Source organism: Crinia signifera, chromosome 4 (assembly GCF_055691185.1).
Source record: "Crinia signifera chromosome 4, ASM5569118v1, whole genome shotgun sequence".
Lineage (NCBI taxonomy): Eukaryota > Metazoa > Chordata > Amphibia > Anura > Myobatrachidae > Crinia > Crinia signifera.
Genome location: NC_139220.1, coordinates 288,522,332 through 288,594,420, shown reverse-complemented (window position 1 = coordinate 288,594,420; position 72,089 = coordinate 288,522,332). Strand labels below are relative to the sequence as shown.

At 46.2% G+C, this 72,089-nt stretch overlaps 2 protein-coding genes across 2 annotated transcripts in view; both read left to right on the top strand.

Annotated features, from left to right (window-relative positions):
* Positions 1–18,873: 18,873 nt before the first annotated feature.
* On the top strand, positions 18,874–47,158 carry LOC146075588 (volume-regulated anion channel subunit LRRC8E-like). The gene is made up of 3 exons (XM_083184964.1): positions 18,874–19,089; positions 43,583–43,742; positions 44,267–47,158. Exons 2-3 carry the CDS (start codon positions 43,605–43,607, stop codon positions 46,547–46,549), a joined length of 2,421 nt encoding a protein of 806 aa, XP_083041090.1. The 5' UTR covers positions 18,874–19,089; positions 43,583–43,604; the 3' UTR covers positions 46,550–47,158.
* A 20,839-nt stretch (positions 47,159–67,997) lies between these two features.
* LOC146072690 (volume-regulated anion channel subunit LRRC8D-like) overlaps positions 67,998–72,089 on the top strand; it is a 6,055-nt gene continuing 1,963 nt past the window's right edge. The window contains exons 1-2 of the mRNA XM_083179886.1: positions 67,998–68,013; positions 71,375–72,089. The exon at positions 71,375–72,089 is cut by the window's right edge and continues 1,963 nt beyond it. Coding sequence (XP_083036012.1) covers positions 67,998–68,013; positions 71,375–72,089 — 731 coding nt within the window. The remainder of the gene's footprint in view (positions 68,014–71,374) is intronic.

The window sequence follows — 72,089 nt, the reverse complement described above, 5'->3', positions numbered from 1 at the left end:
CTGTTTAACTGTGCGCGTGCCGCTCTAGCTGTTCTCAGCGCAGCACGTGGCTGCTTTCCTTATGTAAGCTACGTTATCAGCATAGCACTGGGCAGCAGCAGCGCACGCTGCCCAGCGCTGACAGGTCACTGTGGTACTTGTAGTTCCACAGTGAAATAGGCAGTCCTGCGCACCGCTGACAACCCGTCAATTTAGACTCCTGCGCACCGCTGACAACCCAGCAATTTAGACGCTAAAGCATCTAAATCTAGACTCCCTGAACTGGACACCCCGGCAATTTAGAAGTCTAGATTTAGACGTCTAAACCCAGACTCCCTGCAAACCGGATGGGGGCATCTAAATTTAGATGCTAAAGTGTCTAAATTTAGTAGGGTCTAGGGGTACACTATTAATCCTGTTCACAATGACACTAGTCGACGTAACAGCTGTCGACCTTGTTAATTCCACTATCCACGCCAACCCGAAGCGTGGCGAGCGCAGCGAGCCCGCGAGGAGCAGCGGTACACGTCCTACGACCTTTTCATACCCCCACTATCCACGTCGTGGATGTGAACAGGATTAATAGTGTACCCCTAGACCCTACTAAATTTAGAGGCTTTAGCGTCTAAATTTAGATGCCCCCATCTTAGCGGTTTGCAGGGAGTCTGGATTTTGTCGTCTATATCTAGACTTCTAAATTGCCGGGGTGTCCGGTTCAGGGAGTCTCTGGATTTAGACGCTTTAGCATCTAAATTGCCGGGTTGTCAGCGGTGCGCAGGAGTCTAAATTGCTGGGTTGTCAGCGGTGCGCAGGACTGCCTATTTCACTGTGGAACTACAAATACCACAGTGACCTGTCAGCGCTGGGTGCACTGCTGCTGCCCAGCGCTACGCTGATAAACGTAGCTTACATAAGGAAAGCAGCCACGCGCTGCGCTGAGAACAGCTAGAGCGGCACGCGCACAGTAAACACAGAGTCTGGCAGACTGCCAAGTTTCATAGTTTCACTGTGCGCGCGGTAGCGCCGTGAAACTACACAAGTACCGATTGGCTTACCAATAGTGCCAAATTTTAATTGTAATGGCGCTGTCTGTGTCCTGCATTGCTGCCATCGGCGCACCCTGATCACTGCGGCACCTTAATGTTAGGGGCCACCCTGAGAGCAGCAAGGTGAGCGGACGGAGGCTGAACCGTTCCGCTTCCAAAATGGAACTGACGGAACACAGTTCCGCCCCATTCCGGCTCACTTTAACCCCTGGGTACAATGCATCGTTCTGCAGGTGAAAGTATGGAAACATTGGATAGGACACTAAGGCCCTTATTCTGATCGGTGCGGATATTCACGCTTGCGTACGGGCCGCCGATGTTTATCGTCTGCGCATGTGCAGAGGTCACTCTGCGCATGTGCAGGCGATTTCGCCGCATGGATTCTTTATACGCCGCACAGGGGGCGTAGAGGGGCGTGAGGGGCTACTTATCCTCATTACCCTATGCATACGCCCCGCGTTTCATGGGCGTTCCCATGCAAACACGGGGCGTATGCATGGTAATGAGGCCGTGACGCGTGGGTACGGGGCGGGCATCTGACATCGCCGGATGTCAGCTGCCCGCCCCCATACAAGATTTCACACGGACAAGTGTCCGTGTGGTCTTGTGTTGCGGGACCTGGTGGAGCGTGCGGCCCTGCATTCGATGTTCGGCGACCATCGAATGCAGGGGCTGCTCCCACCATGGAGGAGGCGTATCCCCGTCCACATTCATGCGGACCGCCACATATCCGCATACGGACGGAGGTGGCGATCCGTATGGAAGGCGGGGATTCGCCAAGACGGACATCGCCGCATATTTCTGATCGGGCCGCACCGATCAGAATAAGGGCCTAAGAGTGAGATGTATCAAGCTTCAAAAACTGATAAAATGGAGAGTGATAAACATCCAGCCAATCAGCTCCTACCTGTCATGTTACAGGCTGGGTTTGAAAAATGACAGGTAGGAGCTGATATTACGGAGGAAATTTACTAAAGGAAATTTGTAAAAAATAGATGTATTTGTATCCAGAAATACACTTATTTTTTACATTTACTATCCCGAAAATACGGCAATTCGTATTCCTATTGATGTGCTATCAATACGAATACGAATTGCCGTATTTTCGGTACAGTATACAAATACACCTATTTTTTTACAAATTTCCTTTAGTAAATTTCCCCCTACATGTACTGTGTCCCCTGTGTTCAGTTCAGGAATTGTACCTGTAAGATGTGTTCTCACGTGTGTTCTTTAAGATGACCATCTTTTCTACATGAAATCCAGACTCATTGTGTCAGGAGGTGGCGTGCCAGTCCACGGAGAGGGTGTGGGCCACAAACAAAGGTTGTGTCTTGTGTTTATACACAGTAATTATTGTTTGGACTACTTCTGATGCAATCCACACATCAATGACCTAATTTACCAGGTTACCCTGAATACCTGCCCTGCCGGAGACCAGGGACACCTGGAGGTGTGATCTCCTTTACAGTATATAAATGGTACAAATTAATGTGACAGAAATATTAAAATATAAACAGTGGGAATATTGCAAGAAATATACCATTTTTGCCCAAAATAGACCTCATTAATCCTGTAATCATTGAGGTGATCACAGCCGGTGTGGTTACACTGACATTATACACAGGGAGAAAAGAAATGTCATTTTTTTGGTGCACCGCGAATATTCAAAATTTACTTTAATTCAAACTGATTAAGATTGTGAAATATAAAAAAAAAAAAAAAGATAGGTGAAATAGAAAAAATGTATGAAGTAAGATCATGTGTGGCGGCTGTTGCTGCGCTGTATATGTGTTCATACATTTCAAATAAAGGTTCAGTACCCTCAGGCGTCCTACTCTTTCCGAAGGGCAGCACTATGTTGATTACATATGTAAAACACCAGAAGTATCTATACAGTTTGTATATGTCAAATCATTGCCGATACAATGTTAGATGATACAGCCACCATCTAATATATGGCAACAATGTTGCAATGACGCCACATGAGTTAGTGATACTGAATAGTCAGTACATAGTGTAAAGCTGGGTACACATATGTACAATTTCATTTTTCTTGCGACCGTTCGATCGACCGAATACATGTTCGGCCGTCCAAAACATACGACCGTTCTGCGCGTACACATATGTACAATTTTACTTGCGACGTCCGATGTACTCCCGTCCAAACAATCGCAAGAAGAAGTATATGAGAGACCCTGTAACCCTTTGCCTGCTGTTTTAACTAATGTGTTTTTAATGCCTCACTGCCCAACACTTTAGAGGCATCACTTTAAGACATTAATCAATGTTGAAGTTTTAATAGTGTGTTATGGTGCTCTGCAAAGAGCTTCCAGCACACTCTATTAAAACTTCAACATTGATTAATGTCTTAAAGTGATGCCTCTAAAGTGTTGGGCAGTGAGGCATTAAACACACATTAGTTAAAACAGCAGGCAAAGGGTTACAGGGTCTCTCATAATGCAGCATACCACCGTGCTTTGTCAAACTGTCAAGCATATCGATCGAACGTGCGTACACACTTCACTTTTGTGCCGATATGGAGCCGTCCTGTCGGATGAAATATTAAGCAGCAAAGAACCTTCGACTGACCGACCGTGGACGGCCAAGAGCGTTTTTGGCCGTTTATCGATCGCACAGCAGCAATTGGGACAGCGTACACACCTATACAATCGAACGACCGTTTGCCCTCAGATTGGAAGAACGGCCCGACGATTGTACATATGTGTACCCAGCTTAACTGCAGTTTACATCCAATAAACCCAGAAAAGTTTCACTTATGGTCCCAGAGTAATGGGGCATGATCTGACTAGATCGCTTAGAAATAAAGCATGGATTGTTCTATAGCGATGGTGATACGCTGTCACGCACATCACCTGCGGAGATAGACAGTGCATATTTTTAAACTTATATTGTTATCTTATGCTCAGGCTGTTCGGCCACTGCGTCCAATCCAATGCTCACGGGGCCGCGCATTAAATCAGATCGGGTGTCCTATTCTACGCAATTTGTGTCTATTTTACTCGATTTCTTGGCCCGATCCTATGGAATCGGGTAAAAACTGGCCCAAATCACATAGTGTATGGGAGGGGGGGGGGGGGGGGGGGGGGAGTGAGTGATGACTATTCAGTATCACTCACTCATGTGCAGTCATTGCAACATTGATGCCGTATATTAGATGGGGACTATATCATCTCTAACATTGTATCAGGAATGATTTGACAAAGACTAATGTAATTCTCCTGGTGCACCACAGAATCACATTTGTTTTCTCTCTGTATATATAACAATGTATCTCTCTAGTGCTAGCACACTCCCATTATTAGCTGCCTATATGTTACATTATGATGTGGGTCCTCTACATACCTTTTTCTGTGCGATTGGTTCTCAGAAACCCAAAAACAGTTGGCGGCCCTTACTCATTTCACCCACTTCCTAGTGAAGCTGGTTGAAGGGGAAGGGGGGCATAGAGCGAACAATGTTGGGTCCATGGGCAGGTGGCGGCGCTCTCTTATTCAACTTACCTTTTCTGTCTTCCCTTTGTTATCTCTTCCTTGGTACACTCTCTCCTGCCAACTAAGCTGATGTGACCTTAGCTTACACTGGTGACAGTCATATCATATGATAGGCAATGCTTGTACATCCCATTGGAGGACAGCCACTGTCACATGATACTTCCAGATGCTCCTAGGCATTTGCCTATACTGCCTCTGTCTAGTGCAGGCTTTGCGTTCTATGACCATGTGGATTATATTGGTCAAAACAGTCACATTACCTTTTGGTGGTCATATTAACACTTCAGCCCCGGCTTTCACTGGGATGGGTATTATTACAGGATGACAGCTTGCAAACCTTGAAATATTGTCAACAACATGTCTCAAGAGGGCACAAAACACTGAAACAGTGGCTGCCCACAGAATCTGGCGAGGCTTAGGGGTAGATGTATGAAGCAGTGATAAGGGAGAAGTGATAAAGTGCCTGGTACTTTTTCACCGGTCAATCAGCTCCTAACTGTCTGTTTTTAAACACAGCCTGTTACTTAACAGTTAGGAGCTGATTTGCTGGTGATAAAGTACCAGGCACTTTAAAACTTTTTGCCACGCAAGAGCCCCGCCTACTACAAATCGGGGGGGGGGGGGGCGCTAAACATGCCCTGGCTCCGGGCACCGTGGCACCTAGCTACACTGCTGCGGGCAGGACAATTTTTCACACCCCCACTCCAGCCTTATGGCTGGGGTCTCTTTTCTTATTTATTTCTCTTCATCCTCTCAAGTTTGTCAAATTTTCGTTTTTTTTGTTAGTTTGGTCACATTTTATGGGCTTTAGGTACATCCATTATGGGCTACCCGCTCCCCACGTGCCAAAGCTCTCTCCTTCGGGAGAGAGCTGCAGTCCCTGAGGGAGACCCACCGAGGGTCTCTCCAAATTTCGGCGCTGAGGACCCACTCGCCCTAGCCATTTCGGGGGTTAAGTCTCTCCGAGCTTCAGCGTGGATGACCCACCGATTCCTATTTTCCCCCCTTGGGCCTTTTGGCTGAGAGGGGTTAGAGGAGTAACAGGGCCCTTCTCCTTTGGGAGAGGGTCCATACGTACATATGGATGCGTGCATGAATTGGAGCACCACCTCTGGCTTCAAGTAAACAAAACAAAAAAATGACTCCTAGGTTCACTTTGGGTGACTTGCTTTTGTTTACAATAATCTGTCTGCTTTGCTTAATAACCCCACGGGTGACAACTATTTACCTCATGGGACATCACAGACTCTCACTAGCCGAGGGAAACAGTGTATGTGCTAAACAAAGCAACAAATTCTACATCGAGAATTATACCAAATCTGCATGTGTTCCAATACCCATCCGTTACCTTATAATACAGCTAACAGTAATATATTAGGTATACAGTACCGTCAGTGTCAATTAAATCTGTATCTATAAAATAACCTAATTAACCTTCACAAACATGAATAAGTTCTAAATTGCTGTTATTATGAATATTATACAGATTTCTGTATGTTCACCAAACTCCTCTCTGATTTTTCTATATACCTATAATTCGAAGTAGAGATTGTAATATCTAATATACAGTATAAAGACAGTTTGACCTGGGCTATGTATGCCTATCTGCATACACATACTGAAAGGCAAACCCTGAATTCCATGGGCAGACATATATAGCAGGGTGACATCTATAAACGGTTTATACTTAGCTGCATATGTCTAGAAAATATATGGTGACAGCAGCTCCGGAGGTTGGAGGTGGATTGAAACACTGGAACCAAACTCTACACAGAATTGATTTATTTATTTACAGTTTCTTATATAGCTCAGTAACAAAACGACCTGGAGGTAGGAGGGCCCTGCTCACAAGCTTACAATCTATAGGGATAAAAGGTTGGATACACCAGGATAGGATTCCATAGCATGGAAGTCCCACCAGCTTACAAGACAATCCTGATGTGATGCAATTAGATATGAATACTACTGGTGGTTATGTGGGGGTTCTGGAATATGATAGGCTTGGCCCGAAGAGGTGAGCTTTCAGGGAACGCTTAACAGTTTGGAGGCTAGAGGAGAGTCTTAATGTGCGTGGAAGGGCATTCCATAGGGTGGGTGTGAGCGAGTAATGAATGTGGATGAGAGATGCAGATCTTGCGCAGAGCGAAGAGGCCGGTGGGGAAATGTTAGATAAATGAAGAGATAAATGTTGAGATAAGTGAAGAGGTGCACAGTATGTTGGTGTAGTCAGGTTAATGTATGAGTATTTTGAATTGAATGCAGTAAAATATGGGCAACCAATGAAAGAGCGGATCAGCAGACGTTGAACGCCTTGCTAGGAAGATCAGCCTTGCAGCTGCATTCAGAATGGATTGTAGTGGTGAGTCTTTTCTTAGCCTCCTTACTGGTCTTCCTATTGCAATAATGACTGTGTGATATAATGAGTGCATGGATTAGAGATTTTGCAGTGTCTTGTGTAAGGTACGGATGAATTTTGGATTTGTTTATTAGATGAATGTAACATGATTTAGAGAAAGATTGAATGTGAGGAATGAAGGGCAGTTTAGAGTCAAGGATGACCCCCAGGCAGCGAGCTTGTTGGGTAGGATTGATTGTTGTGTTCGGTGATATAGATATCAGGTTGGTAACTACTCTTTGCTGGAAAATAGGATTTTACTACCTACGGTAAATCCTTTTCACGTAGTTCATATGGGATACTGAGGTCTCAATACATTGGGGAATAGAGGTCATCCGACAGGAGACAGGCACATAAATTTTCTTCAACCAGGGTGTGCTGGCTCCTCCCCTCTCATTCCCTTCCTCTAGTCAGTTAACAAACTGTGCCCAAAGGAAGGATGAACGTATGTGAGGTAGGATTAAGCATAATTAAGTAAAGTGGTAAGATTCACACCAGCACACCACAACAATCACAACAACATTCGTAACTCATATAAGTTAACTTGTTATTGTATTTTTAACAAAACACAATCACAACTGTGATATAGGTAAGCAACAGGGTCACCAAAACTCAGGTGCTAAAACCTGAAAAGGTACAATACAGAACCAAATCCCTGTCTTGCAAGTAGAAGACAGGCGGATAAAGTCACAAGGAACTTGCAACAGGAGAACCGCGCTGAGTCGGGTGCTCAGTATCCCATATGAACTACGTTAAAAGGATTTACCGGTAGGTATTAAAATCCTATTTTCACTAACATTCATATGGGATACTGAGGTCTCAATACATTGGGGATGTACCAAAGTTTCCAGAAGGAGCGGGAAGGTGCCTAGACTGTTGCAACACCGCCTGCCCAAACTGGGTATCCTCCTTGGCCAAAGTGTCAAATTTATAAAATTTGACAAAGGTACGTTTACTCGACCAAGTGGCAGCTCTGCAGATCTGCAAGGCTGAAACACCCCGAGCAGCCGCCCAGGATGCGCCCACCGCTCTTGTGGAATGAGCTCTCACAGATACTGGTAATACCAACTGCGCTGCCCCATAGGCCTGTTGTATGGTGGATCTGTATACCTGGCAATGGATTGCTTCGAAGCCGGGCAGCCCTTCTTTTGAGCATCATTTTGAGGACAAACAGACACTCGGTCTTACGGACCAGAGCAGTCCTCTTAAGAGACCTGACCACATCCAGGGATTCAGGAATCTCCTGATGTCCCAAACTGGAAGGCACACAATCATTTGGTTCACGTGGAACGCTGACACATCTTAGGTAAAAATCGCTGATTTGTCCTGAGATCTGCCCTATCCTGATGAAAAACCAGGAAAGGACTTTTGCAGGAAAGAGCACTCAGCTCTGAAACCCTTCTGGCCGAGGCCAGGGCCAGCAACATTACTGTCTTCCAAGTAAGGAATTTTAATTCCGTTGTGTCAATCGGTTCAAACCATGAAGATTGCAGAGAAGTCAGGACCACCTCCAGGTCCCATGAACCTCTGGCAATAGAGCCAATTTCTTCTGAAAGAAGATGGAAAGTGCCCAGACGAAGTCCTAAATCCAAACCCGACAGCCGGAAATGCAGGAAACGGTCCAGCTTAAAATCTGCAGAAGAAAAATCCAGCTTTTCACACCATGCTACATATTTCCGCCAAATCTTATGGTAGTGAGATGCTGTCACCGCCTTCCTGGCCTAGGTCATGGTATTAATGACCAAAGGAATAAACCACTTATGAGCTATGGTCTGCCGGTCAACTTCCATGCCGTTAAACGAAGCCACCCTAAGTCCTGGTAGACGAATGGGCCTTGAACCAGAAGATCCCTTCTGAGAGGTAGACGCCATGGATCTTCTACTAGCATGCTTAGCAGACTTGCGTACCATGCCCTTTGAGGCCAATCCGGAGCTATCAGGATCGCCTCCACTCTCTGACTTCGAATCTTGTTTAGAACTCTTCCTAACAATGGAAGTGGTGGGAATTGGTGTACCAGATCTTATGACCAAGCTGTGGTCAAGGTGTCCACTGCCTCTGCTTGAGGATCTCTTGTCCTTGAGCAATATCTGGTTAACTTCTTGTTGACCCTGGAGTCCATTAAGTCTATCTGTGGTCTCCCTCACAGATCCACAATGTCCACAAAGACTTGGGGATGCAGTCCCCATTCCCCGGGGTGAAGCTCATGTCGACTGAGGAAGTCCGCTTCCCAGTTGTCCACCCCGGGAATGAAGATGGCAGATATCGCTACTGCATGTAGCTCCGCCCAGGAGAGAATCTTGGTTACTTACAGTATCTCATGCAAGTCCTGCTCTTTGTCCCTCCCTGCCGGTTGATATGTGCAACTGTAGTTGCATTGTCCGATTGGACTTGAATAGCCTGATCCTTCAAGAGGGACTGAGCCTGGAGTAATGCGTTGTACTCTCACTCAAAGCTCCAAGACGTTGATGTGCAGCTGAGCCTCCAATAATGTCCACTTCCCTTGGAATTGGACACCCCGAGTCACAGCACCTCAGCCCTGTAGACTGGCATCGGTCGTCAATAGGGTCCAATCTTGGATTCCGAACCTCCGACCTGCAAGGAGATTTTGAGGATGGAGCCACCACTGCAGGGACAGCTTTGTCCGAACTGACAGATGTATGAACCTGTGCATATGGAAGTGTGACCCGGACCACTTGCTCAGTAGGTCCAGCTGGAACACTCTGGAGTGGAACCTCCCAAACTGGAGTGCCTCGAAAGATGCCATCTTGCCCATCAGACGGACACATAGGTGTACTGACACCTGTACTGGTGTAATCACTTCCACCAATAAGAGTCAGCATTTTGTCCTCTGGGAGAAAAACCCCCCTCTCCACCATATCCAGTATCATACCCAGGAATTGGAGAGGTTGAGATGGGACCAGGGAGGATTTGGGTATGTTCAAAATCCATCTGTGTTCTGTCAACACCTTCCAGGTGGTAGCAATTGCTTCCAGCAATTTTTGTACCGACTCTGCTTTTAGGAGCAGGTCATCCAGGTATGGTATTATGTTTACGCCCTGCATCCGTAGGAGGAACATCATCTCCGCCATCACCTTGTTGAAGACTCGCGGGGCGGTAGACAGGCCGAATGGTAAGGCCTGGAACTGTTCATCCAGAATGGCGAACCTTAGGTAAGCCTGGTGTAGGCCCCACACCAATATATGGAGATAGGCGTCCTTCACATCGATGGATGCCAGGTACTCGTTTTCCTGCTACCCTGCAATTACCACTCTAAATGATTCCATCCGCAATTTGAACACCAGAAGGTAAGGGTTCAGCATCTTGAGGTTGAGGATCGGTCTGACCGAGCCGTCTGACCGAGCCGTCCGGCTTCGGTACGACAAGGTTGGAAAAGTATCCCTGCTCTCAAGGTTGGAAAAGTATCCCTGCTCTTTTTCTAGAGGTGGGACTGGCACAATTACCTGAGACAGGACCAGTTTCTCTACAGCTTGCCTGAGAATCCTACAATCCTCCGCAGCTACTGGTAATCCCGATCTGAAGTACCTGCAAGGAGGCGGACTTTCGAACTCCAGCTTGTAACCGTGTGAAATAATATCCCTGACCCAAGGGTCGAGGGCAGATGCATCCCACACGTGGTAGAAATACTTCAGCCGAGCACCCACTGCGAGCAATACTCGGGGAGGGTGGAGCCATTCATGCTGAGGGCTTTGGCACAGCTGTGCTTGTGCTGCGGTCTCTAGCTGAGGAGGCCGTGGCTCTCCTGGGCTTGCCTCGCGCACCTCTGTTGGCATTTAAACCACCCCTGGCACTTGGCTTAAACTTGTTGGTCCGAAAGGATGGCTGGGAACCCCCTGAAAAGGTGCGTCGTACCTGAGTGGAAGCAGATGGAAGGAAGGTAGACCAGCCGTGGCTTTCGAAATTAAGTAATCTAATTCACTTCCAAACAATCGTTCCCCTGTGAAGGGAAGATTTTCCATGCTGTGCTTGGAGTCCGCGTCAGCGACCCACTGCCTCAGCCACAGAGCCCTGCGGGCTGATATAGCCATGGCCGAATTACGCGCATTGATGGCAACTAATTCCTGCTGCGCCTCACACAGCATCTTTGCCGTGTCTTTGCTGTGTCTTGGATGTGGCCCAACTTCTCAGCCATCTGGGCTTCACTCATGTCGCCCCGGTAAGCCTTCCTGTATCTGGTTAGCCCATGTAAATACAGCTTTTGTCATACAGCAACTAGCGAGCTCCGGGCATTGTGACGCGCCACTGGCAGTATATATTGCCTTGACCGTGCCGCCTAGTTTTTTGTCCTGGAGCGTCCACTACAGGAGGCTCCTCCCATGCTTTGCGACCCGCAGGGTCGAAGGGAAAGGAAGACTTAAAACATTTGGACAATTGAAAACGCTTTCTGGGTTCTTCCAAGCTGATTTAAAGACTTCCTCCAAATCAGTCTGCTCTGAGAACACAATATCCTGCTTCCTATGGGAAACAAAGAAGGGATCCCCTTCAACAGGAGTGTCCAGAGGCAACTCTAGTACATCTCTAATGGCTAGAATAAGATTCTCTGTGCCCTGGATGGGAGGCTGCGACTCCTGAGAGTCATTGGCAGGCTCTTCCTCCTCCTTGCCATTATCCTCTCCTTCCTCTGGGTCAGAGTCCAGGACAGTGGCAGCCAGTGACCGTTTACGGGATATCCCTGGCATAGGGGTGAGAATATCTACCCTAGCAGTGAGCACAGTTATGTATTAGCTGCAAGTTGTGATGATACTAATTCCAGCATAGCTTTCATACTGGTGGCCCAGGATGGCTCCTGGGTTTCACCCGGTGAAACACCACTAAGCTGTGGATGAGCACTGAGCTGTGGTGACATACATTGCTCACATGTAACTTGAGATGTGGACATAGGAGCAAACTTAGTGCTGCAGATCATACAAGTTATCTTTCTCATTGTGGCAGAAAATAACACCACACACACACACAGACACACACACACACCATAGTTGCCTACCCTCCCTAAAATAGCAGCAATCTCCCTCTCTCCCTCATTAGTCCAGCAATCTCCCTCATTTCACCTAGCCCACATTATGTAGCTGTTACTTTATTGGGCGCCATTTCCCTGCATTGGTAATAAAACACAATGATCCCTATGGCTACATTCACTTCTTGTGGCCATTTATATGAACCATGTGTAAAACGCAATAGATGAACAATTCCTGACACGTATCAGTGACTTTTGTTTAGAAAGTATAGTAGCTCTTAGTAACTGCTTTGGGGCTCATCTACATTTGGCTATAAGTCATTTAAAAAGATTCCTCTCAGATGTAGCAGTACACTCCCACGCTTCTAGGTGCCGCGTTCACAATCTCTTTTCATAATCTCTCCATATATGGAACTAGACACACCCTTTGGGTGGAGCATGATACGCCCCCTCAATGGGGTGCTGTGCAAAATTCTACTACCAACTATAATCTCCCTGAAACTGTTTTTCAAAATTAGGCAAGTATGACACACACACTGAACACACCTAGTGTAGCACCAAGTACTGTGTTTTTAAGCCGATATGTTCAATGTTTTTTTCCAATCTATATAGTGATCTATATATGTATTTGGAATATTAACAGTGTGTACAATGTTAAACAGTGGGGGAGACTCGAGGTATATGGGAACCAGCACATCCTATAAACCTTAGCCCCTAAGATTGAGGAGCTGGTAAATATGTGTATAAACAGAATATGTATACACCACAGTGGCTGCAAGGCACACAGAAGCGCTATCTAGTGCTATACTTGCTGTCTCTGCTGAGTGTTCTCTTCCCCCAAAGGCTGCACCGCTGAGGAGTGGCTGCTGCTTGCTGTAATGGCGCCCACAGCATGAGGAAGAAGCAGGAATCAGTGTATAGGCGTGCTTTAGGCTCTGGTCCCACTCTGAGCTAAGCCCTGCCCCTCTAATGGCGCTCAGGGCTATACTTATATTTATACTGGCGCCTTGTGTTAAGACGAAGTTAACATCAGATTCGGAGCGTGCCGCGGTGGTCCAGTGGCAGCCCCTAGCATCCAGTGTGAGCGGGGCTGTCCGCGGTCCCTGTGCAGGGACACTGCCGCCGCTGCCATCTTGCCGCACATGAACCGGGGTACCCCACTGTGGGGACCCCGGGTAACACTCACCACTGATGTTTTTATGTGCCCGCGGTTACAGCACCCTCTCAGGTCAGTGGACCTGCAGCAGGGATCATGATGCTTGGGCATGATGGAAACCTCCGCACATCCCCCCACCCCCCTTTCCCACGCGGCGGGTGCACGGACCTCGGCACCCCCCCTTCCTCATCCGGCAGCTGCACGGATACCGACACCTCCCCCAGCGTGCGCATGCGGGGTGTGTGTGTGTGTGTGTGTGCGGGCGATACTGCCGTGCTGAAATCCCCCCAGCAGGGAGTGGGCGGAGCGAGGGGGGCAGCGTTGATTAACGGGCGGGATGGGGGTCGGAGAGGGGAGAGGGAGGATTACAGACTCACCTGCTCCCCGCCCTCAGTACTGCCTAGTGGTGGCGCCGGCCCTGTTACTACCACAGGTGCAGGGGAAACGGCTGCTATGGCACCATTGATGTTTGTAAGAACCGCCACTCCCCTGCACCAAGTCATGCTGCTGCCAGTGCCTCACCAACCACTGATCTCACCGCACGTCACTGGAGCAAATTGACCTACCAGTGCAGATTCGATCTCGATGCGCGCTCCCATGTAGTGTAAATCGAATAATCGAAAAATAGTCTTGGCAGACAAGACTATATAGTACAGATCTTTACTATATACTCCAAATCAAATGCGTTTTGCTTGCCGCTTGATTCGATCCTGAGTCGATCACAATCAAATCGGATGAAAAATTTAACCGTGTGTACGCACTATTAGAGATCACCCACATGTGGGGCCAAACGCATTACAGATTTGTGATTAGTCCAACTGACCGGACTGCAGGTTGATGGCTCGTGGACAGTTCTGATTGTTTCCAGACAATGAATCACAGCGACCAGATGAGCTTTTGTTTAGCAGTCAATGGTATGCAGTAACTATCTGACAAAAGAGACTATTTACACAGCGGAAATGCTGAAGGCAAAAGTACTAATTACCTGTCATTCAGTTTCTCACTGAACACTGTGGGGAACCTCTCCAAAATGGTGAGTAACCTTTGTAGAAAGATGTATAATCAGTACCACCACCACCACCACAATGCAGCAATTTGTTCTCTGTGATATAGGCCCTTATTCTGATTTAGTCGGACAACTGCGTGTTCGGTCGGACGGCCGATGTATTATGTTTGCGCATGTGCAGAGGCGTTTCTGCGCATGTGCGAATGCCGCGCACGTCCGAAGATGGCGTGAATTCCTTACAGAAAACGATCAGTCGGAACAATCCGAGCAGGGGGTGGAGAGGGGAGTGAAGGGCTGTCTGGGCTTATTACCATATGCGTACGCCCCACGTCTCAAGGGAGTTCCCATGAAAATGCTGGGCGTACGTAGGGTAATCCGGCCGTGACGCACGTGTGGGGGGCGGACAGCTGACATAGCCGGATGCCAGCTGCCCGCCCATATCCCTTCTTTCACATGGAGAAATGTGCGAGTGGTCTGGAGCACTCGGAGCTGCCTGACCGCTCGGTCCAACATTCGATGGTCGGCGACCATCAGAGGATGAGGGAGGTTCCCACAGAGTTGTTCACATGAAACATGCACTTGTTCGCTCGACGTCTTACCGCATTCGGACGGTGTGAGCGATCCGTACGGTAAAGAGAGGAGGGGACCTGTGCTTTAAGAAAGGAGGGGACCTGTGTGCAGGCTCCAATTGAGCCTCCTCCTCCCCAGTGGACCAGTAGCCAGTAGCATTGTTCCAGAGTCTACTGCGCATGTGCAGGTCTCCGGAAACATGGCACCAGCACTGTGTTCCCAAGGAAATCTCTAGTGTGCATGAACAAATCACCGGGAAAATGGCTATAGAGGCCATCTTCCCAGTAATATATGCAGCTGCGCAGCCAGTGCTGGACCAGCAGAGAGGTATAAATAAATGGGTGCAGGGTGTGCATTGTGTGGGCCCCAGGGGCCTGTGTGCACTGCACACCTTGCACCCATTATATGTGTATGGGATGTGCTCTTGTATAGAGTTTTTCATCACCAGCAGCTCTCCGGGGCCCTCACTGCCGCTGGAGAGCTGCGTCATCTGCGCCCACCGTCTGACCTGTCATCTGCGCCCACCGCCTGTGTGGATCACCGGCCTGCACCGAGGACCAGCAACCCAGGGTGAGTACTGTTCACCGGCCTCTTCCGCCATCCCAGCTCCTGCCCACCTCCCCACACCGGAAAATGCAGGGACTTTTCTGGTGTTAAAGGCATGAATCCTGGGCCAAATTCCCGGGTGGGTCCCTGCATTTTCTGGTGTGCAAGGGGTATTAGTCTCTGGCTACTATGAGCCTCCAAAGACTGGTGCCCAGTGTAAAAATCACTGGGAGCAGATTACAAATGGTTTTGAGGATATTTGCATGGCTGCAAATCTATTCGCACAGCGATCACATTAATTCAAAAAGGTGGGATTTCACTTTAACAGGGTGCCATCTACCTGAACGCTGGTCACTGCGAATTTGCGGCAGTGCAGTCAGGTCTGAATTACCCCAAAGAACCAGCACCAGATGAACATCGATCGTGCCATCTGATCTCTGAGAGACCCTAAGTTTGCTCAGAATGGGCGAGATGTATCAAATGGAAAATGCGGTAAAACCCCGGTTTTACTGCATTTTCCAATGTATCAAAAATGATACCGCATTGAAGCCTATGGGCTTCTTTTCGCCGTCGCTGACGCAAGCCCGCCGCCTCACCGACCCCCCCTCTGGCTTACCTTCCTGAAGGGTCCTCCTGGACCCCGGAAGGTAAACCACTCCTCCCCCTAGTGAAGCAGCCGGACATCCTTCCGGCTCCAGGGGGGAGGAGGAGGCGCCGGGGACAGCATGCTTAGCTGTCCCCGGCGTGAGGGGAGAGCCAGGCAGCAGGGAGGTGACGGAGACCCCCCGCACACCAGAGTACAGGTATCGCGGGGGGCTCCGTCACCGCACCGCGATGCCAGCCGCATATGTTAGTACATATGCGCTGGCATCGCGGCGGGGGGGGGGGGCGAAGGGCGGCGATGTATTTTAATACATCCCGCCCAATGTCTGTTGCAACAAAGCCATTGAGGCTCTGACAAATTTGTGCCATGTCTGTGTCTTTGCAGCCACTCTCATTACCTCCTACATACAGTCACTGTCTGTCAGTCATGCTGGGTCCTATACACACAAGCGCCATTGCAAGACCACCGCTGCCCATGTGCAGTGCCACCCAGATGCAAGCACGGTAGAAAAAGCACTAAACAACTAGGAAAATATCGGAATTGCATCACCTCTGAAGAAGACTCACTATGAGAAAATGGGAGGTGTGAGGATGGTGGAAGCAACTGTGAGAGTAAAAATTTACCTAAGTCTACAGGGAACAGCCAGGAAAGGGAGGAGAGCGGACTGACAGGTACAGAAACTTGTTGCGGCCACTTTACAATCCAGCATCCTGACCACAAGAACAAGCACCACTGTGCTATTATCTCCTTCCAGTCTCTCCCTCCACCCACACCTTCCTCTACCTCCCCCCTGTGATCCATGTGGTTATATATTGTGCTTATATAGCACTCGCTGTGCATTACAGAGAATATATAGGCGCAGATGTACTAAGCCTTGGAGAGACAGAAAGTACCAACCAATCAGCTCCTGTCACATGACTGTGTTTGAACATGACAATTAGGAGTAGTTTGGTTCATTGGGATGACAGTGTCAACATGGAAAAAAGGTTGATGCAAGGAAAAGATTGACATGAAAATGGTTGACGCATGAATAGCTTTGTTTAAGTTTTGGGTTGTCAACTTTAATCTTGTAGCACATGGACCCCCATTAATACCCCTTTCACACCAGAAAATGCAGGGACTTACCCGGGAATACAGTCCAGGGATCAATCTGGGACATTCCCGGGTTGGCCCCTTTCACACCAGCCTAGTCCCTGCATTTTCTGGTGTGAGGAGAGAGAGACAGCACTGGGAGGGCGCCTATGTGCAGCAGTGGGTCCGGGCTGAATTTGAAAACATTTTTAAAAGACGGGCCTGACGCTGATTGACTGAGAGCATCTGGCCAGTCTTTTCAATATGTTTTCAAATTCAGCAGTGCTTTCCGCCCCCCCCCCCCCGGCAAATAGCGATACAAGCCGCTGCTGCCCGGATCCTCACTGCCTGGACCCGGATCAGTGGCTTTCACACCAGACAGTAGCCTGGGCTGGTCGCGGGAGCAACCCTGCTAGCTTTCATTATACAGTATATTCTCATTATAAAATTACTTCCACCCCTGCTGTGTCACCCCAGTCTGTCTGCCCCTTCCCTTTAGATTGTAAGCTCTCACGAGCAGGGTCCTCTCTCCTCATGTGTTTCTCTACGAATACTGGGGGTTATTTTGGTTTACTCTTTCTGACAAATTCCTTCTTAGATGAACAAAACCATGTGCACTGCAGGGGGCAGATGTAAAATGTGCAGAGAGAATTAAGGTGCCCATACACTAGTAAGATTTATCTTCAGATCTGGCTGGTTGGAACAAAAACATGGCTATGGATGAGTGACAGTTTGTCAGTTTTCCAGCATTTCCAAGCAAATGGTCAACTGTCATTTGCTCTCATCCATAACCATGTTTTTGTTCCAACCAGCCAGATCTGAAGATAAATCTGCGTGTGTATGGCCACCTTTAGATTTGGGTGAGTTATATTGTTTCTGTGCAGGGAAAATACTGACTGCTTTATTTTTACACTGCAATATAGGTCTCACTTTGAAGTAAAACCCCTCCCAAATCTAATTCTCTCTGCACAAGTTACATCTGCCCCCCCTGCAGTGCACATGATTTTGTCCATCTAAGAAGAAACTTGTCAGAAAGAGTGAAACAAAATAACCCCCACTGTATATCTTTGCAAATGGTAAAATAGCGTCAGTGTCCACTACTGCAACTGTTTGTCCTAACTTGTATTTGTTCTGTCAATCACTGTTTTCTTGTATTTTTGCTCATCTATGTATTATCAGGCACTGCGGAACCCTTGTGGCGCCGTATAAATAAATTATAATAAAAAGAATAGCTAGCAAGGTTGAAATCCTGGCAAATTTTCCAGGAACTTTGGCCCAGGAACCTTTCACACCAGCGCTAGTCACGGGTTGTTCCCGGGACAAACCCGGTAATTTTGGCTGCTGTGAAAGGGGTATAAGTGTACCACATCCCCTTACAGAGCTCACTATGCGTGCCATGCTGTGGTAAGGCGTTCCAAACACTTTACTGTTCCCACTCACCGTGGATGGTAAAGAATGAAAAAGTCCAACGAATGAAAAAAATCATAAAAAATGCATGCCAACCATATGCAGTGTCGACAATTATCATGTCGACAATTTGACCATGTCAACCTAATCACCCACAAGCTTGCAATATTGTATATACCATAATGCAATACATAGCACCTATGCTTGCAATGCCTATTTCCCAGAGTGTAAGCTTGAAAGCAGGACCCTCCTACCATTTTGACTGTAAACTTGCTGAACTTTATAAGAAACTGATAATAAAAAAATAATAAAAAAAATTGTGTGACAGTTCTGCTAGGGAGCCTAAAGTTTTTAATAATGTTTGGTCCATTGACAAAAAGTTAAATACCAAGTTGTAACAGGAATGTGGCTTCTCTGCGTGCAAATAATAAACTCTATCTATCCATCTTATCCAATCTCTCCCATTTCCCGGAGTACCACTGAAGCCAGCTGTGATGCGGTGCACTGCGGGGAGCTGGGGGGACATGCCCCCCAGAGGTGACATCTGCCCGTCTCCCTCCCCGGATGGTAGTGACACACACTGCTGCTATATAGCTTTGGATTTTGCCTTCCTGGCCCCTCCCTGCATCTCAGCAGCAGCCTCCTGCTCCCAGCTCCGGGGCTCCCTCCCTCCGCACTCCCAGCAGCACCTGGAGCCGGCACACCAGGGCCCCTGCGATTTGAGCTACAGTGTGGGACCCCGTAACCTCAGTATGGCCCGGGCTCAGTGCGCAGGATGATCTAGGCGGGGTCCGGTGTCTGCCTGCCCGGGGGAGTTCTCCGGTAAGTGCCCGTCCCATGCCGGCTGTATGACGCTGCTGCCGGGACTCCGGAAAGTTATGTCTGGTGTAATGTATAGAGCAGTGTGTCCTGCCTGCACTTACACTGCCGTTCCCAGCCTGCTGTAATAACAGTTCTACGGTACAGTGCTGGCGGCTTGATATCTATATATAATCTCCTGTATTGTGTTATGTACATGAACGTAAGTTGTGAAGTGTTTGCATGTATGTTTGTATGCTTATGTATTGCATTGTATACATTATCATGATTTGCTGCATATGATATAAATCACGCATTATGTACTGCTGTATATACTGTACATGTTCTATGTATACATCATTTTGCATTGCTGTATATGTGTGCTGTGTATACACCATCATGCATTCTGTATTGCTGTATATATGTGTGTTCTGTGTATACACCATCATGCATTCTGTATTGCTGAATATATGTAGTGCTGTGTGTACACCGGTCCATCATACATTATGTATTGCTGTATGTACATGTGCTGTGTATACACCATCATGCATTATGAAATGCTGTATATGCGTGTGATGTGTATACATTATGTATTGCTGTATATACCCCATTATGTATTGCTGTATATGTAGTGCTGTATATACACCATCATGCATTGCTGTATATGTGTGCTGTGTATACACCATTATATATTGCTGTATGTACATGTGCTGTGTATACACCATCATGCATTTTGTATTGCTGTATATGTGTGCTGTGTATACACCATTATGTATTGCTGTATGTACATGTGCTGTGTATACACCATCATGCATTATGTATTGCTGTATATGTGTGCTGTGTATACACCATTATGTATTGCTGTATGTACGTGCCCTGTGTATACACAATCATGCATTATGTATTGCTGTGTATACACAATCATGCATTATGTATTGCTGTATATATGTGTGCTGTGTATACAGCGGTCCATCATACATTATGTATTGCTGTATGTACGTGTGCTGTGTATATACACCATTATGCATTATGTATTGCTGTATCAGTGTGCTGTGTATACACCATCATACATTATGTATTGCTGTATATACACCATTATGTATTGCTGTATGTACGTGCCCTGTGTATACACAATCATGCATTATGTATTGCTGTGTATACACAATCATGCATTATGTATTGCTGTATATATGTGTGCTGTGTATACAGCGGTCCATCATACATTATGTATTGCTGTATGTACGTGTGCTGTGTATATACACCATTATGCATTATGTATTGCTGTATCAGTGTGCTGTGTATACACCCTCATGCATTATGTATTGCTGTATATATGTGTGCTGTGTATACAGCGGACCATCATACATTATGTATTGCTGTATATACGTGTGCTGTGTATATACACCCTCATGCATTCTGTATTGCTGTATATGTGTGCTGTGTATACACCAGCATGCATTATGTATTGCTGTATATACGTGTGCTGTGTATATACACCCTCATGCATTATGTATTGCTGTATATACGTGTGCTGTGTATACACCCTCATGCATTATGTATTGCTGTATATGTGTGCTGTGTATACACCATCATGCATTATGTATTGCTGTATATGTGTGCTGTGTATACACCAGCATGCATTATGAATTGCTGTATTTAAACACAAAGTTTTCTGATCAGCCACAATCGGCTTTCGTAGTCTTGTGACTTGTCAGTATTGTTACATAAGGCACATTTCATAGGGCTGATGATCCAGAGCTCTCACTATGAATATTTGTGTGATCTGAAGGGACTACTACTCCCAGTGGGCCATTGGGATAACTGTGCCATTGAGTGCCTCAGAACTCCATCCTGGATGCCTGCATGCACCTGCCACATTACTCTGGTCCAAGTCTCCCCAGTTCCCTCCTTGTACACAATAGATGCAGCTTTGTTGATCACTGGTGTGATGTGCAGGTTTCTGGGATGTGTCTATGGTCCGGAATTACTTAGCAATTTGACAATCAAATACAGTTGTACCCTCCAGCCATTGGCTTACACCACTATCCATAATACACACCAGATGGTACACTACACAGACTACCAAACAACCCACACCACAAATGGCAATATTCAGATTCCCTTTGGAGTGCGATCCAGTTGTTTTACTACCATAGTAATGGGGACAAATCTGCTGTCCCTCCACTGCTGGTGAGGGACAAAGTCCATGGAGATCTAACCACTGGCACGGCCCAACAGGAACCATCACCCCGAAAACCTGGCCGGGTCAGTCACCTTTAAACCATGGGTTGGATCTCCTGTGATGTGCATTTAGAAGGGTTATAGGTTTCCTGACGGACTGTTTCCCTGATTATTGGAGGGCCATTACCTCTACCCCCCTGCATGGCATCCTGGGGTCTATGGGGAGGGAAATCCTGGACCCTTCACCAATTGCACCCCTAGTTCTCTGGGACAATCTCGCTTTGTATCTGGGCATGATAAAAACTGAGGGGTTACAAACCACTAAATGGAAGTAAACTGGAGATTGATTTAGAAATATAGATATTAAACACTATTGTATATACATAATTGTAATTAATCACATGCACAGTCCTGTTACTAACTGAGGGACAGATGTTCTAAGTCTTTAAGGGCCAGATGTATCAAGCTTCAAAATTTGATAAAATAGAGAGTGTTAAACAACCAGGCAATCAGCTCCTAGCTCCTAACTGTCATGTTACTGGCTGGGTTTGACAAATGAAGGTTAGAGGCTGGTTGTTTATCACTCTCCACTTTATCACTTTTTGATGTTTCATACATCTGTCCCTAAAAGTGATAAAGTATCAACCAATCAGCTCCTGTCATTGTTCAAACACAGCCTGTAACATTGCAGTTAGGAGCTGATTGGCTGGGACATTTGGCCCACCGTCATGTGCATGCTGCAGAGCACAGACTGAGGCAGCACCACTGCTGAGTCAGGTGACACCTACAAGGGGTGTTGCACGTGTGGAACTATTATTACATGTACTATATATAATTCTTAGCTGTAAAAAAATGGATGATGCAATATTAGGATCTTTAAACTTTCATCTGCATTAACCTAGTTTAATGCATTGCACTCATATTATTAATGGTAGTGATTCCACATAAACAGATGATTTTATTTTGGCCCCTACAATAATATGCCTTCTTGCTATAAATTGCATTTGGTATGATTGCAGTTTCCTAAATCCTGCCTGCTCCATTCTGTGGGGAAAATTTACTAAGATGGGCGTAATATTTCACATGGGATGTTGCTATAGGCAAAGAATTATAATTTACTTAAGTACCTTCTAGAATATAATAGAATCGATTTGATTTGTTGCCCATAGCAACATCCCATGTTATATCCCTCTCGCATCACAAATGCCGGGTCTGTCCCCGGAGTGACCTGGTTGCAAGGTGAAGCTCTCCACAGCGACCAGGCAATAAGCCGGGTTGCTGATGTCATCGGTGGGCAGGGCGGGGCAGCGGTGTGTCATTGGGGAGCAGGGGGAGGAGGCAACATTGGAGCTGATGCTGACTCCCCCCTATAGTGTGAGCGGGACTCTGGTTACCCGGTCACACTGCACAGCATCCTGACACGGGATTAACCATTTGTTTAACCTGGGTTGGATTGCCGGGTTGCTGCACCTGGGATATTTCAAAAGGCTCTTTCACAGCGCACAGGAACCTGGGATCCACCCAAGTTATTTTTGCAATGTTAAAGGGGTATTAGAAATGCCCCCCTGTGTGTGTGTGTGTGTGTGTGTATGTAACACATATAGTTATACTGTAGGTCCAGTGACCTCCCAAACACAAATAACACAACTGCATCATATAAAATGCCAAACAAATGCCAGTGTATACCTAGCCTAATGTACACTAACTGGGAACTGTACTGAGTAGGTTCAGTGGAAACGGCTTCTTATGACCTATGCTGTGTTTTCTATAGCACACCTGTGCATGGTCTTGTCTGTGCTACACAGTACATAAGGATCAGTTGTCCCAGCAGTATAGATTTACTGGGGCAAATGTATTAAGCCCAGTGATAACATGGCAGCCAATCCTCTCCTAACTGCCACTTTCCAAACCCAGCCTGTAACTTGACAGGTAGGAGCTGATTGTCTGGTGCGTTATCACCTTCCACTTTATTCACTTCACCAGGCTCCGTACATCGGCCCCTCTGTTCCGCTTTCTTAAGGCCCCCGTACACTATGCGATTTTGGGACGATTTCATCCGATTTCGGCACTTTGTGCCGATAATCGGGTGAAATCGGCCCAAAATCGTAGGTGTGTGATATCTGATCCGATGCGCGGTCCTGTGCGCATCGGACCGGATCAGGGAGGTCGGACGGTCTGTACATACGATCACGTCTGACCTCCCTGTATGCAGGGCCGTCTTAACAGCAGTGTGGGCCCCTGGGCAAAGCAATGCACTGGGGCCCTTACCCATTCTCCCCTCCTAGGGGTGGGGAGTGCTATCAGCAGCAGCTTTGATGTCCCACGGGTGGCAGGGGGTGCTCTATCTTCCACTCAACATGTAGGACCTGGAGCAGTAACTTCTGCTAATTACTAATTTACTGCGCAGGTGGTGGAGGTAGAACACTAACATGTGGAAGGGGGCACTGAGCTGAATGAAGGGTCCCTTGTAAATGACGTCCAGGGAGGTAGGGGGTGTTTTATATGCAGTGGAGGGTTGGATAATGGAGTGGGCTTAATATTCATCATTTTCCGGTGGAAGGGCAGCTTGTTTGACTGCAGATATCGCCATTATCTGGAAATAGATTTCTTAGCCTTCAATAGTATAAAAACCTAGAGTCCCAACTTTAAGGAGGTGCTGGGAACTTAGGGATCAGAGATCAGGAGCCAGAGCAATCCATTGACAAAAATATAAAACTGTACACCAGACGTTTGGAGCTGGAGCAGGGACCGGCTGCTCAAAGGCTGATATCTCTGGTTCTGGGCACGATAGAGACAAGCTGCTAGTGTCAACAGAAAGGGGAGAGTCCCAGCTTTTGGAATATACTCTCAGAAAAACTCTAAGTCAGAGAGAACCTGAGAAATATGACTGGGAATTGCAATTAACAGGTTGGGTGTGGATTGCTGCTTTGAAGTTGGATATCTCCAGTTCCCCAGGGCCGATTTTCAAAATTCTGGTATCCCTGGAAAAAGGGGATCCTCAGGTATCAGCATAGGGCCCTTATACACATGGGGCCCCTGGGCAAGTGCCCATTAAGCCCATACGAAAAGACGGCCCTGCCTGTATGCATATGCCTGCCACCTGACAGGCATATGCATGCAGACACAGGGGGAGCAGTGGGGCGGGCAGCGGGTCCCTGAGCACCGGCGAGTGCTGCTGACTGACCTGGCCGGGCAGTGAACTTACACATAGCAGCAGCGGGGACGGGACGCGTAGTGGCGGCTATTATATATTTAAAATATTTGTCAAATGACCGGCCGCTCTCTGATTGGCTGAGAGCTCTCCGGCCAATCAGAGAGCGGCCGGTCATTTGACAAGTATTTTAAAAATATAATAGCCGCCACTACGCGTCCCGTCCCCGCTGCTGCTATGTGTAAGTACACTGCCCGGCCAGGTCAGCAGCGCTCACCGCACCCGCCGCCCGCCCCCACCGCCGCTGCCCGCCACCACTACTCCTCACCGCCCTGCAGCTCCCCGGGTTTTTTTTTACATGGGATAAATCGCATGCGATTTATTCCATGTAAAAAATGGCACATCAAGTGCCAAATTGTATGTGAGCCTCCCGGGGAGCTGCAGGGCGGCTCGCAGGTAAATTGGGTCCGACTTGTCCCTAGGATAAGTCGGCCTAATGTATGGGGGCCTTTACTCCATGTGAATAAAGGGGATGTGGTCCGAATCATAGGTGCCGATTTATGTTTTTGCTGGTGGGTGCTCAAGCCAAAAATAGAGTGGCTTCAAGGGGAAGGGGTGTGGTCAAAAAATAATACCAATAAGCAGCACAGTTGTCTCCAATATTCAAATTACGGCAACAGAGTTCCCCTTTTTACACTTAATTTGTGGACCTGCAGCTGTTTCTCTATGATAACCGTAAATACCCCCATGCACAGGAATGCTGGGAAGATGCTTCTGTCAGCTCAGTTAATGGCGCTGGGCAGCAGCCGCCGGGTCACTAAAGAGCGGACGGAATACACTCTTCTCGGCATACTGTTTGCCAGGTGGCAGGGCCGGTGATGCGGGTACTGCAGCTGCAAATTAGCAAGTTAATATGGCGGCCCAGCAGCGCGACTCGGGCCTGTGGGTGCTCATCAATTTCCGTGGGTGCTTGGGCCCTTGAGCACCCACAGAATCGGCACCTATGGTCCGAATCCTGACAGCGGAATCCCAACTGTCACACTGCTGTCAGAGCCAGACAGTGGGCCACTTCAAAAAGTGATAAAATGGAGAGTAATAATCAGCTCCTGCTTTTGACCGGCAAGGCAAATAGAAGGCTTTTTTCCGTGACTGTATAGTGGATGCAAGGCTGCTACATGGCAGGCAGGCCATGTGTAAGAGCCATCGCCCATCTCAAGGCAGAAATCTGTGAAGGCGTTTACCATGCCGATCAAAACCGTCTAGTGTGAAATAGCCCTTAGGTTTAGGCTGTGGGAAAGGGTCAGGCTGCAGTAATGGATGTTTATCGCCAGGCGGTGGGTTAGGCTGTGAGGAAGGGTCAGGCTGCAGTATGGGGTGTTTATCTCGTGGCGGTGGGTTAGGCTGTGGGGAAGGGTCAGGCTGCAGTATGGGGTGTTTATCTCGTGGCGGTGGGTTAGGCTGTGAGGAAGGGTCAGGCTGCAGTATGGGATGTTTATCGCTAGGCGGTGGGTTAGGCTGTGAGGAAGGGTCAGGCTGCAGTATGGGATGTTTATCGCTAGGCGGTGGGTTAGGCTGTGAGGAAGGGTCAGGCTGCAGTATGGGATGTTTATCGCTAGGCTGTGGGGAAGGGTCAGGCTGCAGTATGGGATGTTTATCGCTAGGCGGTGGGTAAAGGCCCCCATACACTAGCCGATTTTGGTCAGATTTCAGCCAGATCAGTCGGATCTGGCCGAAATCGGACCAAAATCAGCTAGTTTTGATGTCCCCTCAGATCCGATGCGCGGTCCCGTGCGCATCGGATCTGCGTCGGGTGGTCGGACCTGCTGCACGTCCGACCACCCGACTTGGGACCTAGTGGGGCGGTGCGGCGGTGGAGGGAGCAGGGGGGGCTGGGGACGCTGCGGGGTACACAGGCGGCATAGAGCCGGGCAGGGGGAGCCGGCGGGAGCTGTCAGTACGGAAGGGGAAAAAAAAGCCCATACAATGAATGGGCAGCCTGTGATTGGCTGAGCGCTCTCTCAGCCAGTCAGCAATTGGCTGAGAGAGCGCTCAGCAGCCAATCACAGGCTGCCCATTCATTGTATGGGCTTTTTTTTTTCTTCGGTACAGACAGACAGCTCCCGGCTCCCCCTGCCCGGCTCAGCTGTAAGTAATTGCCGAAGCTGTGTCCCCCGCAGCGTCCGTCCCCCCAGCCGCCTCAATGTCCCCCTGCCCTCTGCTCCCTTCTCATTGCAGCTCCCCTGGAGTTGCAAATGATACATCGCATGCGATGTATCATTTGCAAAACTTGGCACATCAAGTGCAAAATCGTGTGTCCCCCTCCCGGGGAGCTGCAGGGGGGAATCAGGTCCGACTTGTCCTTAGGACAAGTCGGACTAATGTATGGGGCCTTTAGGCTGTGAGGAAGGGTCAGGCTGCAGTATGGGATGTTTATCGCTAGGCTGTGGGGAAGGGTCAGGCTGCAGTATGGGATGTTTATCGCTAGGCGGTGGGTTAGGCTGTGAGGAAGGGTCAGGCTGCAGTATGGGATGTTTATCGCTAGGCTGTGGGGAAGGGTCAGGCTGCAGTATGGGATGTTTATCTCGTGGCGGTGGGTTAGGCTGTGAGGAAGGGTCAGGCTGCAGTATGGGATGTTTATCGCTAGGCGGTGGGTTAGGCTGTGAGGAAGGGTCAGGCTGCAGTATGGGATGTTTATCACTAGGCGGTGGTGGTGGGTTAGGCTGTGGGGAAGGGTCAGGCTGCAGTATGGGTTGTTTATCACTAGGCGGTGGTGGTGGGTTAGGCTGTGGGAAAGGGTCAGGCTGCAGTATGGGATGTTTATCGCTAGGCTGTGGGGAAGGGTCAGGCTGCAGTATGGGATGTTTATCGCTAGGCGGTTGGTTAGGCTGTGGGGAAGGGTCAGGCTGCAGTATGGGATGTTTATCGCTAGGCGGTGGGTTAGGCTGTGAGGAAGGGTCAGGCTGCAGTATGGGATGTTTATCGCTAGGCTGTGGGGAAGGGTCAGGCTGCAGTATGGGATGTTTATCGCTAGGCGGTGGGTTAGGCTGTGAGGAAGGGTCAGGCTGCAGTATGGGATGTTTATCTCTAGGCGGTGGTGGTGGGTTAGGCTGTGGGGAAGGGTCAGGCTGCAGTATGGGATGCTTATTGCTAGGCAATTGTAGTGGGTTAGGCTGTGGTATTGATGCTTGACACTCTATCATTAGAAACTTTTCTTCATGTGCCTTGTAAAGGAAACACAACTCTTGCCATATCCTAAAGAACATATTGTATGGCAACTTTCTAACATTTCTACTTCTCCTCCAGGAATTTTGAGACTTTAGGAAGATACTGTATAGAATTAGTGGCTCAGTAACGGTATGCACTTTCCCCAGATGGGCACATGGTGACCAGGAACACCGCTACTTCCCACAACACAGAGATGCACAGGGAAATGCGCCATGTGGGCTTGCCATAATTAGCAGATAAAAGCAAAGCAGACTACCTGGTTGGGAACATTGCCGCTAGTTGAATTTTCCCATTAAGTCTATGGAGTTTATACACAACAGCACAGTGGTCAATAGCTGATTTATGATTAAAAGCACATATAGAAAGGTCTATGTGATATTAGTTTTATAAATACTTTGGGGTCAATCCTATTAGCTGCGGATGAAATTCGGCCCTGCGAGATAGGCTTAATTCAGTTGCCGTTTTCAGTGTTAAAACAGCACCAGAACAGCAACTCGCACCCTTGGGCTATAATAGCATCTACCCATTTATTGTTCCACTAGCACTATGGGCCTTATTCTAGTTCACTCTTAGAAGCAAATTCCTTCTCAGATGGACAAAACCATGTGCACTGCAGGGGGGCAGATGTAACAGGTGCAGATAGAATTAGATTTGTTATTTTGTTTCGGTGCAGGGATACTAACTGACTGCTTTATTTCTACACTGCAATATAGATCTCACTTTGAAGAAAAACCCCACCCAAATCTAATTCTCTCTGCACAGGTAACATCTGCCCCACCTGCAGTGCACATGGTTTTGTCCATTTGAGAAGGAATTTACCTCTGAGTGAACTAGAATAAGGCCCTATGTGACAGTGCATTAAGAAGACCCCTTATCTCGGTACCATTGCTGAGAAACTTGATGCCCGGATCGGATGATCACATGAGCAGTTATCTAGTGTGAGATCCCCACATGTTGCAGGCAGATAATGCTCTCTAGATCCATCTGCAGAAGCATAGAGGCTACTGAAGGCACTGTCCCCGGGCCACTGTAACCAGGACTAAGTAGCAGGAACTATGCATAGAAGTCACACAGGTCTCCTCATGCTCATTGGGGATTGCCCCACCTGCTCTGACGGCCGTTCTTTTTCTGATGCTTGCCATTCCTACATTTCTGTTTGGTTAACATTTATACAGTGACCTCACAATGGCGCAGTGCGCCTACATGTCAGGCTTATTCGCATCTAGATCCGTTCAGTGTTTTGGGTGCAAATGTGTCCATTTATCCAAATCTGGTGCACAAATGCATTGGTGTATCTGACCCAGGGAATTACACCCATAAAACACACAAGACCATGCAATAAGCTCCGTTTTCAGCAGGAAAATAATTATTTTGGTATCTTATCATAGAGAACAAAGACTGTTATCCGACATAGGAGCAGCTAGTCAGGATATCAAATATTGACCTATACACCTGGCTCTCACTGACTTGTGAGGACTAACCGTCCCCAATATGAAGGGGATATTGCAAACCTTTTAAGTGGTGAGCAACGTTACACTTTATCAATCAGCTCCTGTCATATTATATTATAGACTGTGGTAGATGCATGCTGATTGGATGCTATGGATAGTGGGCCTTATTCAGATCTGAGCTCAGTACAAATTTGTTCGGAAAATGGGCAAAACGATGTACACTGCAGGTGGGGCAGATGTAACATGTGCAGAGAGAGTTAGATTTGTGTGAGTTATTTTGTTTCTGTGCAGGGTAAATACTGGCTGCATTATTTTTACACTGCAATTTAGATTTCAGTTTCAACACACCCCACCCAAATTGAACTCTCTTTGCACAGGTTACATCTGCTCCACCTGCAGTGCACATGGTTTTGCCCATTCTCCAAACAAATTTGTGCTGAGCTTAGATCTGAATAAGGCCCAATGTCTCTACTTTATCTCTCAGGGGTAGATGTATGAAGCAGTGATAAGACAGGAGAAGTGATAAAGTACAAGGCACTTTATCACTTCTACGTGTGTGTGTGTGTGTGTGTGTGTGTGTGTGTGTGTAGGCTAGATGTGGATGAGATAACATTGGGCATACCATAATTCAGATTAGTGTGTAACCCTGTGGTTTACAAACTGATCGGATGTTTGTGGGTCTTAGACTGAGCAGAGAGGATCGCGCAGGATCACTCATTCACCCATATGTGAAAAACATTTGGGAACCACAGGCCTAGGTGTTACTGTGCTGATCGGAGCCTTCTGTTGGTACTCCTATAGTGGAAGCCTAGGTGGAACTCGTCATATTTTGTGCCTGCCAGACAGAAGTGGAGTGAGACCTAAACTTGGTCCCTACCTGACTTGTACACTAGAAGGCATTGTGGCTCTGCAGCTGGAACGGTATGATTGGGTTGTGCAATGGGTTTGGCGGTGACTCACTAGTATGTATTATTGTGCTGTATAATGTGTGGTATGTGATGGTAAGAATGCCTTTACATATATATCTGGGAATGCCTAGTTATGGATTGTGTTGTAGACTTGTATTGTAGATTACTGCAAGTGGCTGATAACAGAGAACAAAAGCTTTTACTCCCCTCTTACTACACTGGAAAACCTGTTCATTCTGTATAGTAAGGAGTGGCCTCACGCCACTATATCTAAATAATAATAATTCATTTATTGTCACTACAACATAAAAATGCATAAGTGAAATTCACAAGGAAGAAAAGAGAGAGAAAGAAATACTCATCATAATTCACATACTACAACTCAAACATAAAATAACAGATCCGCAACCGACTAGTACGGCAACACAAGCACATGTAACGTTTCCCAGAGGGCAACAGGGGCAAAGAGATTAGCAGGGATGACTAGGGTCTAAAATATTTTTTTTAGCCTTCGCTTTTCCTCTCCTTAAAAAAATATCTGCCATCCTAGGCAGGGGTTGGCCAATGACTTTTTCTAGGGATCTCCGATCAGAGCACTTAGAATTCCCATACCATGCCGCAATGGCATAAGTCAACAGACTCTCGATTACACAGCAGTAAACGTTCATAAGCATAGGCCTAGATAGTCCAGCTGCTCGTAACCTTCGCAGTAAAATGTTTTACTAAAGTAGTATATTTAACACTCTACTTGTAGTTTACATTGGATATCCCTGTGAGGCTGAGGGGTACTTTTACTAAATCTCTAACTCTGACAAGTGGAGTTCTTGCTTATAGAAAGCAATTATGTGTAATCTATATATATATATATGACCACTAGAGACCACTTGATGGACCAAATTACTCCTTTGTGTGCTAGGTGTCATAACAGAAAGTGAAAGCCATTTTTCAGGGACACTGATCTGTTGCGAAATTGCTGGATATGGAGACAGCGAGCTGTGAAGAGAGAGCTTGGAGGTAGGAGCAGATAGGAACTGGGGGTGTGCTGGGGAGTTTGTGGGCTAAAACTGTCACAGCTCAAAGTGAAAGTACATTGCAGTAGCTGTCATTGTTTCCTATAATGCAGTAGAGAAATGATCGCTAAAAGTGATTGGTTGCTTTGGGGATCCCTACTACAACTACTACACTAATCTGTTTAGAAGCTTTGGTAAATCTTCTCCGGGGGTGTTAAGTACGACCTCCTGAAATTTGGGAACCCGACAGTCAAAATCACAAGTAACACACTTGCAGCCCTAACCCTAAGCTCCCTCACTCCCCACAGCCAACCCTTATGTCAGAGCCGAGTACTTCTGGATCCATCGGGATTCTGATTATCACTATACGGACCCTACACACCTGCCTGCAGATTATGGTGGCATACAGGACACAATTTCCCCATGTTATGCATGTACTGTAGATACAACTTTCACTATATATATATATATATATATATATATATATATATATATATATATATATATATATATATATTCTTATTTCATAGTTGTCATTCTGGATAAACACTGTTGAGATGCAAACAAACCAGACAATGTATAAGTCATTACTTGATAGCAGCTGATTTGGATAACAGTCTCTGTCCTCTGTGATAAGCTACAGAAAACACATCTTACTGCTGAAAACTTAACTGGTCTCTTCTAATGCGAGATATAGTTCCAGGCCAGCCAATCCGCTCCTGACCTTTTTCAAACGCCTCCTGTAACATGATAGGAGCTGATTGGCTGGTACATTATCTCTCCTAGGTGTTGCACATAGCCCTTTTAGTCTTTTCTATGGGCTTGTGTGTATTTTATATGTAATGCCTTATTTTTCGATACCTGATGTAACCATATAAATGTAATTGTTGATCCTCTTTCAAGTGAAACATGTAGGAATTGCAGGAAGCTAAAAAAAAAACTGTTATACAAATATAATAACTTTCCATTTAATCATTTGAAAGTTGCCTAAAGTTTAAGATTGAGCAGAGAAATTATCTCCTTTAAATGAAGTTGTTCCCTATTTACAGATGTTATGATGTCACCAATCTCCGTATAACATGGGGCCTGCTTCAGCAAGCGAAAATGGTGTCCCTCAGAAGATAGTAAGGGGGCTCACGCATCCATCCGGAAATATCTGAGGTTCCTGATGTGGTCCCCTGAATAAGCATCCGAGGGATATTTAAAAATCCTGCATACACCTTTTAAAAACTGATGTTTTATGGTGGCTATCTTGCAAGATATGAATTGATAAATAGCCACCTAGTGTGTTAGCGTTGTGGTGTGCTGGTGCTATATAAATGATCACCATACTGTACATGTAAAAGAACATGGCGACTGTAGGGCGTAGCAGAGTGATGTAGTTACAGTGGGACCCAGGTTCTATTTTAAAATTTTCTGTTTACGTCAATGTTTAGTCCCCATTGCCTGACTTAGAACATCACTGAATGTAATTGTATTTACAACCTTAATGCTTTCAAAGCAGGCATTGTCTATATAAATGCTAGAGCCATTAGTGTGCTCAGGTTACACGCACACAAGTCTAGGATCCCCGTCTCTAATACGGCCTACACACATGCCGATATTAAGGCATTTTCGAAGCCATTTTGCTTAGTTTGGCAAAGTCGCTTAGCAAATGCCCTCACATCGGTGTATGTGTGGGGGCTATATCTGCAGCCGTGCGCGTCCTCGCGCGTCTTTATCGCTGGCCGAGATTGATGGACAGTGTCCATCAATCTTGGCATCGGCAGTGTTCTCCCACCTGAGAACACTGGCGCTGTCTGCTCGCTTAGCACACAGAGCTGACAGCTCGCTCTGTGTGTGGGCTGTCAGCTCTGTGTGCTATGCGATAGTGGCGCAGCACAGCCCGACCTAGCATAGCTGGGTAGCCCTGCACACATCGCTATGTGTGTAGGGCCCATAACACACAGGAGCGTAAACTGTCTATAGCACCGTGATGAGGGATAAGCTGTGGAGAATGTATACCAGGGGACTCTGTATACCTTCCAATGACTTACTAAAGACTTTATATATTTTTAACCATTCAATAGAACTATATTGTGGTCGCCTCAGGTTATGTTGCACAGCATAGTGTGCTGCGTTTATGGCAAATGTGCCGACAGATGGGTGGTACGGGGATGTAGGGTATAATGGAATTGTTTGGTAATGGTGTAATGTAAGGAGCTGTAATAGAAAAGTAATCTGTGTACTCTGTATTACAGTTTACTCTACTCCCACCCATAAGGGCTACACTAATGCACCCCCGCTACTGTCCCACTGTAAAGGCCCATACACACTGGGCGACTGAGCTGAGAGCAGCTCAGTTTTGTTATGTGAAAGGCTTTCAGCTGAGAAGCCGCCCGATGTGTAAAACTAGTTTCAGGGAGATTATAGTTGGTAGTAGAATTTTGCAAAGCGCCCCATTGAGGGGGCGTGTCATGCTCCACTTAAAGGGCGTGTCTAGTTCCATATATGGAGAGATTGTGAATGTGGCACCTAGAAGCGTGGGTGTGTATTGTTACATCCGAGAGGAATCTTTTAAAATTACTTCTATCCAAATGTAGATGAGCCCAAAGCAGTTAGTAAGAGCTACTATACTTGGTAACGTGCTGGGAAATGGTGCTGATGATTCAATGTAAATGTATCTGTCATTCCTTTTATCCCCAAAAATGTAACAGTGTAATGCGGGCTAGATGACATGAGGGAGATTGCTAGACTAATGAGGGAGATTGCTGTTATTTCAGGGAGTCTCTGCAGAATGCAGGAGGGTTGGTAACTATGATCTACAGTAGTAACCGTATGCATGCCGTGGTGCACTGCACTCCCCATACAAAGAAATCACCAGTAGTAACACTGCATGCCATGGTGCACTGCACTTCCCATACAAAGAATTCACCAGCAGTAACACTATGCATGCCATGGTGCACTGCACTTCCCATACAAAGAAATCACCAGCAGTAACAGTATGCATGCCATGGTGCACTGCACTCCCCATACAAAGAAATCACCAGCAGTAACAGTATGCATGCCATGGTGCACTGCACTCCCCATACAAAGAAATCACCAGCAGTAACAGTATGCATGCCATGGTGCACTGCACTCCCCATACCAATAAATACAATTTGACAGCAGATAAGAACAGGATCCTGATGATGGGTTGATAATTAATAGGTCAATAGCAGATGGTCAACACAAGCAAAATGTCGACATGACCATGATCAGCACATGAGAAGGTTGAAATTTTTTTTCAACTTTAATTTTGTAAAAACTTTTTCATCCTTAACCATCCTCATGCACTTGGACTGGGAACAGTAAAGTGTGTCAAGTGTAGTAGTGCACTAATTGGGGTGCACATACAGTATGTGTACATGGGCACACAAAAAACCCATGAAAAGCTAATGTTGACTTATTTTGTGTTGTTCTTTTGGTGTTGACCTAATAGACCACCATTAAGGACCACTTGGCTCATCTTGCGTGCCCCTTAATCATCAGAACATCTTTGCAGAACTTGGTTATAATGCATGGATATATATGTGTCTCGGTGTAACTATGGCCATGACCACACACAGGTGTGTGCTTCAGTAACCTCTCAGGCTAGTGCGGATGGATAATATGTCTGCCCATACTGTATCCTATGGTGTTCCACTCCCAGTAACGGGGCTGGGGAGGACTGTAGTAAGGTGACTTGGCATAGAGGCGCTTCGGTGCCTTCCTTGCAGCACATACTCCAGATGAATGTATGTACTGTGTTAACTAGAGTAATAAACAGGCCCACCGGCGAGGCAGGCCACACATCACTGCCTGCTGGTGGTCAGCCTGCCCCTCTGTAACATGCTGCAGCTACCCCAGGGCACACTGAGCAGCACTTGTATGACTGTGGGGAGGGTGAGTAAGGGTCTGCGGAGCACATAGCAGCCTGTGAATGGGTGGGACAGCTGTGTAGTAGATGGTAATAGAAAGCCTGGCAGGAATGCATCCCGCAGCATATGGAATGGCTTAATGGTAAAGTATTCTGGTGCCTGTGAGACGGACTTGGAGTTACTGGGAGTCCTGGGCACACGTGCAGGCTGGACGGTGCTATATTCGGTAAGTGGGACTGTGCAATGGATTGAACAAATGTTCAACATCTAGTGACCATGCTGAGACTTGTGGATCCTCAGCTTTGAGAGAGCCACATGTTGCTGTATGATATGTAAGGATGTCTGCCAGGGATGAATAGGTTAATGTGATGACTACAGGGAGTCATATAGAGGTAAACACGGATCCTGATGGAAAGGTTTCCACTCCTCACCCATCAGCCTTGATGCCTAATTGAATGAGGAGATCTTAACCGGCCTAGCAAGCTGGTAATACAAGTCTGGTTATATTTAGTATGGATGTGTTATGGGGTTCTATCTCCCTTGTAATTCACTTCTTATTCACTTCTGCTATTAGGCCCCTCATAAACCTATGGTCTATAGCTCATATTACACTATTATTATATCTGTTAGAGGCTGGTAATTGTGATCCTGTGTTAGAGCACACACAGCACCTCCTGGTAAGCAATGGTGAGTGGGTGCAGCGTGGCTGGTCCCTGAAAGTCTAGCTGTGTACACACGGTGCAATACTGTATATTGCTCAGTGTCCCTTTTCATCAGTGACCAGAGATGGTCGCTGATAAAGGAGACTCTCTGCCAGGGAAACAAACAGCATGCTCCTCCGACCAGCGACCATTAGGGGCTGAACACTGGAGCGCTCACCCGGCGATTTATCGCCCACAGCACATGCAAATCACTGGCAATATGGCTGCTCAGCAACCATATTGCCAGCGATATGTGCTTAAAATTGCCCCATGTGTACACCGCTTTAAAGAACAAATTGGGACCTAGAACTGCAGTGCTGTGGGGCTGGGCTCCTGTAATGGCCGATTAGTGGCCAGATCTCACCAGGGAGCGAGATGTACTAAGCTTCCAGAAGTGATAAAGTACTAGCTAATCAGCTCCTGTCACTTTTCATACGCAGCCTGTAACATGGCAGTTAGGAGCGGATTGGCTCCATCTGTACCAGCCATTCTTATTCATCCTGACAGCATGCTGTGTATTTCCTTCTAAGCGTGCCGGCATGACGCACATGTGTGTGAAACGCTCACGCGCCCCATTCGTGGCAATGGGATGCGCAAGTGTGTTAGATGCTTGCGCAACTCAAAGAATGGGCGAGAAGGTAATACACAGAGCACTGCCGGGATGAATCCATATGTAGTTTATCACTTTTTGAAGCTTAGTACATCTGGCCCCAGGTCGGTTACCATGTTTGTGACTGCACTGAAGAAATGGCGTTCGGTGGTGATGTGGAGTTGGGCACTATTCGGGGCACCTATTTTTCCAGCTTTGCTCCCCCTCATGTCAGACGCTGCCTATGCCACTGCTGGTGAGCCACAGAGCAATCCTATAATCCCTACAATGAAAACCACCATACAGTATATATAAGGAGCAAGCGTGTAATATAATAATTTTGGATAAGGCAGTTAAGCCCTGTATTAAGGAAACCGCTCTTATCTGACAGCCTGCTACTGACAGGGAAGTCCTTGTGTAACTTCATTATTTATAGCTTATATGAAGCCTTCTCCATTAATTTGCATGGCATTTTGTTTTAGAAGACCGTACATTTAGGTGTGGCAGAGGACACTTCCACACTCCCAAATTTGGCATGAGGACAAGAGCCTATGGCGTTTGTGCACCCATATCTGTCATACCTGGCTGTTTTCTACTCTGGCCTGTCTGACTGCCCACCACCAGATTTACTACCTAGGCAATGTGTGTACCTGGCGATATTAGTGTCTGCCTGGGACCCACCGCAGCTCCGGCATAGTAGAGTGCATATACACTTGCAGATGAGGAGGTGGGTAGGGGAGCAGAGGCCATGCTGCATCGTGTCCTCCCTCATGTGTACTGAACAGACAGAGCAGGGGGTCGGTAACAATACGCAGGATGGGAAAGGGAAGGGGTCCTTCTGAGCAATATCTTTATCATGTAGTGTGCATGGGGGTTTACACTGGCACATCCACAGCAGGAAGGTAAAAGGTCGGCGACCCAAGGCTTTTCTAGGAATCCAAACATGGTGTAGTACTGGTGTTGGGTATGTTCTTTGTATCAGTGCTGTCAACTGTATACTACACCTAATTCCGCCAGTATATATCTGTTGCTTCTTATCTACTGTACCGAGTGGCAAAAAGGTGCCAGTACATCTACATGTGCTGCCATATGTTGGGGATTTTAGGGGGACGGGGTCGTGTAGCCTAATGTCCTTGCATCCATAGACCTATCCCCATGTTGTGACCTTATCGCAGCATATCTACTGCTTGTCCTGATTTGTAGTGGGCCACTGTTTGAAGGTTCTTGAAGATAAGATCCATGTCGCCAGAGATGCTCCGGGACTGAACGGTGTAGAAAATAAATCCCTGCCGTGGTGGCCACTAGGAATAAGACTGTAAGACGCAGGAGAATAGGAACGCTGATGGGGAACATGGCTATGACATGAAACAAGGGAAGCATGTTCACAGGAAAGTGGGTGGTCTGCTAAAATGAAACTATAGGTGCGTACAAACGGGCAAAAAAATTGCTGGCAATATGGTCGCTGAGCGTCCATATTGCCAGCGATTGGAGTGTGCATCGGCGATAAATTGCCAGGTGCGCGCTCCCGTTTTCAGTCCCCTGATGGTTGCTGGTCAGAGGAGCATGCTCCTCGACCAGCGACTGCCCCTGCATCTTCTCCCGGCAGTGTGACACTTTCATCAGCGACCATCTCTGGTCGCTGATGAATATAGAACACTAAGCAATATATTGCCAGCGATCATATTGCTCCGTGTGTACACAGCTTTAAGCTGTGTACACACAGGGGAGATATATTGCTCAGTGTCTCCTGTTCACCAGTGACCAGAGATGGTCGCTGATGAACAGGAGACTGCCGGGGGAAGAGGCAGGGAAACGGCGACCAGCGATCATCAGGGGCTGCACACGGGAGCGCGCACCTGGCATTCATCGCCGACAGCACAAACAAATCATTGGCAATATGGACGCTCAGTGACCATATTCCCAGCGATATGTGCAGAAATTGCCCCCGTGTGTACACAGCTTTAGAGATGTGTGTCATTTGACCAAGAATCCGATTTAATGCCTTACAGCTGCTCTCCCAATTCACTTAATATAGTGCAAGAGGTACAAAAAACAAACAAAGAGAGTTTAATATTCTTCAATGCACATAATCCAGACACAAGAACAACTGAATGATTCCAGATAGAACACCTAATGGCCCTAGGACTGGGGGACTACACAGTACATGCTGGGGAAGCACAGACACCTTGTTATCCCACAGTTCTGTAAAACAAACTATGGGTTCTATTTACTAAGCCTTCTAGATAGGGGCCACTTGTCTGGTGCTTTATCTAACTGTCATATTACAGGCAGTGTTTGAAAAATGACAGTTAAGCCCCATACACGCTACAGATTTATTTTAAGATATTGTCAGAAGGCCTCAATATGGTTAACGATGCACGGGAATGAGAATCACTAACACAAAAAAACACCCTCTCGTTGTCTGTGCATTCATCTCAATCTGACTAGATCAACAGAAACCACATGCAAAGGGGTAGATCCAGTGATGTCTAGCAGAAATGTAGGCGTCCCTATATGCTTTAAGGCAATGTAGAAGTCCCTGCTGGCAAAACACCTCAAATAACGTTAAGCCTTTTTCGAGATGAAGGAATATTTTTCCTACTCAGTCATGGAAAAGCCAGTGCGTTGTTATGTGCTGTGAAATGTAGACATATGTGCAGAGCAGGCGTTCCGGGTCTATATAAAAGCACAAGGCCCCCTTACATATGGGACTTCTAACAGACTTTTACTTTATAAATTGGGCATATTCATTACAATCTGAACAGTGCTGCACAAATGTGTTTTATTGAAGCAACATTACTATAGAAATGCCACTGGGGCCACAGGCTGCTGGTATCCGTGGGCTCTCCCCACAAACACCTACATTTGTTCCTTATGTACAAGTATTATGTATTCATACTTGTTAAGTTTTTCAGTCCTCCCTTCCCAGGAAAATAGACGATGCTGGACACTTTGTGCAGCTTGATCCCTACCATAATGTGGTGTTTCTATTCACATTCTATGCCTGCATAGAACTGTTCCAACAGGCCGGTCATACCGGCTCCCTCAGCAGCCTTTGCCCAGCGATCAGGGGGCATTGCTGGATTACAGTGTGTGTGTGTAACCTACTGCAGCTGCATCTTTACAGCCCTAATATGACCATGTCATTTCTAGTAGTGTCCTGTGATATTCAGCACATACTGGACAAGGAGACGGCTATGTCCTGTGTTTGCTGTGCTATAGACCTGCACTGCCCAGTGGGCATCTAGAAATTGTGCAGGTGATCTCTAAATGTGTCACCATCATCCCAGCGTCCGTACCGGTTAACCATCCTGAATGCCTGAGCAGCCCATATATCAACCATAAGGGACTGTAAATGCCATAGTCCTGACCAACCTTACTGGCCATACATGGTCTGAGCCAACCACCAGCATCTGTGTTGGGTTTGGCCATAGACTCATAAGGTCATGGCTGAAATAAAAGACTGATCGGACCTCGATTAAATGTCCTAATAGAACTGTTCCTGAATGTATGTACGGTACTTGTTTCCTAGCACGGCCACAAATCTTATGGATCGTGTACCTTTAAGTTAAGGTACACGATCCATACGATGGACCCGATTTCCTTTGAAATCAGGTCCATTTGGCCGGCTAGGACAAAATATCGGGGGCATCGCGTCGGTCGGGACCGTTAACAATGGTCCCGACGCGACCGACGCGATGCCCGCGATTTCCCCATAGGCTTCAATGTTAAAAAATATTTTAACATTGAAATCGTGTCGGGAAAGGTAAAATATCGGGGGCATCGCGTCGGTCGGGACCATTAACATAGGTCCCGACGCAATGCCCCCGATTTTTACATAGGCTTCAATGTTAAAAGATTTTTTAACATTGAAATCCTGAAAAAATGTGAAATGGGCCAATATGACCCATTTCACATTTTAGATGTCCCCGTCGTCACCCCACGATAGACGCCAACCCGAAGCGTGGCGAGCGGCGGCGGTGCGCGTCCTCCGACCTTTTCATTCCCCTACTATCCACGTCGGCGTAGAGTTGAGAATAGAATAGTGTGGCGAGCGCAGCGAGCCACCGAGCCCAAAGCGTGGCGAGCGCAGCGAGCCCTGCGAGGGGACGCGGATGCCTTCACAGTTATACGCGTCCCCTCGCGGGCTTCACAGGTGTCCGTGGCGACGCGGACACCTGTGAAGTCCGCGAAGGGACGCGTTTACCTGTGAAGGTATCCGCGTCCCCTCGCGGGGCTCGCTGCGCTCGCCACGCTTCGGGCTCGGTGGCTCGCCACACTATTCTATTCTCAACTCCACGCCGACGTGGATAGTAGGGGAATGAAAAGGTCGGAGGACGCGCACCGCCGCCCCTCGCGGGCTCGCTGCGCTCGCCACGCTTCGGGTTGGCGTCTGTCGTGGGGTGGGGTGTACGCCGTGACATTTGGGGGGGTTGGGAATATTTTACATTGAATCCAATGTAAAATCGGGTCCCAGGGACCCGATTTACATTTCATTAAAAAAAAAAAATCGGGTCCAAAATCGGTCGGTCGCGTCGATCGCATCGCATGCGACCAAATCGCATGCGATGCGATCGACCCGATTTTTCCGACACGACCACCCCGATGTAAATCGGTGTGGCCGTGCTAGGAAACAAGTACCGTATGTACTACACATCCCTACTCCTACTGTATGTATGTGCTGCTCCCATTGACCGTTACAAGGATGACACTGATGAGAATGCAGACACTGCTCGCTGTTTTCCTGACTGCTGCATCCCAACAGCTGCCGTGATTGGTGGGCCCAGGAAGAGGTGTAGCAGGGTGGATCTACTTTAGCTGAAGCCTGAAGATTGCTTTTGATCTGCCCCCAGAGCTAATACAATCATTTTGTACTTCACATACAGAGAACGTGTTATGACCTGTCGTATAAGAGACACCAGTAAAATATATAGCTCGGCAGAGCAATAACTGCATAGGAATCAGTGTTTACTGTATACACATGCTGTTTATACTTGACATGCATTTACACAGGCCTACGTGTACACTCACAGCAGCACCTATCTGTGTGTATGAGCATTGGGAAATCAGCATGCATAGGCTGCCTCTCCTGGTACCTTGTCAGGGTGGAGTACACAACCCATGGAAGTTGTGCACCAATCCTGCATTACGCTTAAAGGTACCCACACACTAGAACGATTTTTTGGACGATTTCCGATATATCGTCTGATGTTTACCGATAATCGGTCGAAAATCGGCCGATTTCGGTCCAATGCACGCTCCCATGGATCTTTTTGCTAAATCTTCTGATCTTACGTGCTGCATGAAAGATCAGAAGATTTAACAAAAGATCCATAGGAACGCACACGGGATCTTAAGAAAAATCTTTGGTAAAGATGTGCGCTTGCCTGAAATCTTTTGTCCAGGACAGGCAAAAGATTTGAAGGCTAATTTATGTGCACATCTTATGATCGCAGATCTTTCTAGTGTGTGGGCACCTTTACTGTACTACCTACATCCTCTGTATTATGTGCATTGTTTTTAATGTCTGTAAGCGCCTTGAGTCCCGTTGGAGAACGTGCACTATATAAATCAACTTACTTACATATAACCTGTTCCTTGGCAATTGCAAGGGTTAAGGCCCCCACACACTAGACCAGGGGTGGCCAAACCGGTCCTCAAGATCTACCAACGGTCCACGTTTTCCAGGTCACCTAGCTGGTGCACAGCTGTACTCATTACTAACTGTCACATTTTAAAACCTGATGCATTCATTCCTACTATAGATCCACAGGTTGCCTGGAAAACATGCACCATTGGTAGATCTTGAGGACAGGTTTGGCCACCCCTGCACTAAAACAATTTTTTTGCCGATCTTACGATTTTCAACAGATCGTCCGATAAATCGGCCGATATATCGAACATTCTGCAAAATTTTCGTTCTAGTGTGTGTGGGCCTTTACAATAACTATGGCAAACTGCGTAACTGCATCATTTTTGATATTTGACCAATATAATACATTTCTCCATGCAAGTTTCCCATCTAATACATTTTTATACACTTATTTAGAGTGGCGTGGATCGTCCGCTCGACAGTCATTATTGGTCGACAGCTAGTAGATTGACACATGAAAAACGTTGACATGCATTAGGTAGACCAGGTTAACACAAGCAAAAGGTTGTTTTTGTTGGGTATTTTTGGGGTGTCTATGTCGACATAGGATGACATGGGCACCGTACAGGTGTGCCTCGTCCCCGCGCATGGCATGCTGTGCTATTATATTGGTAAAGTATAAACAAGTCTTTTTTTGGGGGAAAAAACTGAATCTTTGACGACCTTTTGACCATGTCGACATGTTCCATGTGTCGCCCTATTGCCGGTTGACCTAATGATTGGTGTCCTAGACACTGTCTACCTAGCGCCCACATACCATTTTAGAGTGGGATATATAATTATAGTCTAGTAATAGGGGCAGCTCAGTGCTTAGCATGGCAGTGTCCGTGTGCCAGGGTCATGGCACTGAATCTGTAGTTTACTTCTATGTGTAGTTTCCATTTTCTCCCCATGTTTACTTGGGTTCTATCTGGGTGCTCTGGTTGCCTCCTGCACTAGACAGGATGGGTGGATAATTGTCTTTGGATGACGGTAACCCTAGGGCATGACCTTTCTCAGTCTCTGTTCCAGGAAGGTCAGAGGTTAAGCAGTAGGTTCTTCTTGTGTAAGACAAGTATCTCATTCCAATCAATGTAAATGTGGAAAACTAATACACTAAGATGAGAACATCAGGGTTACCACTGCTCTAATTGCAGCCATTCCGCATGTTGCTGTTAACTCCTTGCCTGCCACAGTTTATACCTGGGATTTAGTACTGTATCTCAAAATGGAGGAGTCTGTGGAAGCCTGACTAGGGTATTGCATACTTGCCTACCCTCCCGGAATGGCCGGGAGGGTCCCGCAAATCGTGCCCTTCCCCCCCGGGAAGGTGGGCAAGTCTCCCGCATTATTGCTGGAGCCCCTGCTCCCCCCTTCCCCGTGTTATAAAATGCCAAAATTGGGAGGGGGCGGGGCTAAAATGACGCAAATATTGTAATTTTGCATAATTTTAGCCCCACCCCCCCATCCACGGACCCGCAAATGAATGCAACTGCCTGTTGTAGGTACAGGGCTTGGAGATGTCAGCCCCCCCGCCCCCAAAACGTAGCCTCAACAACTTTTACTCCTCTCCGGGCTTCTCCCAGAGAGGAGTTTTAAAAAGTTAGCAAGTATGGGGTATTGCCTCATTACAGATGATAACACACTGAGGATAAAGATGGGACTCTGAGTGTGTGTGCACAGAGGCGACTGTATGTTAAATTGGCTGTGGGTTACATAGCAAATGCATACATGGGGATTGGTCCTGAATTTCTAGTAATGGAAGACTTACCATATTCCCTTTTACTCCAGTCTACTGTAGCTCATTGTCATCATGATTCCTGTGGCGGAGTTCAAGCAGTTCACTGAGCAGCAGTCGGCCTTCAAAATACTCAAGCCCTGGTGGGATGTCCTGACCGAATATATCACCATCGCCATGCTCATGATTGGGGTCTTTGGATGCACCTTGCAGGTAGGTGATCCTCACCATAAAAAAAGGGGAAACCGTAATGACCAGCTCTCGGAGCTTACAAGGTCTAGAATCATATTGGACAACAAGGTTTTGTGGCCACCACTAATTTTGCAGTCATTATCAGTGACCGCAACCAGCATGACTGTGATTTGCCAGGTTGGATTCTTACATTTGAGACCTCCAATGCAAAGTTGTTACCTTCAGACTGTGCCGAATAGAAAAATATTAAGAATCTTCTGAAACCCAGAAAATTCCATCATGTTGCACGTTATGGTGCATTATTTTGTTGAGGTTTATAAGTGCATTGATTTTCCTCCTGATTTAACTCTCCTCTTAATGCTTGTTATTCCTTCCCTTCCATGCATTAATCAGAAGACTCCTCCTTGTAACTAATCATCTTCTCTTTGCAGTATGATTATTTCCAAGCCTGGAACTTTGGTTTTCCTCTTTTCTTACCATATCTATTTTATTCGTATACCCATCTGGCATCACATTACTAAAACATGTTTTCTCTCCATTCACAGATTACTCAGGACAAGATCATTTGTCTTCCTAACCATACCTCAGCTGACGTTGTTTCCCAAATCTCCTGCCAAGAATTCACGCAAAGCTATCAAGCCCCAAACACTACCGATGAAGACCTATCCGGTTCCACTCCACCTCCAATTGCTACTACAGTCCCCCCACGCGAGATGAGCGGACTGCGCAATAACTTGGATCTTCAGCAGTATAGCTTTATTAATCAGATGTGCTACGAGACTGCTTTACATTGGTATGCAAAATATTTCCCATACCTTGTGGTCATTCACACACTTATCTTTATTATCTGCGGTAATTTCTGGTTCAAGTTTCCTGGCACAAGCTCCAAGATAGAGCACTTTATCTCCATCCTAGGCAAGTGTTTTGACTCTCCTTGGACCACTCGAGCACTCTCTGAGGTTTCAGGAGAGACGACGCAGGAGATGAATGCAGACAGAGAGCTTTCAAAGCCCACCTTTGATGAGACCAGCCCTGCAACCACTGAACTTCCAGCTACTAAACTTGTGGCCGAAACCTCTACGGCTAGTGTTTTAGACAAGAAGGAAGGAGAACAGGCCAAAGCCCTATTTGAGAAAGTCAAGAAGTTTCGGCATCATGTGGAAGAAGGTGACCTTCTCTATTCCATGTATATGCGTCAAACCATACTAAAAGTCTGCAAATTTGTTCTGATTACCATTTACAATGCTGCATTGGTCGGGAAAATACACTTCATTGTCCCTTGTAGCGTGCATACCGAAGAAATGACTGGTTACAACAGCTTCTGTTGCAACCACACAAAGGCCCATCTCTTCTCCAAGCTGGCTATAAGCTATTTGTGCTTTTTGGGAGTCTATGGTTTAACCTGCTTTTATACACTGTATTGGCTATTCCGTCGCCCCTTGAAGGAGTACTCCTTCCGATATGTACGGGAAGAAACTGGGATTAGTGATATTCCTGATGTCAAGAATGATTTTGCATTTGTCCTTCACCTCGTCGATCAATATGACTCTCTGTACTCTAAGAGGTTTGCTGTGTTTCTGTCGGAAGTTAGTGAAAGTAGGCTGAGACAGCTTAACCTCAACCATGAATGGCCAGCAGATAAACTACGGCAGAAGCTCCAGCAAACGCCAGAAGGTCGCCTGGAACTTCATCTGTTCAAACTGCCAGGATTGCCAGATACAGTGTTTGAAGTGGTAGAAACGGAGTCTCTAAAACTGGAGATGCTAACTGAAGCTCATATTCCTCCTTTGGTGTCTAAATTAGTACGGTTGGAAGAACTGTCCCTGTTCAACTGCTCAGCCAAGGTACAGCACGGCTCTCTGGCCTACCTAAGGGATCACCTTCGGATCCTTCAGATTAAATTTGATGACATTAAAGAGATTCCACTTTGGGTTTTTAGCCTTCGAGCCCTCGAGGAGCTCCATCTGATTGGCTTCCTGTCTCAAGATGTCTCCAAAAATGTTGCTCTGGAAAGCTTGCGGGAGCTAAGAAGTCTGAAGTTGTTAGTCTTGAAGAGCAATCTTTCTAAAGTGCCTCAAACTGTGACAGAGGTGGCCAGCCACTTACAGAAGCTTAGCATTCACAATGACGGCACAAAGCTCCTCACCGTTAATGCTTTAAAGAGACTTTCTCTGTTGAAGGAATTAGAGCTGATCCGCTGTGATCTAGAACGGATTCCCCATGCTGTCTTCAGCCTGAATAATCTACAGATGTTGGACTTAAAGGACAACAGCCTACACACTATAGAGGAGATCATTAGCTTGCAGCACTGTCGGAAACTAAACATTCTTAGACTGTGGCACAACCAGATCGCATACATCCCAGATCACATACGGAAATTAAAAGGGCTGGAAGAGTTGTGCTTGAATCGCAACAAGATTCTTGTTTTGCCGTCTCAACTCTTCCTCTGCACAAAGCTTCGCCACCTTGACTTATCTTTTAATGAGATTAGGGAGCTTCCCCCAGAAGTTGGTGTTTTGCAGATGCTGCAGTACTTGGCTTTAACAGGGAACTTTTTGGAGGAACTACCTAATGAATTGTTCTTCTGCCAAAAGCTTAAGACTTTAAAGTTGGGGCAGAATAAGCTAACGAGTCTGAACCCCAAAATTGGATCTCTTATTTCCTTGGTGAGACTCGATATAAAAGGCAACAGAATCGATGTTTTGCCTCCAGAACTTGGGGGATGCATCGGTCTTAAGAAGTCTGGCTTTATCGTAGAGGATTCGTTACTGGAAACTCTACCGCTTGACTTGCGAGATAGACTAAATGAGGAGAAGATTGGATGCTAGGACAAACTTGAGTGGCTGATTACGCTAGTGCGAGTGACGGGAATGTGCAGTAGATACAGGAGAAACCTGTAGCTAACATTGGCAAAAAAAATAAAAGGAACGACTAGAAACGGACTGAATATTACAGTAGTTATCAAGTGATGGAAAAGAGGAAAATTTTGACAGAAGGATTTCCTTCCCCCAAATACTTCCTGATCTTCTACTTTTCACTTTGCATGCATCTACAGTGTAGCCTTACCTCAATAGCGGCCTTAGTTCCTAAACGCCTATTGGCATTTTTTAAATTCAGTATGTGTGCCTCCAAAGTACCAGGTTGTAAGGAGGTCCTTGTATAAAAATGTCAAAAGGTCCCCACCAACTGTTCATGTTGCGAATACCATTAGATTTGCCCAACAGACTGGTATTGAAGAAACACTGCCTGGTGGTAATTCAGTGCTGACCCTTCCTAGGATTCCTATGCAGTAGACCTTTTGTGGACTTATTTTTATTTGAGATGTTCTTTTTATGGACTGGCCAGCATATGGCCACCCGTATAATCGGATGTACATTTTAGTTTTTTATTATTATTTAAGAAAAATAAAAAAATAATTTTTTTTTAGTAAAAAATTAAATAAATGGTGTGTGTGTGTGTGTGTGGTCGAAGCAGAGACGGAATTCATACGGCCAAGTGGCACAATTTATTTATTGTCTGATTGTAAATTTCCGGGATGATGCCATACTAGCCCGCCCATATATTCTTTCATATAAGTTTAGAGAAATTGGCAATCTGCCATGGCCATCTGATTGTGCAGCTTGGCTGGAAGAACCCTTGTGCCATCTGCTCCAATTAAAATTGTGTTGCAGAGTACAGCTTGTAACAGGTTACTGCAAGAACTGAGCTGCCATATTACTGGTGTGACAGAGGGGTTGGGATCATTTGGTCTACAGCATGATGGTCGACGCGGGAAAAGGTCGACATGGGAAAAGTTCGAAAGGTCGTTAGTTCAACAGGTCTTTAGTTCGACAAGGTCGCCATGGGGTTTTTCACCTGAATGTCAACATGGACACAGTTTAAAGTGCACCGCATCGATACACTCGGCACACTATTTTATTCTCCCACCATGCCCTAGTGGATGGTAGGGCATGAAATACCGCCTGTCGGCACGTCAGCTCAATGAACAGTGAAAAACCCCATGTCGACCTTTTGACTGTCGAACTAATGAACGACCGGTCTACCTTTTCCCATGTCGACCATGATGTAGACCAAATGACCGCATCCCGTGACAGAGGTGCAGGACTGGCACACCAACATCTAACCTTAGGACGTGTAATGACGTGAGGTAATGGTACCCTAAATATACAATAGCACTGTGCAACCTAACACCTGCGTGCAGTACAATGAGAGCTGGCATCAAACTAGTACATGCTGAGCAGCGTCCAAGAGCCAAGACACTGGGATCATTTATTAAAACTGCAGCACAGGGCACAAGGCTGCTGTGTGGATTTCACTTCATATCAAAGCACATTAACATCACATGATGTCTGCATCAATATAGGCATTTTGTGTATAGGCGTATATTGTGCTGCTGTGGGACTGTGCTTAATCATTGGCTGGTTCTGTGCTTTCTGTAGCCCATGCTTATTCATTGGCTGATTCTGAGAGTAAAGTAAAATAAGAAAGTTCAAAAGGATATCGGCAAAACCATATTGCACTGCAGGTAGGGCAGATTTATAATGTGTAAAGAGAGAGTTTACAAATATAAACTTAATTCTAAAAATATAGTTGTGTAGCATTGTGGGCTACATGTAGAAGCAGCCAGTATTTTCCCTGCATGCAAATGTGTTTACAACCCTTGCATTGCAGTAGGGATTTTCCGTGTGCTCAGTTACTTGCTCTGTATTACTTTATTAATTTCCCAACTTGGATCTAGGCCCTATGCTCTGGTGAACACCCAGCTTGTTCAGTCCTCAACCACTCAAAGCAGCCAATCAGATGCATAGTTACCTCCCCTCCTGCAGGAGACTCCTGGCAATACTAGCAATCTCCCAAACTCCCTGAAGCATTTAGCAATCTCCCTCATTGCACCTTACACACACATTGGACTTTATTCTGGTTGACTCACAAGGTTGCAAAATTTACAGCCTTGCGAGTCCCCCAGACTCTGCCGCCCCCCCCTCGCACACAGCGATCCCCCACAGGGCTGCGAATGGATGATTTCCATAATCATCCATTTGCAGCCTTGGGTGCGGAGGAGTAATCATTCGATGGTCATCGACCATCGAATGATTTCTCCAGTGCTCACAGATCTGAGATACCTCTATGGTGTCTCTGATCTGCGAGCGCCCTGTGTGGGAAGCGGGCGGTCAGCTGCCTGCACCTGCGTCACCGGGTGATTTGCATACCCAGCTGGGTATTCCCATGGGCTGTGCCCTCCGCCTGCACTGCTAGGTGCGAGCGGGACATCGAACATGTAGTTCACCGTGCCTACTCGCACCCTGCATCTGCACATGCGCAGACACAAAACATCTGTCCCCTGTGAGACGGTACGGGGGGACCGAATCAATGAGAATAACCCCCATTATGCAGCTGTTACAGGTTTGGGTCAAACAATGAAACTGGAGAAATATACATTCATATGGAATCATCAGTGGCAGTTTCCTGTATTGGTGGTAAGGTGCAATGATCCCTATCGCTAAACACATTTAAAATAAGGTTTCTCATGGCCACTTATATGGAACCACTGGTAAAACACAATACCTGACATGCATTATTGTCTTTTCTTCAACGAGTACAGTATATCTTACTGCTTTGGGGCTCATCGAGCATCCACCATGTTGCAAAGTCACACCTGCAGCTCAGTAGAAAGCATTTGCCAGTGCACAGAGCAGCATAGCATATGTTAGTCGCAGGTGCGACTTGCTGTGCCAAGCAGGCAGTAGCGGATATATTGCAGTGCCGATGATCTATACATTTGGATGTATGTAGGGATGGCCATTGACCATCTATGATTAGAAATCATCGATGGTATATGGCCGATGTCGAATAGTTTTGCCATTGATGGGGGACAACCAGATGGATTCCCATCATCGATGTCAAGCTTAAATTAATAGTTTCATTTTTTCTTGTTACCTAAGGTGCCAGGACACGGAGCATAGCTCTGCCCCTGGCACCCGCGAAGCCCCGCCCCCACATTTTGATTGGCCCACAGACCAATCAATTAAAGAAAATGGATGACCATCTTTCTCTTTCAATGGTCCTGGTGACACAGCTCAACACTGGGATGTAGGAGGGTCCGAAGGAGCCAGGCACCTATCCTAAAGCTTTAGAGGGTAGGCTCCTCCCCTACTGCATCCCTGGACTCTTCAGTTCGTGTTAGGTGCCCACTGGAGTGGGTGCTATTCTAAAGGGCTGCAGGAGCAGCCGAAGAATTAGAGTAGTTAGGGGATTTTTATTATTTTATTAACTATTACCCTAGCTAGGTAGGCACAGTGTGAGGATTTTCATAGTGAATCCTCACACTGCTAGCGCAGCAGGAGCTGACAGAAGCGCGTCCTGTCAGCTATCTGTGCACAGGGTAGACGCTGTCTGGTCTCCCTGTGCTGCGCTCATAGCCTCTATTAAGAGGCTGCCTGGGCTCCGGAGCTGCCTGAAACCGGCTCCACAGTTAGGTGGGGATCATGGGGGACAGGCGCTCCGTGATGGCGGCGGCCATTTTATGCGGAGCTTACACGCTGAGCTCCTGACTGAGAGGACAGCAGCGCTGTGACAGGCATGTTCCAAGTGGTCCCCATTTGAGGGGGAGACACTGGAACAAGGAAATCCTACCTAAGGAGCGGCTAGCTGGGGGTGGTTGGCGCCAAAAGGTCACGGACCCCGCAGCAGCAGGGACTTTGGTCTCTTCCTTCACTCTGACTTTGGCGCCTTTCAGAACGCTTGCAGCGGAGCTGAGCTGGCGAATTGATCCTGGCAGAGTGACTTGGATTTCCTGGGCATCGCTTCCCCGCAGAGAAACCTACAGACAGCTAAGTGACTGGGTGCATTGACTTGGTATAAGCGCTTGTACAATTGTTTGCACTGTGTATACTGTTAGATATACAATTATCACTTGCATCATGTCTGAGCATCAGGCTGTGGTTTTGGGGGAGGGAGCCCTTAATGCACTGAGCGCGTGCAATGTTTGCACACAAAAGTTTGTCCCTGAGCAGATGGCCAAGGGGGGCTTATGTATTACTTGCGCTGATGTGAGACCCATGGGCAGCGATCCCCATAGGGCAGAGCATATGGAACCTGCGTGGGCCAGGGCCCTAGGCAGGTCAGTAAACGCTTTGGTGCAGCTTTTGGACAGGCAGAGTGATGGGCTGGTAGAATCACAGAGACCTATGCCATCATCTCAGCAGTCGTCTGGCTCCTTGCCTCTTACCCAGGCAGATCCTGCACTGATTCAGGTGATGCAGGATACTGCAAAAGGGATTAACAGGTTCAGTGAAATGCTGGACAAAATGGATGATGTGGCAGGGACCCCTAGAAGGTCTTATGCTTTAACTACTGTGGTAGATGAAGAGGAAGGAGAGTATAATGACATCCCCTGGGATCAGGGTGATGATTTGGAAGAGAACTCTGCTGCTGGTATAGAGGATCTCATTGTAGCTGTGAAGCAGGCTTTAAAGCTGACTGTGGAGGATAAGACTCCTGTTAAGGGTGTTTTTAAGCGACAGCGGAAGGAGGCTGTTACTTTTCCTTCAGATGAGGGGTTACAGGAATTATTAGAAGGAGCTTGGAAAACTCCTGATAAGAGGCTTCAGATGCCTAAGCGATTCCTTAGTCTGTACCCCATGCCAGAGTCTCATGCGGAGCTCTGGGAAAAGGTCCCAGTGGTGGATGCTTCAGTGGCACGTTTGTCCAAGGCTACTGTATTACCAGTACAGGGCGGTGCAGCTTTCAAAGATTCTGTGGATAAAAAGCTGGAGGGAAACCTCAAAGCTATCTTTGAAGGGGTGGGGTTTACCTTACGGCCCCTTATTGCTTCAGCCTGGGTCTCTAAGGCCATGATAGAGTGGGCTGGTGAATTATGCACCGTGCTGCAGGCTGACCCTGGTGCATTACTGCTTGCAGAAAAGATTAAGGCAGCAGCAGAATATGCAGTGGAAGCAGAGGAGGAAGCTATTAAAATGGCTACCAGAGTGTCCACAGTCTCCATTAATGCCAGGAGAGTGCTTTGGCTTAAAGCCTGGGAAGCAGACAATGAGTCCAAGAAGGCTCTGGAAACATTAGCCTTCAAAGGAAAGGTACTCTTTGGTACCGAGCTAGAGGAAATTATAAAACAGGCCACGGGCGGCAAAAGTACATTCCTGCCGGCCTCCTCAGCAAAGCAGATGTCAAGATTTTCTGCTTTTAAGCCGTCCTTTCGGCCCTCCCCTAGAGGTGGTGCGTCCTTTCGAGGACAGTCTTTCAGGGGAAGGTTTCAGTCCTCTAGAGGCAAGACACAGAAGTCAAAATTTGGCTCTTTTCACAAGAAGCCAGCCACAAAGGGAGAGGATAAACCCTCTGCATGACTGTCAGGGGCTTTGCCCGACAGTGACAAAAGTGGGGGGGCGTCTCACACTCTTCAGGGACGCTTGGACTGCTTTAGGCCAGGATACCTGGGTGTTAGATATTATAACACAGGGTTACAAAATCCCTTACAGAGGGCCGCCTCCGAAGAGGTTCATCCCCACATCCTTACCAAAGGAGGCACGGCTTCGTACAGCTCTTGTGAGAGCAGCTCACTCCCTTTTGGAGAAAGGGGTGGTTACACCAGTCCCCAGGGCAGAGTGGAAGAAAGGCTTTTACTCCACGCTGTTCCTGGTGCCCAAACCAGACGGGTCTTTCAGACCAATACTAAATTTGAAATCCCTAAATGTTCATTTATGGGTAGACCATTTCAAAATGGAGTCCCTACGGTCAGTACTCCTGAGTCTGGACCAGGGAGAATTTTTGGCGTCCATGGATGTCCAGGACGCATATTTGCACGTTCCTATACACCCGGAGCATCAGACCTTATTGAGGTTTGCCATAGGAGACCTGCATTTACAATTCCGGGCGTTACCCTTTGGGCTAGCAACCGCGCCAAGGGTATTCACAAAGATAATGTCAGTAATGGCGGCGGTGCTGAGGCTCAGGGGAATCACAGTCATACCCTATTTGGACGATCTCCTGTTCAAAGCAGAGTCAGCAGTCTTGCTGCAGAGTCATTTGGCAGAGGCCATCAGTTTTTTGCAGGCTCACGGCTGGATTTTAAATTTGCAAAAATCTCAGTTGGTACCGTCGCAAAGGCTCCAATTCCTGGGAGTCATACTAGACACCCATCTTCATCGGGTATTCCTCACGGAGGTAAAGGCCAGGGATCTGGTCACCCTAGTCCAGGAGATTCTCAGGGCTCAGAGCATTTCAGTATGGAGGTGCCTCAAGCTTCTGGGGAAGATGGTGGCGTCATTCGAGACGCTTCAATTTGCCAGGTTCCACTCTCGGAGGTTCCAATGGAACATCTTGTCAGCCTGGTCAGGAAACACTTTGACCATGAAATCCGAGATGATAGTGCTGTCTTCGGACACCCGAGAATCCTTGAAGTGGTGGACAGAAATAGATTCACTTCAGTGGGGTCGGTCATTACAGACCTGGGACTGGTTGATAGTAACTACCGACGCCAGTCTCAGGGGCTGGGGGGCAGTAGTCCTGGATCTCAGGCTTCAGGGCCTGTGGACGGCAGAGGAATCAGCGTTACCAATCAACATCTTGGAGCTGAGAGCTGTCTGGAAAGTGATTTCCTTGGCGGGAGACAGGTTACAGAACCTCCCTTTGAGGATTCAGACCGACAATGCCACAGCTGTGGCGTATCTGAATCACCAGGGAGGTACACGCAGCAGATTGGCCATGTGGGAGGTGTCCAGAATCTTCCTATGGGCGGAACAGAATGTTCCAGCTGTATCGGCTATATTCATCCCGGGGATAGAGAATATAGAAGCCGACTTCCTGAGCAGGGAGGAGCTCAAGGAAGGGGAATGGAGCTTACACCCTCAGGTGTTTCACCAAATCACTTCGAGGTGGGGAACTCCGGATGTGGACCTGATGGCATCCAGGATCAACCGTCAAGTGCCCAGGTTCTATGCCAGAACAAGGGATCCACTGGCGGAGGCAGTGGATGCCATGACTATTCACTGGCAGGGAGATCTCCTTTATGCATTCCCACCTGTACCAATGTTACCGAGACTTCTAAAGAAAATACAAGGGCAGAAGGTTCCAGTGATCTTAGTGGCCCCAGATTGGCCAAGGAGATCCTGGTACTCGAGGCTTCAGAGGTTGTCTGTGGACTCATGGCGTCTACCTCTGAGACCAGACCTTCTAAGACAAGGCCCATTCAATCACCTGGATTCAGATCGATTGATTTTGACGGCCTGGCTATTGAAACCATCATTTTAAAAAGAAAAGGGTTTTCTGACGCAGTAGTACAGACGATGATAAAGGCCAGAAAAGCTGTATCTTCGGCAAATTATTATAGAGTCTGGAAGACTTACATTCGATGGTGTGAGAGAAGAAAGGCTCATACATCTCATTTTAAGCTATCAAGAATGATGGAATTCTTACAAGATGGTTTTTCATCGGGCCTAAGCCTTCAGTCACTGAAGGTGCAGATCTCGGCCTTGTCCATCTATTTCCAGAAAAAGATAGCCATTTTGCCGGAAATTCAAACTTTTTTACAAGGAGTATCCAGGTTGAAGCCTCCATACAAGCAACCAGTAGCTCCTTGGGATCTATCACTGGTTTTGGAATGCCTTCAAAAGGCACCTTTTGAACCTTTAAGGTCGGCTGACTTTAAGTTTCTTACGTGGAAGCTAGTATTTTTGTTAGCAGTAGCATCTGCTAAAAGAGTTTCAGAGTTGGGAGCTTTATCATGTAAATCTCCCTTCTTAATTTTTCATGATGACAGGGCTGTTTTAAGAACAGTGCCTCAGTTTTTACCGAAGGTGGTATCTACCTTCCATTTAAATCAGGAGATTGTTCTACCTGTGTTTCAACCCCCAGAGGGTTCTAAGAAAAGGGACAAATTGAGAACTTTGGATGTTGTGCGTGCCTTACGCATATATGTGGACAGAGTGAAGAGTGTCAGGAAGACTGACACATTGTTGGTATTGTATGACGTACACAAAATTGGTTGGCCTGCATCTAAGCAGACTATTGCTAGGTGGTTGCGGTCTATGATAGCCTTTGCTTACACCAAAGTGGGTAGACCAGTACCGGCCAAAATAAATGCGCATACCACCAGGTCAGTTGCCACCTCTTGGGCGGTTCGACATGGGGCCACAGCAGAGCAGGTTTGCAGAGCTGCCACTTGGTCATCTGTTCACACATTTGCCAAATTCTATAGATTCCATGAGTTCGCGTCGGAGGACGCATCATTCGGGCGAGCAGTGCTGAGAGCTGCAGACCTGAGCGTACCCTCCCAAAGGACCGGCTCTGGAACGTCCCAGTGTTGAGCTGTGTCACCAGGACCATTGAAAGAGAAAAAGGGATTTTTGTAAGAACTTACCGTTCGAATCCCTTTCTCTGATATGGTCCTGGTGACACAGCGATCCCTCCCTTACGCTCAGTAAGTATGCCAGAATTTCATGATGTTCATGTTAAAATGGTTAAAAGTTAACAGTTTCTGTTATAAAATGTGCAGATAATGTGCAGGTGTTTGTACTGAGTTAATGTATTCCAGTGGCTTTGAAAGTTGAACTGAAGAGTCCAGGGATGCAGTAGGGGAGGAGCCTACCCTCTAAAGCTTTAGGATAGGTGCCTGGCTCCTTCGGACCCTCCTACATCCCAGTGTTGAGCTGTGTCACCAGGACCATATCAGAGAAAGGGATTCGAACGGTAAGTTCTTACAAAAATCCCTTTATATGTAAAAACATTGATGGTCATCCATTGAATATTTCTACACTATCATTGGCCAGTTGCATTTTTTCCATCGAGGGCAACCATCGGAGGCAAAGGCAATGATGGCCATCCCTAGATGTATGTCATTCTATGACATGCCTATAAGATGTTGCAGTACATGGCCGCGCTTCTAGTTGCTGCCTTCACAATCTCCCTGAAATGATATTTCTAAAGTAGGCAAGTATGATCAGATGTTAAGCAATTTCCTAATTCAATTTAAAAAGTGATAAAACCATTGTGTTCTGTTCCTGGTGGAAACTGCCTCACTGCAAGGGAATGTATCACCTTCCTACACAGCCCCCACTTTCTTCAATTGTAGGGATATGACTGAACAATACGTATGAGACACCTGCTATTAGTGCATGCAGAAGTTACAAATGTAGGAGGTAAAGGGAGCTGGGAACAGCCAACTATGGGCAGTATTCAATGAGGCTGATTCGCCATGTTTTATGGCGATTTTGTGCTATTTTCGTGCTGTAAGGTGATTTTTTTGACTAAAACTGTGAAACACCCTATTCAATGACCAGATGGCGAATACATGTCATGGTTTTTATTGCCATGATTCACCGAGTAGCAATCGCTATCTTTTTATGGTGAAGTGGAATGTGAACTCTTAAAATAAGGTGTTTTGTTTTTTACATTTGGTGTAAAAAAATCAGGAATTTTATTCTGATAAGGGGCATGCTATTTTTATTCATGTGCTATAAGCACATGAATATATATTTAATTAAAAAAAATAAAAATATATATATATATATATAGTCCAGGAATCCACACACAAGGTGTAGAAAGGAGAGCACTCTCCAATCACAAATGTAATTTTTGTGAAAAATCCAAATGAGTTAAATCATGAAATAAAGAGACATCACAATCCTTGAAGGTAAAGGTGATATATTAGTATGACATACTGTCATACTAATATATCACCTTTACCTTCAAGGATTGTGATGTCTCTTTATTTCATGATTTAACTCATTTGGATTTTTCACAAAAATTACATTTGTGATTGGAGAGTGCTCTCCTTTCTACACCTTGTGTGTGGATTCCTGGACTATTTTTGAGTACTAGCCTCCTGGCCAGTGCTTTTGGATGGGCACCCCACTGTTGCTTTATTGGGTGAGAGTGCGGTCATTTGTATATGTATATGTGTATATATATATATATATATATATATATATATATATATATATATATATATATATATATATATATATATATATATATATATATATATATATATATATATATATATATATATATATGTGTGTATATATGTGTGTGTGTATATATATATATATATATATATATATATATATATATATATATATATATATATATATATATATATATATATATAGAGAGAAAAAATGGGGTACCCCTTCAATGCGCTAATACCTGTATGATGAGGCAGCAACTCTATTTGTCCTCCCTGTTAGTGGAGGAAAGGAAGAGAAATAGAAAAAGCAGAAAGAGAGTGCGCCACTCATATGAGTTTACACCACCATAATCACTGCAATGTTACAGAGTATATATATATATATATATATATTTTTTTTTTTTTTACACAGAGCAGCCAGCAGGGGGCCTGGAGCCGAGCCGCTCATTGAATATTCATGTATTCACTACACCCGATCATTACATATGCACGATCGGGTGTAGTAAATACCCGGTCCCCTGTTGGCTATCCCGGGGGGGCAGCCTGTGCTGCCTGGTTCCTGGGGAGCCCACCTCCCCCCCACAAACATTCTGGGGCAGGCAGGGAGACTTCCATCGCCCTGCCTGCCGCCGTCCTCAGGCTCCCTGTGGCATCGCCGCAGGAGTTAAAATTCGCCGGTCAGGGGCAGTGAGCCCCTGACTCGTTGAATACTGGAGCCGGCGAGGCTCCGGAACGCGGCGGGCAGTGGCGAATGTGCAGCGAATCCTAAACAGGATTCGTTGCACATTGTCAAAATTCTCATTGAATACTGCCCTATAGCTCCGGAAATCAACCTGCGGCCCTCCAGCATAGCTCCCAACATCACCCTCTCCAGGAAGGACACAATGCTCTATTCCTGAACTTCCCTCTTAATTAAGAATTACCATCACCTGTTTTACACAGGATAAGTGATAAGAAAGATGTTCAATACAGGTGCTGGTAATCATACATTAAGAGGGAAGTCCATAAACAGAGCACGGTGTCCCTCCTGGAGAGGGTCATGTTGGGAGGTATGCACCAGAAACTTTGTAATGGAAGATCACAGCGTTGGTCCTCCTAATGAGCGAGCTCAGGAAGTGCAGGCTGAAGATTGGCTGTGTGTTGCGTCTGGCAATTCTATCACTGCAGATAAAATGATTACAATGCCAGCAGTGACTTCAGTTAGTATAAATGAAAGCGTTCGGGAATCCTTGCTGCCAGAGCTGTATGTATGTGCATGTGGCTGGAGAATTAGGGCGGGCACAGGTACGCCTCTGTAATTGGGGAAATTGGCGTCTGTAATTACAGTCTGGGTTAAATGAGTCATGAATCTGTCATAGCAGGGTAGGGAGAGGCTGCTCAGGACTGGTGACCAGCTTTCACACTTCGGCCTAACCAAATAGAAGTGTAGCGCCATCTTGTGGTTAGTACGCAATAAGCCCAGTAATGCTGTCCTGGAAAAAGTGATGAAGGCTGAGAAAAGAAATGACTGTATTGATATCATGATCAGAATTTGATGAGAATGTTTAGGTAGATTAGTTTTATATAGGGCCAAGTACAGGGCTGGGTGCTAGTACCTTGGTTCTCCACTCAGAAGGCAACCATTACACTGCATTTGTAAAAGCAAATCTCTGTTGCCTATGTGAAGGGAGGAATATCTTATAACTCTTATACCCCTTTTAGACATACTACCCGGGATTTTGGCCAGGTTTACCCGGGATTTTCAACCCAGGTCACTCCCAGGATTTTAGTAACAGACCCCCTTTCACACTACACCTCAAATCCGGGAAAAACCCGGGTATACCCCTTTCACACATAAGCCAGGCTTTTCAAGCATTTCAGTGTTTCATCATTCAAATGGGACACGCCCCAGCAGCAAAAAAAAAAGCAACATCACATGTTTAAAACTGAAAAACCCGGGTAAACCCATTCAGACATAAGCCGGGTATTATACCCGGGAGTTAAATACCGGGAAAAACCCTGGTCAATTGCAGGTGCTCAGTATCCGGGAGTGAAATCCCGGGTATACCCTTTCAGACATACACTTGTCCCGGGTTTGGGCACGTTCATGTGAAAAAACCCGGGATTTTTCGCGTATGTCTGAAAGGGGTATAAATGACACTTGCTATCTTGGAATGCATGGGTGTTTATGTAAGCCACTTTTATTACCATTCATTGTAGTAGGGGGGTTGGGATTGGGTGGGAAGAGTCTAATTAATGAGTGCACATGCATTTAAAGATCATTACATAGGCTGTGGTCCGTGTAGGCTGTGTGCATGGTTTAGCTGTGTGCATAATAGTTTAGAAGTGCATCATTTTTAAAGTGTGGCATCATTTTAATATAATTGCAGTGTTATACTGGCGTTACACTGAAGTGAAACAGAAGAACAGAAAGCAACTAAGAAAACCAAATACTGCTTTGAGTGAGATCAATTCATTCTCACCACATACTACCTCTGGCTGCTTAATCTGGCTATTCAACCATAATCTCAACATTTTTACATCTGCAAACAACTTTTACTATCACTGTTAATGCTTGTTGTATTTGCACTGTCAGTTTTGAAAATGTCCAGCTGTACCTCTAATGACTTCACCTCTCCTGCTCTTCCATTGATAGCAGGTGTCCCCCAAAATTTTATTCTTGGCCCTCTTCTTCTCTATCTCTATACGTCCTCTCTGGGTGATCTTATTTGCTCATTCGACTTCCACTATCACATCTATGCTGATAATACTGAAATCTACCGCTCCTTTCCTGATCTCTCCCACTCTATCCTATTACTCATATCTCCAACTGTCTCTCTGCTGTCTACTCTTGGATGATCCAGCTCTTTTTTAGACTTAAAATATCAAAGACTAAGCTGACCTCTTCCCACCCTCCTGCATAAAACCTGACCATCTCTCATCCTAACCTACTGTTTATGCTCACTTCTTTCCCTTCTGTGTCACCCCAGTCTGTCTAACCCTCCCCTTTTAGAATGTAAAGGTGCCCATACACGTTACAATTATTGTATACAATATCGCATCTCATCCGATCTAAGTTTTGCGATGACATCAGACGAGATGAGATCTAGTACAAAAAGTATGTGCAGCACGTACTTTTTGTACTAGATCTCATCTCATCTGATGTCATCGCAAAACCGAGATCGGATGAGATGCGATATTGTATACAATATTGTATACAATAATTGTAACGTGTATGGGCACCTTAAGCTCTCACGAGCAGGGTCCTCTCTCCTCATGTGCCTTTCTCAGAATATATAAACCTCTGCCACCCTGATGATTGTTTCAGTGTCCTGTCCCCTGATGCAGCTATCAATATTAACCATGTGCTTGTCCTAAACTGTCTTGTGCTGTAATTCATTATGTGTTTTTGCCCATGACTATGCTTTGTAAAGTGCTGCGGAATATGTATGCGCTATATAAGAAACTGTTAATAAATAAATGAGTACATGGGCATCTACACTTCATCTAATGGGGCCCCTCCATAAACCAGAAAGGTTCTAGGTCAGTGATTTTCAACCTTTTTACCTTGCGGCATACTAAATAAGATTTTAAAATTGCCAAGGCACACCGTGAAATCCCCACAGGGCAAAATACATTGGCCCTACAGGGAAAAAACCTATTGGCCGCCATATAAAAAAAACAATCACACTGGTCCCCACAGGTAACAAAAATAAAATACACTGGCCCTTTACATGAAAAGAGACCAGTAAATAACAGTAAAACTGGTGTTGGCTGTAAACTGGTTTGGGCATCTCTACATCTGGGGGCACACTTGAGAACAGCTCAAGGCACACTAGTGTGACAAGGCACAGTGGTTGAAAAACACTGTTCTAGGTATAGACACTATCCATAGGGATTACACTTACACACACACACACACACACACACACACACACACACACACACACACACACACACACACACACACGCGTTCTCTACCCCTGACCTGCTATGGTACAGTGCAAATCAGCATTACCTGAGCAGATCACTGAGTGTTCATTGGTTAGCACTGAAGGAAGGGGTTGGCTCGACTTGCTGCAGATTCCTGTATGGAGAATATAAGGGGCCACTTAGCTTTGGTATGTACTGAAAAATGTTTGGATGCAAGTGCAAGGTTTCTAGGTGTTGGGAGGCAAGCTACAGCCCAGGAATGAAAAGAGTCACCCATCGGAGCCATCGCGGTTGCATACAGATTTGCTGCCTGCACGCTAAATCTGGAATAATGAGGCTAAAGGAGTCCATAGACGCTCCGTTTTAGCCGGCTCCGTTCTGTACTATGCGATGCGCGCTCCCGCGCATCACATAGTACGGTACAAAAAGTATGTGCTGCACATACTTTTTGTACTAGGTACACATCGGATCGCAGTGCATGCACACTGCATGCACTAGGGATCCGATCCGATGTGTGCTAATTAAGTCCCAAACGGACCGTGTATGGGCTGCATTAGAGTAGCCCTATGGTTATACAGACTGGACACAGCAGTAATGACACGTTGTACTAGCTTGCAGTTGATGGTATATTTATTCCATGAAAACAGCCATAACACCCCTGTGGTTTTCTAATCACTCTCCATTAACACCTCCAAATGGTCACTTATTTATTAACAGTTTCTTATATAGCGCACACATATTCCACAGCGCTTTACAGAGAATATTTCAACATTCACATCGGTCCCTCCCCCAGTGGAGCTTACAATCTATATTCTCTACCACATGTATACACACACACACACAGACTAATAGGGTTAATTTTTGGGGAGCCAATTAGCCTACCAGTATATTTTTTGCGGGAGATAACCGGAGTACCCGGAGGAAACCCACGCAAGTACGGGGAGAATACGCAAACTCCGCACAGTTAGGGCCATGGTGGGTATCGAACCCATGACCTCAGTGCTGCGAGGCAGTAATGCTAACCATTACACCATCCGTACTGCCCCACTTCGGTCAATTGCCTGAATTCCCAGTTTTTTTTTTAGGATAACCAGGCTTAGGTTCAGGTGACTTAATTAGTACTCTGGTCAATTTGATGTAACCATCTGGTCAGTCATGGATACCCTTAAAACCTTGACCATTAGGGTGCCTTTGTCACCTGGTTCAGGAACCTCTGCTTTATATTCAGCCAAATACTAAACCAAATCCAGTGTTTATTTGCATATTAAACAAAGGTATCTGCATAATGTTAGATTGTAAGAGTCACAATGTACCAATTAAAAGATGAACTCTACTAACAATGCACAGTAGACCTAAAAAAATGCACTTAACGCTGGTTAACTGGGGGGGATTATGTCTGTCCTAATGTATTACTAGCGCACCTAACGTGCGCTAGTGACAGCCCGCCGAGTTACGCTCGGCGGGGCTGTCCCTGCAATCCCCCCCAGGGATTAACGGCCGGGGTGATGTATTAACAGCCGTCAAGGCGTTAATTCACCCCGGCCGCTTCGCCAGCTCAGGGCTAGCGTTGTCCTATCCCCCACTATGGGGACAACGCTAGCCCTGCGTCTGGCTTGGGCTGCGCTGGAGATCTCGCGGTTTTAGCGAGATCTCGCGCATGCCCAGTAAGCCGGGCAGGGGGGGCGACGGCGACTGCGCATGTGCGGGGCGGCGAGGGAGCCGATAAGGAGAGCCGTTAACGCTGGGGATAACGGCTCTCCTTATCGGCTTTGGGGGGGTTAATACATCTGCCTATAACGTTTGCCCGCTTCTCCACGTTATGCTGGAGAAGCGGGACTCGTTATTCTCAAAACGTTATAGGCAGATTAGTACATCTGCCCCACTGTGAGGAGCAGCAAAGTAATTATGTTTCAAATAAAAAATGCATATGATTTCTCACAAAGTCTGGGCCCCAAAAATAAAATTGGGTCTGACCTCCTGAGGAACATTGACTATGTCCCTCAACGATGTGTATGGGTCTAATGGTTTGTGTTTGTAAATGTTTGTTACAGGTGACCCACAAGTCCCAGGTAGCCTTGTGCTCTCAGTAATTCCCCATTCATTACTGTGGCAGTCTCCACAAGGGACCTGTCTTTCCGTTGCAGCTCCCTACTAGCCAGTATGTCCGTTTGCTATTTGGTTGCAAAGCCGTGGGTGAGTACATAGACAGAACAGAACCTGATCCAAGGATTTCATATTACATTTAAGAATGAGGGCTGTGTGGGGTAAGTGCTTTTTCAATAAAGTACTAAAAGTTTTCTGTCTCCTCTCTTTATTTTAATATTTTCTGTACAGGCGAACTACAGGATCCAGCAGTCCCTTAATGTTTGGGCATGCTGAATTTGCCGCTCTACACTCCCCACTGTGCAGGCATGCTGGGATTTGGAGGATGCCTATAGAGAAAACTAATAACTCTTTCTTTACCATAAACCGCCACCAAGAGTGCATGGAATAATTGTTGTTCCTCGGGAAGGGGGCCCCATTTTATTTTTGGGTTCCCAACTTTCTTAGGAATTTCATGTCTCCCAATTATAGCATTATTCCCCTACCTCCACCCTCTGACTGGTTCAGCCAGGTGCTGATTATTTGTAACTCCATGCCAATTCCAGCCCAGGGTGTGACTATCTACATTTTTATTACATCCCCTCCGAAAGCATGGTACACACTGGGCGATACGCGGCCAATCAGGCAGATTGCACTGACATTGCTTTGTGTGCAGCAGTGATATGCGCGTTCCTGCAGTCGCATGCGACAATGTCAGGTTTCATGTGCTGCACATCAAACTTGACCATTTAGCAAGCATCGTATTGCACGCTAATGATGAATGGAAAAGTGATTGCACTGTCCTTTATTAATATCGTGCCAGTATGTACCAACAATCACCACTGACAGGGGCTATGAGACGAGAGGCCAGCCTGTACGACACTGTACACACTGATGGGTAGATGTATGAAGCAGTGATAAGGGAGGAGAAGTGCCCCGGGAGGAGAAGTGGCCCGTGGCAACCAATCAGCTGCATAATTTTTGATTATGCATATCATAGGCAAATGGTTCCGTAAGCCCGGAAACCCCCCTTCTCTTGGCAAGTGCCTTATATTTTGACAACAATAGCACTGGTATAGAATATAATGACTAGAGTCCACCACATCATGCAGTGTAAGGGACAGAGCGAAGCTGCGGCACATGCCCAGTGTACCAGCTCCTTTTACCACTTTTACTGTATGTGTGGATCTGAGCCCTCAAACACCTCAATGGACCAGAGAGCAGCTGCCAGGAGGAAGAGACAGGAGCCTTACCATAAAGTGGGAGCTTGTGAGCTTAGAAAGTGCAGGACTGGTGCTATTATGTTTGTGTATATATTATGATAGGGTTTCATTATTATTATTTCCTGACCACTTATCTTATTTAAATGTTGGAAACGGCCTATACCATAGACCAGCTGTACTGTTCAATATTAATACTGTACAGGATCCATTGCACTTGAGTCCCGGGCCCCGCTGCTCTGACAGAGGGTAGGCTCAATCCCCAGCACCCCCGCCCCTTCACTTGCCTTCTACACTGCATGCTGAGCCGTGGCTGGCCGCACCCATGCCTACTCATCCGCCATTCATTGCTGCAGTGGCACACAGGAAGCCCAACCACACAGAAAGCCCCCACCGCATGCAGCAGTCACGAGCGTTGCCGCAGCCTGGAGTGAGAGGAGCTGCACAGTGTGTGTGTCAGTCCAGCCGCCCCAGAGAGAGAAGGTACTAAAACTTAAAACATACTATATACATATGAAGGGGGGGGGGGTGTTTGGGGTGGAACCATGGAGTGCTGTATATCCATTGCCCACCAATGTATATATTTTTATATGCCCACTAATGTTTATATTTTTATGTGCCCACTGCCCACCGATATTTATATGCCCACTGCTACCAATGTATATTTAAACACCAGTGCCCACCAATGTTTATTAATAATAGGTGGTAACGTATAGATTACTGGCGCAGGCCAGCAATGTACATGTTACCGCCAATTATTAATAAACATTGGTGGGCACTGGTGTTTAAATAAATATACACTGTTGGCAGTGGGCAGATATATACATTTTGGTGGGCATATAAAAATATATACATTGCTGGGCAGTGGGCATAAAAAAATATATACATTGCTGGGCAGTGGGCATAGAAAAATATATATATTGGTGGGCCAAAATATATATATTTTTAACAATAGGGGGGGGGGGGGGGTTACTATTTTGTCAGTCCTGGGCCCCACATTTTCTGACGGCAGCCCTGGAGGAAGGGACTACAGCAAGCTAAGTAATGGGATATTGCAGGACATTATGGTCACATTTGCAAACAAACTTTTAAAACAGACTTGCTGGAGGTGTGCAAAGAGGAGCCCGGTAGAAATGAAACATCCGATACTGTATGTAAGATAGATTAACCCGTGGAGAATGGAGAGATGGGGTTTCCAGGGAATTCTTATGCGTCAGCTGCAATCTTGTCAACCTTGTAGTATAGCTACCAGAATTATTTGCACTTTAAATATTCCATAGCTCCAACCATAACCAAACAGAACAGTAAAACTCTTCTGCCTTTAATTCTATCTCAGTCATAGCTGCCTACCCTCCTGCATTCTGCAGGAGACTCCCTGAAATAGCAGCGATCTCCCTCTCTCCCTCATTAGTCTAGCAATCTCCCTCATTTCACCTAGCCCACATTACACCGTTACATTTTTTGGGAAAAAAGAAATAAGAGATAGATACATTTACATTGAATCATCAGCACCATTTCCCAGCACTTTACTAGCTGCTTTGAAGCTCCTCTACATTTGGATCTAAGTAATTTTAAAAGATTTCTCTCAGATGTAAGAGTACACAACCAAGTTTCTAGGTGCCACGTTCACAATCTATTTTCACAATCTCTCCATATATGGAACTAGACACGCCCTTTGGGTGGAGCATGACACGCCCCCTCATTGGGGCACTGTGCAAAATTCTGCTACCAACTATAATCTCCCTGAAACTAGTTTTCGAAAGTAGGCAAGTATGATCTCAGTCCCTACCTACAATAACAGATGCAGCTTCTTGTACTCTGGAATGTCTAAAAATGATAGATGCTGTCATCAGTGGGGTCATTTTAAAATACATTTAAATGCAGAGGGTATATAACATCGAAGACACAAAGGGGTCTATGTACTAAGCCCTGAGGAGGTGGGCAGAGATAAAGTACCAGCTCCTAACTGCCATATTACAGGATGGGTTTAAAGCTTGCTGGCTAGTACTTTATCTCCGTCTACTTTATATCTCTCCAAGGCTTAGTACATAGACCCCTTAATCCTTTAACCAGCTCTCAATTATTTGGTCCATTAAATGAATGGTTCCTGTGTATATACAGTGTATATATATATATATATATATATATATATATATATGATAGACAATGTGTAGGTCGAGAATTACTAGGTCAACCATTAATAGTCAGCAGTGACTAGGTCGAAACAGAAAACGGGTCGACATACCGTAGGTCGATACTAAAAAAGGTCAACACACGCTTATGGTTGACATAGGCAAGGTCGATAATCAAAAGGTCATCATGGTTCATCATTTTTTTGGTGTCCATGTAATTGTACTTCAACATGGACACTACATACTGTATATGTACCGCTCCGCTCGCCTTGCTTCGGGCACGGTGCCTTGCTGCACTTGGCACCCTGTTATATTCACTTTATGCCCACTTGGATAGTAAATTATGAAAAAAACACCTTTTAAAAAAACTCACGAAAAAACTCACGTCAACCTTTTGACTGTCGACATTGCCTATGTCCATCATAAGCTTGCGTCCACCATTTGGTATGTCAACTCTTTCTAGATGTCGACCCAGTCACTGATGATCATTAGTGATTGTCTATCCACTGACTGCATACCAAATGAATGATGATGCAATGTGCCGCAGTGCAAATAACGTCTGGCTGTACAGTAGCTTGGTGGCAGGAGAGCAGCACAGATTGCTGATTGGCCTACTGTGTGCATTCTGCACCTCCCAGTCATGTCTACCGGTCTCTCTGATAATAGTGACTGCGGAGTCCGGGCATTATACACTGTACTGCCTTCAGTTGAACAGGTTTTCGCTCTGCTCTCCTGACAGTGACACATTAGTGGGGGAAGGTGGATGTGGGAGATAAGCATTGACATTTCAAAGCAAAGGCTCTACAGCACCTAGGACGGGGGAGCCCATAATGTAGATGCTTCCATTTTTATATAGCACGAAGGGAGTATGTATTAAAGCTCGGAGAGAGATTGTGGCCGCGTTCGTTTGCATAGGGCCAATGTCTGTTGTTTGCGCATGTGCTGGGTGCGTGCGACCACGGTGAACAAACTGTTCCCTGGGTGCATGCACCAACCTTGTGAGCTGGGGGTGGCGGCCTATTAGCATATGGGAACGCCCAGCGTTTCATTGTGGCCATTCTCATTCTCCCAGTGCAGGGAGCAGGCAGCTGACATCACCGGATCTGCATGCACATTCCACATCATTCGGCCACCATCGAATGATGTGGCTGTTACCCCGCAGGCTGTGAATGGATGTTTATGTAAAACATTCAGTCGCATCCCGTGGGAACGTACGTGCCTTGTGAATGGTGGGCCGGCGTACCACCATTCGCAAGGCGGGATCTGGTTGACTCCCAAGGATGCGAATTCGCATCCAAGCGAATCAACCAGAATAATCCCCAAAGTACCAACCAATCAACTTTTAAAGGGGCATACATATGGTGCGATAAAATGAACTATATCTCTCATTTTAGCTCTTATGAGCTTTATCTCTCATTTTATCACACCGTGTCTATGCTGCAACCACTCACAGGTCATGTAAGACCCCCTCCATTGTCTGTGCATGCACAGATGACGGAGCGAATCGTTATCGTTAACGAGGGATATGCACGCCAACACAGCTTGTAAAATTAAAACCAGGAGTTAATTGGTTGATACTTTATCTCTCTCCTCTTTGGTAAGTTCCCCCCCTAATGTTTGTATTTGCGTCTTTCTTTGTGTAGAATCTTAGATCAGAAATACTTGCTATCCCGTGGCGGCTAAAGTTGTGTGTGTAATATATGATAATCCTTTAATAACTTGTAAGACTTGTACAATACCTTTGATATACAGGTAATGTATGATTGACAAAGCTGTAAACCAACCACAGTTTTGCGTGGGAGAGGTCACCACACCAATGTGTGTGCACTGAGCACACACACGAAGGGGCTAGCGTGGAAAGACCGGAGAGAACTATTTGCCTTGGGACACAAGTTTGGAGCACCAAATTTACAACTCTTCTGGAAGAAAAGAACAGATTGCCAAAGACACAGGTTGAGGCTTGTACTGGATTGAGAAAGACAAAAATTTACTGCTGCTTCCTGGTATAAAAATGCTCATCCGTAGAGGTAAGGACTGTGATCTCAGCAACACTCGCAGAAGGTAAGGTAGTTTGCAGAGCTACCAGATTAGAGGCATGATGGGACGCAGACACTTGTACCCCACTTGAAAAAGTGTCTGGGAGCTACATGCGGCTAAATGGACACAAGGAACAAAGTGGGAGTAGACAGATAAGTGACACCTTTAGTAGATATTAACCTCAATAATAATAATAAAAAATACATAACTTTCAGAGAAGAATTGTTCAGCAAGCAGGACTATGGCACTGCTTCAGCATGTAAATGGTTAAGGCACAGAGCTGACACCTTTATCGCAGCAGTGGCTGTATAAGAATGTAATAGCTTATAATGGGGCAAACACTGAAGGTTGTCACTGCTATTGGTCTATTAGGCTCTGAACCTCAATATCTGCCACCTTTTGGCCACTGAGTGCAATTACATCCCACAAATCATATTAAAGCTAGAAATTTAGGGTGGGGGTGATTGACAAGATGTATTTATACATAGATGATTTTTGATCCAGGTCATGTCCTCTGCCAGAGAGAGGAAATAAACCGCTGTATGGATGATAAATAGCAGCTGGTGGGAATGATGGAGAAAATAGGATTAGGACAGCAGGAACTTCTCTGTGATGTTCCAAGAAGTGATGTGCGTCTGTTTGCTGTAATCTTGTTAGTTATCTGTATGTTATTAGAATGAGGTTTCTCAGCCCGCTATCTTCTGAAGCATGGGTTACCATGCAAGTGTAAGTGGACCCCCCAAAGAATATTTCCGTACATTGACATTTTGTCCTACTAATGTGCGTGCTGACCACACAGGGGTAACTGTGTTTCATACATGTAACTCAGTATGCACAAGTCATGAGACATCTGTGATATGTACATTACAATAATTGCCATGAAGATGGTTATAAAATATTTTAAACTGGACTTTTTAACTTGATCGGTCTTTAAGACATAGGAATAAATATACTAAAGCTTCTAAAAGTAAGAAGTGGGGTGGTTGCCCATAGCAACCAATCAGATTCTAGCTACGCTTGTTCTGTTACATCTTAGAAAATGATATACACAATATGATTGGTTACTATGAACAGCATCCCCACTTTTTAATCTTAAGCCCCATATACACTAGGCGATTTTATTCACAATATCGTATAGAAAGGGCTTACTGTGTACACTCTATATCGTTAACGATGTGCGCTCCCGCGCATTTCTAATGACCCCCTCCCTCATCTGAACATGTTCGGAGGAGGCATGACCGTAGCTCCTCCCAGCCGCTGCTCCATTTTCATCCCGGTATCGGCAAGTGTGTACACACTTGCTGATGCCGCCAATAGCTGCGGGGACTCGTTTAATGTGTATGGGGCTTTACAAGCCTTAGTAAATGTAAACTATAATGTGAAAATGTTAAAGAGTTACTCAAATGTAATTTAATTAATGTATCTATTGTAACTCATGTTGCAACTAATCATTTGGGGGATAATAAAAAATGACTTTAAGATGCCCCTGGAGTATGCGCATCAAGGGCTGAGAATTTGGAAACATTTGAATGCAAACTGTGCGGCTTGAGGTTGTTAGCCACAAGCTGATTGGACAGACTGGCATTGGGTGCAACTCAGAATAAAGACATTTTATGGGGTTGGGTGGGAAAAAAACCTCATTGGGGCTCTGAACCATCAATGATGGGGAACTATTGGCTCTCTGCCATTGAAGGCAAATCCATCTAACATTGGTTGCTAACCATCAATGGTTTGGAACTATTGATGGCTAACCCTCTCCTCCACATTACTCTGCTGATGGGCCAGTACATGTCCTGGAGTAGGGGGCAGAGTGGGAAAGCATGTTCTCCTCCATATTACTCTGCTGACGGGCCAGTATATGTCCTGGAGCAGGGGGCAGAGTGGGAAAGCATGTTCTCCTCCACATTACTCTGCTGATGGGCCAGTACATGTCCTGGAGCAGGGGGCAGAGTGGGAAAGCATGTTCTCCTCCACATTACTCTGCTGATGGACCAGTACCTGTCCTGGAGCAGGGGGCAGAGTGGGAAAGCATGTTCTCCTCCACATTACTCTGCTGATGGGCCAGTACATGTCCTGAAGCAGGGGGCAGAGTGGGAAAGCATGTTCTCCTCCACATTACTCTGCTGATGGGCCAGTACATGTCCTGGAGCAGGGGGCAGAGTGGGAAAGCATGTTCTCCTCCACATTACTCTGCTGATGGGCCAGTACATGTCCTGGAGCAGGGGGCAGAGTGGGAAAGCATGTTCTCCTCCACATTACTCTGCTGATGGGCCAGTACATGTCCTGGAGCAGGGGGGAGAGTGGGAAAGCATGTTCTCCTCCACATTACTCTGCTGATGGACCAGTACCTGTCCTGGAGCAGGGGGCAGAGTGGGAAAGCATGTTCTCCTCCACATTACTCTGCTGATGGGCCAGTACATGTCCTGAAGCAGGGGGCAGAGTGGGAAAGCATGTTCTCCTCCACATTACTCTGATGATGGGCCAGTACATGTCCTGGAGCAGGGGGCAGAGTGGGAAAGCATGTTTTCCTCCACATTACTCTGCTGATGGGCCAGTACATGTCCTGGAGCAGGGGGCAGAGTGGGAAAGCATGTTCTCCTCCACATTACTCTGCTGATGGGCCAGTACATGTCCTGGAGCAGGGAGCAGAGTGGGAAAGCATGTTCTCCTCCACCATACTCTGCTGAATGGCCTCAGTTCTTCCTGCATAATCATTTTTTATTGTCACCCTATTGTCATTGTGCCCTGGTACACCACCAGGGCATAACTCATGACGTGACACATGGCTTGAGAATGCCTGTACTAGAAAAATGACTGTGCAGGTTTTTAAATTACGATTTTTATTTGTTATTATTAGCAATTAGCCAAAATTTGCTGATCTCTATTTTGATAGGAGGCTACAGTACTTAGCCCCATTCTAACCTAGTCAGGTTTGATCATCGAGGAAAACAACCCTGTTTGACCTAGTGCCAATTGGCACTTGTGTAGTCATTGAGCTAGAAGAGACTTTCGTGGAGTAGATTTAAAGCTTGTATGGCCACAAATAAAAATTGCATTACAATTTAACTGAAATTACTATCATGCTTTGTAAGTAAATTACATATTGGTTAGCCCTGTATAATTAAGAATGCCTTAAATCAAACACACCATAGTAACAATAAAGAAACGTACAACCAAACGGCAAGGACGCACTTCTTACAATGCAAATTGGCATTAGTACAGTTTATTTTGAAGTAAAAAAAAAAAAGTATTTGCGTACATTGCATATTATCATTAAATTATTTAGAGCCACTTCCACTGTCCCCTAACTATTCTATGTCTCCATACAGTAAATTTTGTTTGTAATTTCAGGAATGGTCACAGCTAGTGAGGTCACCTCACTGGCTGAATCCCAGGCCCATTTGAAGGCTGTGAAACCCTGGTGGGATGTTCTCATGGATTATCTCCTCATTATCATGGTCATGATCTCCTTCTTCTCTGCAACCCTCCTACTCACCATGGATAAAGTTGTCTGCATGCCAAAGCCTAAGAAGCCTCTGAAGAGTACATCAAGTGGTTTAGATGGAGCTAGTATGACCACTTTACCTGTGCCAAAAGAAATTGGCCACCTAACCAATTTAGACATCCAGCAGTACACATATGTAAGTGTTGTTTGTTACCACAAAGTAGTTCCTTGGCAGTCCAAATATTTTCCATACATGGCTCTTATCAACACTTTGATGCTACTGGCCAGTAGCAACTTCTGGTTTAAGTACCCTAAAACATCCTCCAAGGTCGAGCATTTTCTTTCAATCTTAGCTAAATGCTTTGAGTCACCATGGACTACCAAAGCGCTCGAGGAAACCAGTGACGAACCTCCTCCAGAGTATAAACATCAAAAGTACAGCTCTACCCGTTCCTTAGACTTCTCCCCGAAAACACCTCTACTAAATAGAACGCCATTTTCTTCTATGCACCTGCCAGTGTCTGCCATACTGGATAAAAAGGAAGGAGAGCAAGCTAAGGCTTTGTTTGAGAAGATACGTCATTTCCGGGCCCAAGCTGAGGACTCTGATGTTGTGTATAG

What these genes read in the sequence shown, in the direction of transcription:
- LOC146075588 (XM_083184964.1), top strand. Translation starts at nt 43,605, where the DNA reads ATGATTCCTGTGGCGGAGTTCAAGCAGTTCACTGAGCAGCAGTCGGCC. An exon ending in TCTTTGGATGCACCTTGCAG is followed by an intron (nt 43,743 to 44,266) that starts GTAGGTGATCCT and finishes CTCCATTCACAG; the next exon opens with ATTACTCAGGACAAGATCAT.